Below are 72,089 nucleotides of genomic sequence, written 5' to 3'. Positions count from 1 at the left end.
AATAGGCCTTAGAAAAACTGTGACATCCCTTGAATTCTCCTCCGGTTTTATTTGGTGATGTGCTTTCTGACTTTAAATCAACTGTGGAGAATATTTCAGACCACTCCAAAGATATTAACATCTCTGCAATATTCAGGCCGGGATATTATCAATCACCACGCCCTTGTTATGTTTGCGCAACTCCACACAGATCGCAACCCTCCACTACTCTTTTTGGCAATGGAACTCCACGCACCTTACCACATTTGGGCTAAATGCCTTCTCTCAACTTAATTTAAGACAATACCTCTTAAGACACCCTAATTCGCATCTAAACACAGATGGAAATTCATCTACCAACCTCTGCCCAAACTCCTCTGATGGTAAACCACTCCCAAATTGCGTGACAGACTGTACCCCATCTTTCACAGTTATGGAGGGATCACTGTTGGGATTGAGCATGACTTCAAGATCTCGCTGGAGAAACCAGCTTAGAATGCTGTCCCCTCTTAAAGAAACATACACCTTTCCAGCAACCCTTTTTTTTATATTCAATAATGCCCATGAAGTACCTTCTCAATTTGATGGGTTCTCTATCATAAGCCAAAGGTTTGATGTCAGGTTTCAACAACTTCACACTCTCCTCCAGGTTCTGAATAAAAAAATCATTGGAAACCCAAGGTATTTTAGCCCCTTGAGTAAGACAAAACTTTAGTTAGCTTACCATCGTTTACCATTGTGCCAGTCCTTGGATCCCGTTAAAGAAAATAGCGGCTCCAAGAAAGCGTCCTCCAAGCACACAATCAAATAAATTGTGTGGTTTCCAGGTTGAACAATACAGGCTTTCCCAAACATTAAAGATGTTCGTAATCATGTGTCGATTTTCCAGGGAGGTAGGACTTGTTTTCACTCATCCTGATTACCCCTATCAATGGAACCTGTCACACAGTTACTGCGCATGCATGCAGCTCCTTCAACAAAAATGGCAGAACTGGAGCTCGAGCACAGCAAGGGCTCGAGAACACTTGCCGAAACAAGCAGAGTGGGGGGCGCAAGCCCGTACTCACATTTCCTTTCAATTAACAGCAAGTTCTGTACACTTTTCCTGTGGGCAGGATATGCTGCACCTCACAGTATACCTGTACCAGGATCTTCACACAAAAGTAAATCTTCCATCCAAGTTGCAGCGCCGAATCAGCCCAGCAACATGTAACTCACAGTGGAGGCTCTCGGTTAACAGGCGCCCGCGAGCTGAGCGGTAGCGCACATCCTTCTCAGGCTGCTCTCTCGTCTCCTCTTTCTCTTACCTGAATGCAGCATGGTTGATTGTCAGCGTGAACGCTGAGGAGAAGCTCTTGTGGCGGTATTTTTTCTCTGCTTTACTCGTACTAAGGTTCGGCGGTTGGCGTTCTTTGAATGTGCCCCAGAGACGTCAGGACCTTGATCGGCTCCCGCGCCCCTCACTTCTACCGCGCTGGGCTGGAGCCGCCCTGGAGCTTAGACGTGGCCGAAGCGCAGCGGCTCGCAGTCTTCTCCGTGAACTTTCCGGGGGCAAGTCGAGCCGTGCCAGCACTAGTAGCAACTCTGGAATCGGCACTTTCTTTCTGCCGGCAGTTACAGCCGCTTCGGAAACACATATCGATTCTGCTGAATGGGACTCCACTGAAGCGGGGGGGGCACCTTTTAAGGAGCGGTAAGAGTGTGCTTGCCTCTAAGCAGGGGGGTTCTTACTCCGTGGTGCCTAGAAAAGCAGCTGGGACTTCAGTTTCGAAGTCTATTGAGGTCCTGAGCAAGAAAGGGGGTAGGAAGAAGGGAAGCGGACTAAGGACATTAAGGACGTCTCCGTATCCCAGAGAATCACCAGTGCTCTGGTCCTGGGGGAAAGTATTGAGGACCCAGTCAGTATATTGGATTGTTCCTGGGACAAAGTTCAACAGAAGGAAGACTCCGATTTTGACTCTGATTCTGACCTGGGACAGGGCAAAGCCTCACAGAGAAATCTAGGAAAAGTGAGGGCTGTGAGGGGGACCAGGAAGAAAGCTGTGCTGAAAAACAGTGCTGCCCGTATTACCCCTTCCCTGCGATTTTTTTTTAGTGTCCAGCCCCAGGTATTGAATATTAATAACCAAGAGGCTCTGAGTGAGATATACAGTTCCCCTTCTGAGTCTCATCGCGCTATGTCTAATCTTTCATACACAGTGCCCAGTACTGGCCTCTCTATTTTGACCGAGCAACTGGGTATTACAAGCCCGCCCTTGGGGTCAGATATTAATACTCCTAATATTTCTAACTTTGATGAGTCTAACTTACCTAATTTAGATGAGTCTAACTTGCCTAAGGAATCACTTTCAGTTCCACCTGGGTCTTCCCGGTCACCTACCCCCTCTGAAACTGGGGCAGGAGTGCTAGTTGGTCCCTCGATTGAAGCTCTCCTTGCCTCCCTGAAAACGAATATAAAACAAGGCTTTATAGTTTCGGCTGATAACCAATCAGAGATTAGGGCAGCATGTGAGGTGCTGGAGAAAAAAGTGGACCTACTTAATAAAAGAACTTAATCTCTGGAGGGCTAAGTAGAGGAGCGTAAGGCTAATTTAGGGTCTGCTGAAATAAAAATCCAAGTTCTTCGAAGGGATAGAGATGCCATGAGAGAAAGAATGGAGTCACTTGAGAATTATTCACGGAGGAATAACCTATGGTTATTGAAGGTTCCGGAGGGCAAAGATAGGAGCGATATTAAAACCTTTGTTGCAGCACTGTTAAAGGAGTCACTGAATCTGGAGGACCCTGTCAACCTTCTGGAGCGGGATATTCAGAGGGTCCATAGAGATCCATTCAGGTTAAATGCAGCTAGGACCAAACCAAGAAAGATTCTAATCAACTTTCTTACCTATTCATTAAAGGAAAAGATCTTAAACTTAGCCCTGAAAGTAAAATCATTAAAGGGTCCAGACTTTCCATTCGAGGTACGATCTGACTTATCCAAAGTAACTCTCGATCGCCAATGGGAACTGGGCCAACGAATGGAGAAATTCAGGTCTTTAGGTGCTACGGTTCAAATGAGATTTCCCACCTTTCTTAAAATTATGTGCAATAATAAAATGTACAACATCAGATCACCAAATGAGGCTGATGATCTGCTGACATCTCTAAGGGACCTCTCTCGTGAGGAGGAGTGAATCTATTTTGAGTTGAGATAATGGTTACTTTTATTAAGTAATTTTCAAGGGGAATAAAAAAAAAGAAATCAACGAGAAAATAATTGGGGTGCAGGAAAAAGGGAAAAACATACAAAAAAAGTAAAAAGAAAGAAAGGAAAGAAAGTAGGGAAAGGGAAAAAAAGGGGGAAAGAAGTTATATATTGCACAGTATGATTTAAAGGTTAAAACTTAAGCTCATCACTTTCTTGGGATCACCCTTTCTTTTTTGGCCCTATATTTCGAAAAATTCATTTCTAATAACAATTTATGGGGCCCAGAAATACACCCTCACTCTGATTAAGGCAAGAGGTAATATGTGCCTGATTCTTATCTGTTTTTAGCTGTTTTTTCTCTTTCTTAGCGTTTGCGATATAGTTTAGGGTTTAGGGTAGAGGAGTAGAGGGAGGTAGCTGGAGGACGTAAATTCTGGTCCAACACCAAGCCAGAGTAATTAGGGATGGGTTTCCCAAGGGAGGGGGGTGGGCCATGGGGGTGAAAGGGTAAAAATTCCTCATTTGTCGGTGCTCGTTGGGTATCAGGCGCTTTTTAGCCATATGCAGGATGACTTTCAGTGGTTCGAGCAGGACCAGATTCAGGGTATGGTAGGAGGCTCTTACAGGCGTGGATGGTAGGGGAAGATATGGTTCCATGACTTCGCTTCAGTGTCTATCCTGGAATGTCAATGGCCTGCGCGTGAAGGGTAGAAGGGATAGAATACTTCAATATTTGAGAGACTCCCCGGCACAGGTCATTGCCATCCAGGAAATGCATCTCCTCAAATCTGAGACTACCGCCTTATTAAAAAAACAGAGATGGATTGATACTTTCATTTGTACAGATCAAACAGCAAATATTAGAGGGCTACTGTTCATATTTAAAAAACCAGCCAAGTCACACATTTTGGAATGCAGGGAAGACCGCAGTGGTAGATGGCTTATATTGAGAGTATCTCTAGGGAGGGATGCCTATCTCCCTGGTGGGATACTATGGTCCGAATCAGGACGATCCGTCATATGTAGACGCTATTCGTTCTCATCTTTTAGTCGTTTCGGACCCTGTAACCTGGGTTAGAGACTTTAATATTTTGTTAGACCCTTTGTTAGACAAATCCCCAAACTCAAGAGCTACTGTTCCCTCCAACATCTGACTTCTTAGTTGTTCGTTCACTCTTCTCTAATGTCCCTCTCACTTGCTTACTTATGTACCGCCCCCCCAACCTTCTCAAACCTTTCTTGACGGGTTTCAAGAACTTGTAGCCACCCTAGCAGTTAACAACTCCTCCGTCCTGTTGCTAGGTGACTTCAATTTTTGGCCCTCCGATCCAGCTGAATGCTCCACCTCCAAAGAATTCTCCGAAACTTTACGCTCCCTTAATTTCACCTCACATGTTCACTCCTCTACGCACACTCAAGGCCATATCCTTGACCAGATCTGGTGCCTGAACTGCCCTATTGCGTCTCTAGCTATCTCCTCTTGTCCCTGGTCTGACCACTCACTGATTTCCTTTTCCTCTCAACTTGGCCCACCCACCAAGCCCTCGTACCCTAAAAATATCTGGGTACGATCCTGGGTCGGGTAGATGTGGCTTCCCTAGCTTCCTCTCTTTCCTCTCCCAGCCCAGACTTATCTGGTCTGTCCTCTTCAGAACAAGCCAACTCCATCAATTCTTGGCTACTTTCAGTCTGTGATTCCATCGCCCCACTTAGGCGGGTCTCCTCTAGACGGACGAATGACTCCAACCACTTTCAGTCCGTCACGCAGAACGTGCCTGGAGACGACAGTACTGCCCCATTCTCAAAGCTCAGTACACCTCCCTCTTGTTGCAATACAAAAAAACTATTCTATCCACCAAAAAGGACTACTTTTCCTCTAAAATTCTAGTCGCGGAGAATAAACCCAGAGAAATTTTCTCTATCATTAATAAACTCGCTTACTCCGACAGAACTACTCTCAAGCCTTCCCCGTCACAACCTCTATGCGACTCCTTGAATTCTTACTTTCTGGATAAAATTGCAACAATCAGAGCTAATATCCTCCCCCCTCACATTCCTTCCACAACCCGCCTTGCCCCCCTATAGAGGCTTGCCTCGACTCCTTTCCACTTTTAACAGAGGAATCCTTTCTCTCCCTCCTTCCTCTGGCTAAATCCGGGTCCCCACTTGACCCGTGCCCTGCCCATGTTCTTTGTCACATTTTCACGAACTGCTCACTACCTCCGCTCAGTTTTCTCAACTGCTCCCTGTCCAGGGCGTGGTTACCCCTGCTCTCAAAACCGCTATAATCCTCCCCATTCTAAAAAAACCTGGCGCGGACCTCTCTGTCCCCGCCAACTATCGCCCTATCTCTCTGCTACCCTTCTTAGGGAAAGTTCTGGAGCGACATGTTACCAGAGTACTCACCACCTACGTGGAAGAAACCCGAGTCTTAGCTCCCCGCCAGGCCTGTTTTCGCCCAGATCATTCCACCGAGTCAGTCGTACTTTCAGTACTTGACAACCTTAGAGAGGGATTGGACACTAACATTTCCCAGGCCTTGGTGCTACTCGACCTCTCCGCCGCCATTGACACGGTGGACCATTCCATCTTACTTTCCCGTGTCGCGGCGGCGGGGATCGGTGGCTCGGCCTTGGTCTGGCTGTCCTCCTTCCTCAGTGATCGCACCCAAGCGGTCCGCCTGGGAGATTTCTCGGCCGAACCTCGGAAGGTGTTATGTGGGGTCCCTCAAGGCTCCTCCCTTTCCCCTTTACTATTCAACCTGTACATAGCCCCCCTCATCTTTGCTCTTCAGCAAATGGAGGTCTCCGTATATAACTATGCGGACGACCTCCAGCTCAGTTTTTTCTCTCTCTCACTCTCCTGACTCTAAATCTAATTTCCAATCCACAATGCTCTTCATCCGGGATTGGATGAATCACAACCACCTGAAACTAAACCCAGATAATACAGAGCTGGTTTTGACAGGTGGTTGCTCCAGTCCCTGGTCCCCCCTCTTTTGGCCCCCTTCCCTTGGGCCCCCTCCCTCCCCTTCCCCCTCTGTCAAAACCCTCGGCATCAAACTCAATGACCAACTCACATTGCACTCCCAGGTGAGTTCGGTGGTTTCCTCCTCTTTTCTATCTCTCCGCACTATCCGCAAGGTCTCCCGCTTCTTCTCCTTCACGGCCCTAAAACTTATCGTACTTGCCATGGTCATCTCTCGTTTGGATTATGCCAATGCCCTTTACCACGGCATGCCTGCCTACAATGTACGACGACTACAGCTGGTTCAGAACCAAGCTGCCCGCTTGGTTCACAATCTCACCAAATCCCACCACATCACCCCCTCTTAAAATCCCTGCACTGGCTCCCCATTCGCGAACGCTCCCAATTTAAGGTGGGCTGCCTCGCCTTCCAGGCCCAGCTCGGCTCTGCTCCTGCTTTTATCTCTTCGGAGATCGAACCCTATGCCCCCTCCAGGGAACTTCGCTCCTCTTCTCAACATCTGCTGATTGTCCCCCGCTTTCGCAAAAAAAAATGGGGAGGCTCTAAATTCTCCACCCTTGCCCCCATTTTCTGGAACTCCCTCCCAGCCCACCTCAGATGCTCCACCCAATTCTCGCTTTTCAGAAAGGCTTTAAAAACCTTTCTATTCTCCAAAGCCTTCCCCCAATAATCTATCATAAGTCCCCCCCTGTTTTCTCGCTTCTTAAGGACTTGGCATACTGTAGCGCCATGGAACCGTTCAGGTGTACGCGCGCTTTAAAAATAATTTAAAACTCAAACTCCAAGTCGCGACAACTACTCTTAACAACGATGGCGCAGCTCGGGCTATCCGACATATGGAGAGAGAGGGCTGGAAATCAACTAGGTGTATCATTTATAAACTTAAAATATAAACATAAGTCTAGAATAGACTATGCTCTGTTCAGTTACACCCTTAAAGACTCAGTTCAAGATATTGTCTACCTGCCATCTCACCTCTCCGATCACTCTGCAATTGCTTTCAAGCTGATACCTACACAGCAGCACCTTCATAGTTCCTGGTCTTTTGATCGTACAATCTTGCTACAGGATGATTAAATCAGTTTCCTCCGTATCGAGACTAAGTACTTTCTCGAGATCAATCTACATTCGACTAAGGCTTCCATTTTCTGGGACGCTTTGAAAGCTTTCTGGCGAGGCTTCATTACCAATAGAGCCTCCTATAGAAAGAAGACATTTAGAGATGCCATCAAGGGCTTTGAAGGAGAGATGAATATCATTGAGCAGAAAATAGGTACTCACAGGGAATTCAGTGAGGATCGGAAAAGATTAGACTCTCTTAAAAAACAACTCAAATCTACTCTGCAAGAAAGAATTGCTCGTAGATGGCGAGTAAAATCTCCCATTTCGAATTCGGAGAGGCAGCTGGCAAGTTACTTGCCTGGAAAATAACATCTGACCAGATGCGAAACTATATAAGCAAGATCGTGGTAGAGGGTGGGACCTCACCCCGACTATCTAATTTGAATATTGGTAAGGCATTTCGGGATTTCTTCCAAAAGATATATAAGGAAGATATCATTGAGGATATCGTAAAGAGGAAAACCTGGCTAGATGGGGTCTCTTTACCCAAAATTTCAAATGATCAGAAGTTAGGATTGGAGCTTGAGATCACGGAGGAGGAAGTTAGTAAGGCTATCTCCCAGTCCAAACGAGGGAAAGCCGCTGGCCCTGACGGGCTACCAGGAGAGGTGTACCAGCTACTTAAGGAGGATATTATTCCTATTTTGGTGAAAGTATTTAATAATATTCTCATTAGGGGCGATGATCCGCCCAGCTCATGGAATGAGGCCACAGTAGTGCTGATACTTAACCCGGTAAGGATTCGACTGACAGCGGGTCGTATCTCCCTATCTCACTCCTCAACAGCGATTATAAAATCTTTGCTTCCATCTTGTCAAATAGGTTGGAGGGTATTGCTGGTACCATTATTCACCCGGACCAAAAGGGTTTCATCAAAGGGCGTCAACTAGCAGATCTCACGTACGATTTGGTCGGCGCTATTGATATGGCATCCACCTTTTCACTTCTGCTGGCCGTTCTAACCCTTGATGCAACCAAAGCCTTCGACAGGGTTAATTGGGCTTATCTGTCTGAGGTTATGGTGAGATTTAATTTGGGAAATAGATTCTGCCGAGCTATTGAACTCTTGTACAAGGCCCCGACTGCCAGATTATTAGTAAACAGCTCTCTGACAGACATATTTAACATCACAAGGGGTACAAGGCAGGGCTGCCCGCTTCCCCCCCCCCCTCCTCTTTAATCTTTACATAGAGCCATTTGCACAGGTTCTTAGGGAAGAGCTTAACATCGTTCCCTTTAAATTCGGAGGATGGGAAAAGCGGGTGGCTTTATATGCGGATGATATCCTCATCTTGACGGCTGATCCCGACCTAGCCTTCCCAACAGTTATCAACCGGGCGGTGGAATTTGGTAAAATCTCAGACTATGAAATAAAGGGCAATAAAACTGAAATCATGGCTTGGAATATTCCCAATTCACAACTTAGTATACGATCCTCTCTGCGATACTTGGGGATTAGAATTACGCAAGAGGTTGGCAAGATTCCTGAACATAATTTAGATTGGGTGTTCAGGGAGTGTCAAAAACAGATGAAATCTTGGGCCCTTCTCCCTTTATCCATTCTGGGGAGGATCAATATAGTTAAGATGTCCATCCTGCCTAAACTCACATTTCTCTTTAATTCTATCCCCTTGGCTTTTGACACCAAGCAAATAGAGAAAGGCCAACGGGAATTAAACTCTTTCATCTGGAAATTTAAAGCGACCAGACTGGCGTGGAAAAAGCTCAGGAGTAAGCATGGGCAGATTTTGCGAATTGGCAATCCGCGAACTTGCGTATTTACGGATTCGCAATCCGCAAAATCCGCGAACTCTCGCGAATTTGCGGATTCTTTTTTTTTTGTGTTCGCAAGGGTTTCTGCCAGTTCGCGAGGGTTGTGTACCAGTTTGCAATTGCGAACTTACTTGTCGGCTCGCAACGGCCGCGACTATGTTGTTTCTACGTCTGGTTCATCATCACAGGTTCACAGCACCCTCTGTTTCACCACTGCCACCCTCTGGTACACCCATGCCACCCTCTGGTACATCACTGCCACCCTCTGGTTGGTTTATCACTGTAGATTATGGGGGTGAAAAAAAGCAAGCACACCTGCCCTGCTTCAACTGACATGAATTAATTTGGGGTTGATTAATGTGTCACTGAATTTAAACTTCCAGTCTGGCTGGCACCTGCTTCCTTATCTGTAATTTGCTTTCTGTTGCAGTGCAATTTTCTTTCACAGGACCTTTGTGGCCTACTTGTAGCTATTCTCTGAGCCTGCTGTGAGGGTCAGAGCAGGGTTATAGAATAGTTGCAAGTAGGCAACTGAACTCTGAAGGGGCCCCTCAGGAAGCACTACAGGGAATGGTTACTAATGATAAGATTGAACTTTTGCACCTGCTGAGGGCTTTCAGATTTGTCTGTAATTGCTTTCTGTTGCAGTGTAATTTTTTTAACAGGACCTTTGTTGTATACTTGTAGCTATTCTCTGAGCCTGCTGTGAGGGACAGAGCAGGGTCATAGAATAGTTGCAAGTAGGCAAATGAACTCTGGAGGGGCCCCTCAGGAAGCACTACAGGGAAAGGTTACTAATGATAAGATTGAACTTTTGCTGAGTGCTTTCAGTTTTGCAAAAATCCAAATATCCAGCAGCATCCACAAAAAGTAACCCTTCTAGGTCAAGAACCAAATCAAAGTGACCAGCACATGAAGAAAGCACTGGGAGGAGCCTGCTGGACAGGAACAGGAAGTTGGAGACTGTGGGGCACTTCCTTCCTCCCACCCCCCCCCAAAATGGACTCCTTGCAAAGAAAAAGTGCAGGCAAATGTCAACCTGAGGAGTTATTCTGATAAAAATCATAATTTTCAAGGTTTATGCTGCCTGCTGGTGGATTTCTTGTGCGAAATTGCAAATTTTGCAATCTCGCAATTGCGAGATTGTCGCTGCCCGCCGCATCTACGTGTTCGCAAGTGTTTACTCCCGCGAAATTGTATAGTATTCTAGTTGGCAAGTGCGACCAAGCAAAAAATCCTCTTCGCACGGATTTTACGAATTTTCGGCAAGTTCGCGGATTGCGAAGTTGCCGAAAATCCGCAAAATCCGCGAGCGGAATGGATTTTAATCCCATGCTTACTCAGGAGGAGGAGGGAAAAAGGAGGTTTGGCTCTCCCGGACCTACAATACTATGCATGGGCCTTTCAACTCTCGCACTCGAGAATGCTCCTTAAGGTACCCACCAATACATCAGGTGGAGAATTGTTGCAGGCCATGTTAAAGGGAGAAGGCCTGCCGGAGGAAAGCTTCTTGTTCAAATTTGGGGACCAAAAATGTTTTTAAAAAAATAAATTAAAAATTCTTTATTTGTTAGCCAGAAGTTGGGTAACTATAAGAAGGAAAGTTGGGCTTCGCTACTGCTCATATTTTGCACCAATATGGGACTCCCTAGGTACACCATCATGTTTTCAGGATAATCTGATCATCCTGGTGAGGGACTTGGGCATTTATAAGTGGGGAGACCTGTTGGGGGGGCGCACTATCTTATCCTTGGAAGATCTACGGGGACTAGTGGGCCCAGCATTTTCCAGATTCAAATATATTCAGATGAAGAGTTGGGCGCAGGCACCGTCTAGGAAGGATACTCTTCTGGGAAAGGATAGTAATATTGAGGAACTTCTTGTGGCTAGGCCTGGGGGTAGGAAGGAGGTTGCATTTTGGTACTGGGCAATTGAGGAGGAGGCAGATGGCGACTTTAAACTTGCTGATGAGTTATGGGGAGATCAGTTAAATTCTCAGTGTATGCAGGTCTGGATGGAGTCATTTAGTTTACTGCATAAAATAGTAAAACCTGCCTGGCTCAAACAAAACCATCTTTTCACAGTGCATAGGGCGTACTTTTCTCCTTTAAAACTATCAACATTTCAGACTGGGAAAGTATGCAATCTTGAAGATTTCAGTGACTATCACTCTTCCTTCAATCATCATTGGCCTCGATGACAACGTTACGGGCAAAGCCAGATCTTTTCTTTTTTACACAATCCTCATGGCCAGAAGAGAAATATGTAAATTCTAGGTAGACCGTGCTGCTCCGTCCCACTCAGGCTGGCTGACATGTAGAGGTTCCAAGGGAATACACCAGCCTGACACACTACATAGACAGGGATAATACAGCAAGTGTAAAGAATACAAATATCAGTTACCACAATTTGTGAGGTTATGTTATATTATTGTGATTTCTATGGCACATATATCACTTGCAAAAGGGTATCCTAGTGCTAAAGTGGGGAAATTGAGTTAAGTGGAATGAGAAGTAGAACAGGAAATCAGAGAGCCAAGTTTTGAGGATTCATAAAAATAAATTAGTGAAAAAATTTAAGAGGAAGTTTGTTTCATTGCTTTGCAGCCTGGTAAGAGAAAGGTCTGCCATCTGAGCGCACTAGAGAAAGGGGAGGAGGGTGAGAGGTTCCCAGAGTTGTTAACAGTGACACAGTTTAATGATGTTGAGGTACTTGGGACCAACTTTGTAGAGCGCTTTGAAGATGTGACAAAAGGGTTCCAAAACTTCACATTTGTATAGCCAGTGGCAATTCTGAAGTTCGTGGGAGATTAAGTCATGCGCTAGAAAATTGAGTCCAGTCTGGCAGTCATTATGTTACTAATTTGAAGTCTCCTAGTGTAATGTTAAGAAATGCTGGCATAAAGCACATTCCTGTAGTCCAGTCTACTGGTATTTGGGACAAGAGCGATAATTTTTCAGGTGTGACTAAACAACAGGAAATATATTTTGGAAAAATGTAATTGAATCGAACGAGGAGGCTGCTATGAATGAGAATTGGTTGGACATGGACAGTTGATTATTAATTATGATTCGAATGTCTCTAGCCTAAGAGGCTGACATGGTGGATGGCCCCAGTTCCTTGGGTGACCAGTCTATGGGCCAATGAGATGGGTTCTTCCCAAAAAGTACCACCACAGTCCTATCTCCATTAAGTTTTAGGCAATTACCTTGCATCCAGACTGTGATATTGTGCACACGTACATTGAAGCTTGATTTTGCAGTGTGGAGGTTGTCAAAAATGGAGTCAATTAGCTGTGTATCATCTGTGTCATCTGTGAGTGAGATTTATTTATTTATTTATAAGGTTTAATATAGTGCAGACTAGACCCGATGAGGGTATCAGAGTGCTTTACAAAAGTTACATCAAAAGAAAAGTTGCATGCTAGTCACATATAAATGAGTATCTAAGAAGAGCTTGTATGTTGTTAGTTGTGGTAGAAGGTCATGATTGTGTTAGTCATTCTCGAGTAGAGATCAACACAGCTCTTGGCTGATGAGTAGCTTTTGGTTGGTATCAACTTGCATCAAGGCTGGGAACAAGAGGATGACTTCAAAGGTGCTGGATGTATTAATATTGGTGAATGGGATACATAAACATTCGACATTGTAAATCTCAACGAATAGCCCTCAGGATCTCTACAACGGACTTTGGTAGAGTGTGATTGGAAAGGGCCAATGGATGGTTTGAGTGTGGTCAGACAGGAAGGAGTGAAGCCAGTGAGAGTGGTGAGACATATGCCACAGTCGTGAAGGAACCTGAGCAACATAGTGTGAGTAACCATGTCAAATGATGAAGGCAGATCTATTAGAATCAGGGCGGCACAAGCTTTCTGATCCAACATTTGGCGTATGTCATCAGTGAGAGATTTGTGGTCAGTTTCTATATTGAAAATGATTTATAAGCGGGACTGGGATGGATTGAGATGAGAAGCTGGTAGGACTCCAACAAGTTCCAGAGTTGGGTGTTGATTAATTTAAGTTTGACCTTGGTAGGGTAAGGTAATAGAGAGATGGATGTGAAGTTGAACAGGGTGTGCGGGACCCCTGGAGGGTTCTCAAAGAGTGTATGGACCTTGGCATGCTTACAGACTTCAGATTAGACGGCTGAAGTGAGAGAGATGTTGAAAAAGAGGGGAGAGCAGTGTAAAGACTGGCCTACTCTAGGTTGAAGATGAAGTGCAGGCACGGGTCATTGGGGAGCTCGACCTGACAGCACAGTGATGGTAACACTGTCTATGCCGACAGGTGTAAAGCAAGATAAGCTGCTCCCAAGATGTAGAGGATCGGTGAGTCGAGGAAGGACTGAGAGTCAAATTTAGAGTACGTATTCTAGATTTTGAACTTAAATTTGCTAAGGAAATTGGAAAGAGAAAGCGTCTGAACACAGGTGATCAGATGCAGTAATTATTTGATATTGATAAACGTTTTCTTGGTAGAATTTGAGCTTTCCTCAATGTGGAAAACAAATGTTGTGCATCTGATGGTTTGAATATACTTGTGCCGATTTATAGACTTTTCTGTCTTGTTCTAGGTGAGATCACCTCCAGTTACTGCCTGTATGCAGTGTCATTTGTACAGCCTTCATTCTTCAGTACACCAGGTCATGCGTGTGGTTCTGTGTGAAGACAAATGCTCTTGAAAGGAGAAATAAAATGCAGGGCATTGGTTAGCCAGCCATTTAGGTGGAATGCTCCCAAAGTGGCATCAATGGTAAAGTTAAGAGGGAGATGGAGAGGGCAGAACCTAGGTTGATTCACCAATATGCTGGCAATTCAGTCTGAGAGTGTCCACTCTCTAGACATTCAATACCTCTACCACTGTCTGCACCTTATTTAGACCGGGATGTTGAGGGACTCTCCTCCCAAAAGTTCATCCTACCCAAGACAGAATATCTGATATTTGCAAAGAAAAATAAGCAAAAAATAGTACAAACGTGGCTCAATGATATGAATGTTCACAGCTTCAAACTCCAACTTTCACCAAATACCAAGTCTCTTGGATTCACCTTGGACACCAACCTCACTTTGAAGGAACATGTTACCAAAAAAAACAAACATGGTCTGGTACCTCTAGTAAAGAAAGTGAAATTGTATCTACCTGGAATCGACTTCAGAACTATTGCTAAAGTCCTCACACTCTTGAAACTCATTGGTACTAACACATTTCTTCATGCCTTCCCAGACTCGATTTGCAAAACCATTCTGATCACCACCCCCACTTATCTTGCTGATGAGCTTACCTTCTCTGGTGGCTATCCGAACACCTGCAGACAGGCCACTATCAGATTGAAGACAATCAACGGTAAAAAAACAAACAGCAGGCCTTTTCCATCTATGCACACAGGATCAGAACCATTATCCCCATATTCATAAAGATGGTTCAACATTACTTCAATTTAGAAAAGAGTTCAAGACACACTTCTTCAACGAATAATACATCAATATGAAGTAAAACTCCATTAACCAGATATCTTTCCTATCACTCATTGAGTTTATAATTGCCTTTGTCCCTGTGCCGCACTATTCTGCCTTTTTGACTAAGTTTGTGCTATACAAATGCCATACATATATGAGAGTGGAAGAGATGCATGGTGGGAATGGTGATGGGATGGGTGGTTAAGAGAAAGGTGACGGAAGAAGAGGAGGAAATTTGCAGAATAGGAAATCCAGTAGCTCAAAGTAGAATTCTGTTTTAGTAAATAACTAGTAGTTAATAAAATGAAAAGGGCAGTAAACTATTTGACTTCAACATGTCTTTATAGGCAATATCCGTTTACAATTGAAAATGTTACTGTCACTAATACCTTAAACCAGCGGTTCCCAAACTGTGCGCCGCGGCTCCCTGGTGCGCCGTGAAAACTTGCCAGGGGCGCCACGAACAAATGAGCACACAGTTTGGGAATCAGGAATAAATAGTATGGCACATAAGGCGGCAAGGGAGAACAGACGACTGCTGACGGCCTGAGTCAGTGAGGCTAGTCACGGAGGAGGCGCCAGCCGAACTGATAATGCTGACCGGCAGAGGGGCGACAGGTCTGTTACACGGAGGCATTTGACCCAGGAGACCGCAGCGTGGGCCCCCCCTGAAGTGAAGACCAGCGCTGGCCTGAGTAAACAAGGAGGCCTGGAATTGAATGAGGGAGCTGGCTGAGAACTGAGGAGAAAGGGCCCAGTGCTCTTAGTGCTCTGAGCAGTAGGCAGTGCTGAACGCCGTTGGAGGAGGACTGTGGAGGGACGGGGCCTAGCCCTGAGGGAATTGTCTCGGACTGACTGCCACACATACGCCGTCCCAGTGCTGCAACTTGGCACGAAGTAGTGGTGGCGGGAACCTGTTTCTCCCCTCATTGCTAAGCTACATCTGCTCATTAAAGGGGTCACTCCCCTCTTCGCATCTTGCCCGGATCTTGACGGGGTGTGCTCCACCCCGGGACATGGGCCACAATAGACTGCAGGGCCAGGGCCAGACCAACCAGGTAATGAGCTTAGGGTCCGGAGAGAAGGCACAGGGAATGTGAATGAGGCTTGGATCTGGGCTGCCCTATCTATGTACAGTGCTGTAGAACGGGCAAAGGAAAGCTGGGCTGCCTGTCCCAGCGTGTAATTTGCAAAAAATCGAGCCACCCTGAACTCTAGTGCTGAAGGAGAAGGGGCAAATTCGAGGCTGTGCATGGCGGCCCAGTGCAGACCATAACTGCCAAAGGTGAGCTGTGGGAGAGACTTGGAGAGTGTGCAAGACCTGCTGCAATATCCGGGGGTGCAGCACATAAATTTCTTAGGGTTGCTACTGTTAATATACCAGATGCCAGGGCTCACCTCACTGGGATTGACAGAGATCACCAGTGTCTAAGGAACATCAACATAGTCAGTCTGGCAGGTTCTGTGGCCCCAGACACATACCAATGGTTGCCCTGACACTTCTTTCTGCGGTTGTTACCCTTCCTCTCTTGGTGAGACTGCATACCCAGGGGCACATGATAGCCTGGAGAGGTGCCAGACTGGGTGTCATTGCTGGTTGTGCCCTACATGCGAGAGGGGTGCCAGTATCTGAGTGTAGTAGAAGTAGTCTGTGCAACAGGAGATCGAGGCCAAATTGAAAGATAACATAGCACATTGGTATGTCCACAGTATTGGGGGCTCAATACTGGCACAGACTTTTATCAAATTGTCTAATGTGAAGTATGGTTAGCTAAAAGAGAACATAGGCTGGGTTTACTCACATATCTATACTGTACAGTATCTTGTCTGGTAAGCAAGTGACCAAACACCTGACAAAAGAGGAGAAAAATGGAAGTACGCCAGAGGCCGGGCTTACATCCCCGCCACCCGTAAAATAAAATTACATAATGGGGAGCCACGGACAACTGCCAATAGATAAAGGGAGCCACGGGTCGAAAAGGTTTGGGAAACACTGCCTTAAACCCTCTCCAATTGTTCATAACTGTAGTTGTAGATTTGTATTGTAGTGTACATGATATGCTATGCGTTTGCAGTCACCAGATAAAATAACTAATATTGCATTTTCACATGTTTTTTTACCAGAACAATTATACAAGGGAAGGAATAATTATAAACTATTTCATAATGAGCAGCATAATGTATTGCCAATATATCTTCTCAAGTTGCAGAGCATCTAATTTATATGAATATGTAACATGCATGTGTAGTGGAATACAGTGCCCTTAACAATAGTCACTGACCAATCCCTCCTTAAGAAAATGAATTCCATTAAAATGGAATGACAGGAAAAGGTTAATACAAAATAGAAGAAAACTGAAATACACTTAATTGGCCATATGATGCAGGAAAGGGCATCCCTCCTACATCTATCGAGGTGGGAGTTTCTTAAATGACAACAATAAATTGTGCATAGAGTGCACCTATTTTTATTTGTGTAATTCATAGAAATCAGTGACAACACACGAAGTAGGGGAACAAATGTTCTAACAGGTCATAGTAAAGCTCTGGCTTCCTACTCAACCTAGTATCCACTATCAGTTACTTCTAAACAATTCACATATAACACTAGGCACAGTACAAATCCTACTCCTGAGAAATGTAGCAAAAGTCATATTTCTTGCCTGGCCTCCTGCCACCAAAGAGCTTCTATTAGCTGAAGTAGTGGATAATACTATTAATGGCTATTAAAAGGGACGCTGTCCCGTCAACCTTAGCTCAACACCTTGTTTTTGAATGCTCTGAATTGTAATTTCTATTTTAACTGCCCACTTGTTTCCTACAGCCGTTTGAGCGGAGGGGAGGTGGAAAGGTGGAAATATTTCATGTGTCCTGCACTTCCGGCCCAGTTAGCAGGCTAGTTTTCCGCGGGGTGGCTAAATAAAAATGAAATGGCTATTTGGCCGCAGGGCACCCATTAGCAGATATGCTGGTCCGACAGCCTTAGCTCAACCTCTCATTTTTTAATGCTCTGAAATTTAATTTCTATTTTTTACTGCCTACTTAGTTGTTTGCTTCTAAGCGTGGCACTTCCATGGCTGCCTTGGTCTGATGCGGCTTGATGTGGTTGAGTGGAGGGAAGGCAGAATTATCTCCTGCGTCCCGCACTTCTGGCCTGGTTAGCTGGCTTATTTTTTGCATGAATGGGTGCATTAAAGAAATGACTGGTTGGACTTTCGGAGGACGCACCCATCGGGCACGCCGCTGAACTCTCAAAGGTGTGCCAATGGCAAGCCCGTCTGCACTCTTCCGTGTCCGATCAGGGACAGGGGCCAGGACCCTGATACTTTTCAGCCAGAACCAGGGCCCAAGGGTAAGACGTACACTACAGCATTTCGCTTTTCGCTGCGACCAATGTTCAATAATCGATGTCAGGTAGTTGATCCTGGGACAGGTACATTGACCTGTAACTGCAGTAAGTTTACCTGCTCTAGCTCCCCTAATGTAGCGGTCGCTTATGTGGCCCAACACAGCTCTCTAAATATTGCATGTCTTGATAGCCTTAATGAGGTAAGGTATTTTGTTCACTGCCACCCTAACTTTTAAGTTTTTTTGTTTGAATTGTCACTCACTTCCTGGACAACAGCAACATGTATTCAACTTTCTTTGTCACTACGGATCTGATGCACTATTTCTTACTGACACCTGGCTTGATGAAGGCTCATCACCAAATATTATTGCGGCCTTGCAAGCTAACTTCTCCCTAGTTAAAATAGACAACACAAACTTGGTGGAGGAATTTGCCATTATTTTTTTTAAGGAGTATACTTGTAGGATTGATGAATTGCAAATTCCTGATTGTGAAATCTTGACATTTACACTTACTCTGGTGACCAAATTCATATTCTCTGGGGCACTGATTTATCACCTCCCTGGATAACCTGGAAAATGGTGCACCTCCTTTCCTGGCCTTTTGGCCCCCATATCTTGCGTACTTCTGATTTTACTCAGCCTGGGGACCTCAATATTCATCTTGAGGATCTGAATAACATTCACACTAGATCCTTCATTTAGGACTTGGGCACCTTTGATTTGACGCTGTGCAACTCCTCTTATACTCACACTGCAGGGCACCTCTTGGATCCCATTTTCTCGGATATCAAGAGTCTACTGACAGACCCTCCACTTCCACCCAGTTGGTAAGATCATCTCATTGTACCGTTTAAGATTAGGGTGGCCGCCTCTCTCTTTTGCATCATATGGCCTTTCATTAAATTTAAAGCTAGGAATTGGTCTAAGCTGAACATTGCAGCGCTCAATAAGCAGCTACTCAGCACTAAGCCTACCCTCATACAACATCATGATTGGGATCAAACTATGATCCATTATTGGCTGGGGGTGGTGATTGATTCCACTCTTCCTGAGTCCAATAAAGGCATTGTTAGAACCTATCCTCCTGCCCCTTGGTTCTCAGAATCACTTAGATCAGAAAGGAAACACTGCAAGGTGTTGTAAAGACGCTGGTGGAAGTCATACACTGTAGATGCTAAGCCAAAGGTTTACAACCATTACAACGCAACTTTTACCACGCAGTGCTGTTACAACACAGGTTTTACTAAGCATACCATTACAACGCATTACACTGGGGGGGCTCTAGGATAGGGAATAAGTTTAATTTACTATTCAACACCTTCCCTAGTGTCCACGGGGACTGGAGTTGGAATAGTAAATTAAACTATTCACTATCCAGCACCCCCAAGTGTAATGCGTTGTAATGGTATGCATAGTAAAACCTGCGTTGTAACAGCATGCGTGGTAAAAGCATGCGTTGTAACGTCATACATTCAAGCCAAAATATAGAGAATCACTTAAAGCTTACCATGCTTCTCATAAGTCTGCCTGTGCTTCATATTACACAGCTAAAATCACTAGGGCCCAAAGGTGCCAGAAGACCCTTTTTAAAGTTGTGGAAAAACTTTCAGATGTCAGTAACATCTTGTCCAAGCCTTCTCTTTCCCAACAACAATGTGATGAATTAGCCCTCTTCTTCGATCATAAAGTGGAAAATATTCACTGCAGCTGGCTCAAGAATTGCTGCTGCTAGCGGCAAACTCTAATGGTGATCTCCCTGATAGACATAAAGTAACGTTCAATTAGTTGGCATCTAAAACAAAATGTACTACTAACTTAAGCGAATGGACTCCTCTGGACTCTCTTCCCCTAGACAAGCTTGGCTTGTTGGATATGCCTGTCCTAATGACAATCATGGAGGTTCTAAATACATCTGTAAATGAGGGGCTGGTATCTCCGAGATGGAAGCATGCTCTAGTCCTCCCCCCTTAAAAAAGAGCCAATTTGAATCCTGACTGTCTCTTGAACTTCTGCCCCATTTCCTTGCTATCTGTTTTCTCCAAAGTTCAGGAAAAGCATGTCAATACTGTATGGGAGAGGCCCCTCCCTGATCCAAAGTTGGTCTCACATTACTCACCGAAACAGCTCCGACTGTATCTGGATGAGAGAGGCACTGCCGTGCTTATCTTACTGAACTTGAGCGCAGCTTTCGACACAGTGTTTCACTTTATCCAGGTTCATAGGCTGGAGTCAATAGGTATTACAGATTCAGCCCTCGGTGGCTTATCTCTTTCTTAAAGGACCGCATATTCAAGATTTTTCATCCAACCTGAAGTCCCAAACACAAGCCTTGACTTTTAGTGTATCCTGCATGGATCCATTCTAAGCCCCTTACAGTTCAACAGTTCAGTTTTTTGTCTGTTCTCTGTTATGTTTTTTTAACTGCTGAGCCGCCCTCTGAAAGCGCCGGGACACTCTTGTTGAGTAGCCGTGCGCTATATAAATAAAATCATAACACAACATTACATAACATCTATGTGTGACCTCTGGTGAACCTAATAGAGAGTTGTGGACAAACCCTTTTTTCACATGCTAATGATACCCAGATCATCTTCTCCTTGTCTTTGGCCAGAGACATGACCTGTCTTTACTGCAACTGGGCATGATGAAAATTGTAGCAAAGTTTAATCAAAAATCGCTAACCTTAACAGTGACAAGACCTAGGTCCTAGTTCTAGGTAACAACTGCTCCCTTTGCGGTGACAAACACTGGCCAGAATTGCTCAGGAGCCCTCCCAATGTGGTATCTAAAGTAAACAACAAGGGCTTTCTTATTGATGATGAGCTCTCTGTGAAGCCACAGATAGCTAAGGTAACTGGCACTTGTTTTGTAGTCCTTAACTGGTTGAAAAATATGTTGTGGCTTATTCCTCTGGGGGCGCAGAGGACCGTTATTCATGCACTGGTTATTTCCCACCTGGACTACAGAAATGTGCTGTATTTAGGTGCAGATAAGTCATCTTTACAGCACTTGCAAATTGTTCAGAATGGCGCTGCCAGACAGCTTTATCACCTACCCAGACATGTTTCTGTTTCTCATTTGATTAAAGAACTTCATTGGCTTAAGGTGGCCAAGCGCACTGAATGCAAAGCATTGTGCTATGTGTTCAAGGCCAGATTTGGCCTGGGTCCATGCTACATTTAGGAACTTGTATCTCCCTAACAGCAAACTCAACTATTATGATCCTTGACCCGGTCCCTGTTCGTGTGTCCTCAGGTTTCGATTAACCGCAATAAAGGGCCATTCTTTTGCCTATCTGGGTCCTAAGCTCTGGAACTCTTTACCAGGCAATTTAAGGAAGTGTAGATTATTTCTCACTTTCTATAAGATGTTGAAAACCTGGCTATTCTGAATCTTCACTGTGGGTCAGCAAATCTGCAACTTCCTTGTGAAGGGAAACCCTTTGGGGTAGCTGTTGTGCATTACAAGTTGCTAATAATAATGAAAATATAATGTTTCAAATTGTCGCAGAAAATGCTTTGCATACTATTGACCTAGTAGCCACTAAAGGGTTTCCATCAGTTTGAATAACTGAAAATCCTAAGTATGGTAAACATAAGTTGTAAATATCTCAGTAAATACTTAACTGTATGCCTGACCAAGCATCCCCTGAAGAACTACCATTACAAAAGCAGGAGAAATGTGCCCTGTTATGAAATTAACCAGATCTAACATTGTTTAACAGAGAAACATAATCAATTCATTATTCTGTAGTGGCAGCATGGATGATTAGATTGGCATGATGATTCTGCCTCTGTCATTAGCCACTGCTCTGGGAAGCACTACTTAAATCAAAATGCAAATAAAGTAACTTACTATCAGAGATGCAAATATGCATTTGGATGGACTGGCTCAGGCTAACAGATATAATAATTTACCACAGCCAATATTATTCTGTTTGCTGAGTTGGTCTTAGTATCTAGGGATTTTTCAAAAGTCTCTCCTCACCTTTTCAAACAGAGTTTCCACCACTGCAGCCAGTGGAGCCTTTGACTGGCATCCGGGCTTCCTGTTAGTTTGGTGAGTCAAGTAAGACACACTGAATTCATTCTATTTGAGAATCGTGTAGGGCTAATACAAATGGTGGCTACTGAAACCAGGATGTCGAAACAGGGATAGTGGTCCTCCATCTAAAAGTTGATGCATAGTCTCTATTGACCTGATCTTCCAGAGCGTCAACTCCTTCCTAACGGATACAACATAAGGTGTCAACCTACCACTGTTTTCCTTAAAAGCTTGCAAATTCATCAGTAAAGTGCCTCAAGGATTGCCCTCACCTCAACCCTCTTCAACATATACACGACACCTCTGATCAATGTCACATGTGCTCACACCATCATCACCCTCTCCTACGCTGACAACACACAACGTATACTCTCACTCTCGGGTAAGTTCACTGCCTGCATGACCAAAGTATTCAAGTGGTGAAGGCCAACTGTCTCAAGCTCAACACAGACAAAAGAGAGGTAGTGATTTTCAGCAAGAACACCTCAACATGGGACTCCAACTGGTGGCAGGCCAGGAACCTCAGGATCATCACTGACAGGTATCCGGACATGACTGCACAAGCTAATACCATCACAACAACCTGTTTCCACAAAATTAAGATGCAGATGGCTCCCAAGTGACACAATTACACTCATATCTTTGTCACCAGCAAGCTGGAATACAGGATCATCCACTACAGATGAAACACCAGCCAACCCACCAGAAGACTGCAAACCATCCAGAACTCTGCAGCCAGATTCATCCTCAACCTCCCATGCAGAACACACAACACACCAGGGGAACTTGGCTGGTTACTGAGGCATTAATGTGCAGTGTTCAAACTTCTCATTCACACATTTAAGGATCTACACAATACAGGCCCTGCCTACTTTAACAACTACAACACCTTGTAGCATCCTCCCCAGCCTGGGCACCCATGAATGACTACACAACACAAGGCGTTTGTATCACACGTCTTTATTCGTCTGTGTGTAGTTGCAAACTCAATATTTCAAGCCTGCAATCACTTCACCACACTCTAAAACCCACATCACAGTTCTACAGAGTCCATCAGGAGTCAAAAGGGTTCTGTCATTGTTAACTGTTAACTTACAGAACACTACAGCTCCCCCTCTGTTAAATAAAAAATATATTATTTTTTTTACAAACACATATACATTCATAGCTCTTCAATGAGTCTTCGTGGTGCTCTGATCACGTATCTTGATCGTGTCATCAGAAACTGGGGACAGGCAGTAGGTATGCCGGTGATCTATGTTGCTGATGTAGGAACAATAGCAGTCAAGAGGTTTTTAATTGTCCTTTAAGACCCAGTCTCTCCGTTGACATTAATGCCTGACGAGCGATAAACCATGTTGGTATTGCAGGAATCTCGTGCAATGGACTTATCAGGACGTTGGTCAGTCACCATGTGTATTTTGCTAGTCACAACATGAAAGGGCCTTGCATCCAAGGAAGTATCGGATTTTCGTTGTCTAGACTGACAGACAAGCACACGATCTCCTCTAGAGAAAAAAACATCTTTGGCATACATTGGCGCTTGTCTGCATAGGCCTTCGTTTTCCTGTCATGACCCAAGTCTTTTGTACAGATGTCTTTCTCAGTATGTGATCTACTGTTGATCCATTGAGATAACTTGGTCGTCATGGCTCTCCCAAACATCAAGGTTGCAGGTCTTCCAATTCTGGCAGAGTGAAGGGCTGAACGGTAAGCTCAAAGAGTAGAATTCAAGACAGTTTTAAGGTTGAGCTATTCCAATACAGTACTCTGAACAGCATTCTTAAGAGTACCCATGAAATGTTCGGCAAGGCCATTGGCCTGTGGCCAAAGAGGTGTGCAGTTCTAATCCTTCACATTAAGATAACTGAGAAAGTCTCCCGATTCTCGACTGTTGAAAGGAGAGCCATTGCCAGACTTTAAGATTGCAGGAACACCTCATGTTGCAAAGATGCTGTCTAATCTCTCAATGACCCTTTCTTGAGTGATAGATGAGAGATTTTCTATCAATGGAAAGCAGGAGTATTCATCAACAATCACCATCAGATGACACTCAAAGTCAAGTGGACCAAAGAAGTCAACAGCAATTGTTTCCCATACATATTTTGGCAACTCTGACAAGTTTAAGGTTTGTTGAGTGTTTTTTTTTTATGAAAGGCAGTTGCATAAATGACAGACCTTCAGTTCTCTTTCAACTCTCCCATTGAGATGAGAAAACCAGACTCAGTCTTGTAGAGATTGTTTTATGGCAATGATTCCACAATGTCCTTCATGGGCCACTTCAATTATCTCGTGTCACAGCTTCTCTGGAAAAACAATTCTCGAACCTCTCAGGATAATGCCCTTTTGAGTAATGGACAGTTCATCTTTGACATTTTTAACCTTCTGGTATTCACTGTCACTGGTAAGAAATCAAAGATGCTGGTTCAAAGACTGTAATAATGTCTTTTAATTTTAACATGCCACTATCTTGATTCATTGCAGTGGCGATTTGTTGGCAGCTGGTGTGCTTGATTTCACAATGACATTTATGTAGGCTTAAGATGTCTTGGAAGGTGTACCAGGGAACTTCAGAAGCACTATTGAGAAGTAGTCAGCAGGGTTTTGATCTTTCCCTGGGTGGTGCAGGATTGTGTGGTTGTATTCTTGTAATCTTGGACCCCAACATTCAATGCAAGAACGCATCTTTGCTTTTGGGTTACCAAAGATGGTCAACAATGCTTGATGATCTGTCACAAGCATGAAAACACCACTGTTAAACTTCCTTTCTCAGTTTGTGAATGAGCACATTCAATTTACGGATAAACGTCTGCTTGTATATGCCACAATATGTCTTCGAGCATATGGGTGTTGTTAGATCTGGGGTCTCTAGTTGGCGATGGTATTCACCTTTGTCCAAATAGGGATCCTTACTTCTAAGTCAGGATAAGGGGATTACACTCCTTGGTAGCTTGGCACGAGCAGACAAGCTTATCTCAGAGGCAGTGCGGTAAGCATTTGTGCATATACACAGTAATACAGTGATAACACTACAGATGGACACAACACAGGTTTTATAAAAATAAGTATTCTTTATATAGACTTCTATAAACACAAGACCACAAAGGACAAACATCCACAATACTACACTTAAGATTACTTAAAAGATGATTAAAGTCTCTTAGTTCAAGTTGATGGTAGATGCAACAAAGTTCTCAACAAAGTACCTGGATGCGTAACACAGTGTAAACAAAAAGACTCGCAGAAGGGGAGATGCGTTGGTTCCGTGACCCGGGGGAACAGTTGCGTCCTTCCTCAATGCTTGCGCAGAGTAGGGGACTCATCGTGAGCCTTATCGGTGCGGAGATGATGCGTAGATTCTCGGCCTGCGGGCCTGTTGCGGTGCGCAAGATGGCGCCTTGATGCGATGCGATGATTCCGTTGCGATGCGAGAAGATGGCGCCCTTGATGTGGCGATGCGATGATGATGCGATGACGCCCTGGCAGCCTTGCGGCGACTCTGTACTTTTGGAGCCGCGAAAGGCCACGCGACGCGCTTCTCCGGCGATGCGATGGCGACTCTCTCGATGGCGTCACGCTTCTCCGGCGATGCGACAGCTAGCAGCTTTGATGAACACACGCTTCCAGGGAGATTCGGCGAAGGCTCGCTTCTCCCGCGTTGCGATGATTTCAGCTGCGGCAGCGACACGCTTCTTCCCGATGCGTCACGCTTCCAGCTCCCAGCGGCACGCAAGTGACTGGAGTCAGAATTCCCAGCAAGAAAATTCAGGAGTGAGCTGGAGGTGAAGTCTTTTGGCCCTGAGACTTCAGCAGGAGGCAAGCACAGTTCAAGCCCTTGGAGAATATTCTGTAGATGGAAGTCCTTACAAAGTTCCTTCTCCTTTCCCTTGACAATAAAGCAACCACTGCAGGCCAACCCAGCAAACAGCACACTGGCAGAGGGGCAGTCCAAACTTCTGCAGCTTCCTTGGTTCTTCTGCTTGGCAGAAAGGTTTCTTGTTCCAGAAGTGATCTAATTTCTTGGGATCGGGGTCCTAATATTTATACCCCCAAATCCTTTTTTCTCTGAAGGCAGAGAGGCCTCTGCCTAGTTCAAACCAGTTCCTGAGCACTTTGTTGACATGACTCTTCTCTTCCTTTCACTGTGCAGGGCAGAGACATCAGACGCCTCACATGAGGTGGAGCCAGCACAGGGGAGGGAAGATCCAGCTCTGGAGCACTCTGCTGATAGGATTCCTCTTCTCCTTTCACTGTGCAGGGCAGAGACATCAGACAAGCCACAGGGGGTGGAGCCAGCATTGTAGCATTGTAGAGGGAATGCCCAGCCCTAATCAGGTCCCAGGTGCACTCCTCCCTCCCATCTGGATGAAAATCTCTCTATTCACCACTGGGCTGTCCCAGCCTGTCTCCTGGAATTTCCCCAGCCCTGTCAAACACAAACCCAGACAAGGAATACACAACCCAGCAGAGGCAGGCTCAAATGGTTAGGCAAGCAAATACCTGCTTTCTAAAAGTGGTATTTGCAAACACAGAATATTAAAATAAACTTTAGTAAAAGATGTATTTTATTATTCTGAGTTCAGGCATACTAAATTCGAATTGCTACACACATCAGAGCATGTCCTACCTTATACTTACAATGCACCCTGCCCTTGGGGCTACCATAGGGTTGTCTAATATGAAGGAAAGGGAAGATTTAGGGACTGGCAAGTGGGTGCACTTGGCCAAGTCGACACGGCAGGGCTAGACTGCACATAGGCCTTGCAATGGCAGGACTGAGACATACTTTACAAGCTGCTTATGTGGGTGGCACAACCAGTGCTGCAAGCCCACCAGCAGCATTTGATTTACAAGCCCTGGGCACACATGGTGAACTGTACTAGGGGCTGACAGATAAATCAAATAACCCAATCATGGAATAACCAATGAGTATCTCAATTTAACATGGGGAGCACTTGCACTGTGGCACTGATTAGCAGTGGCACAGCGCCCAAAGCATAAATCCAGCAAAAACATAACAAAACAGAGGAGGCAATCCGTCAAAAATGGAAGGGAGACTCACGCCAATTATGTCAGGTCTAACAGGTGTCCACTGTGCTGTGCAAGGATTGTGCCTAACCCAACTGGGCTAGGATTGAAATCAACTTTGGTATGAAGCTTCGCACTAAAGTATGCCCTTTCAGTAGTGTTCTCAATAGGTTGTTTGATTTTCCTAAAGCTTTGCTCCCTTTCACGTGACTAATGAAATGAGACATTCTTTTTTTGTTAAGTGTCTCAACGGAGCACTTACTGTGGCAACGTTTGGTACGTATCTAGAACAGTAGCTGGCCATGTCAAGGAATGGACGTAACATGGAAACATCTTCTGTGGGACTAGCAGTTGACAAGCTTGCACTTTTGATGAATTGTGTATAATACCCACTTCAGAAAAGATATGGCCAATGAATTGTAGCTTTGTCTTATGAAATTCACATTTCTCAGCATTCGAAGTGAAAACCTGCATCAGTGAGCAAATGACACACTTGCATGAGAGAGTTTTTGTGCTCCTTCTGTGTAGCTCAGAAAACCAATATGTCCTAACTATAATTGAAAGCAGTCATGACAGGTTTTATGATACGTCAAATGACATCCTAAAAAAGCTCTGCAGCTGATGACACACCGGAACTTAGTCTTTAATATTGGAATAGACCAATATGTGTAGAAAAGGTTGTAATGTACATGCAATTCTCCTCAAGTTCCAATTGATAATATCCTTTATTCAAATCAAGGTGAGAGAACACCTTTGCACTATTCCATTGTGTTATCATGCCGGCAATGTGAAGGCCTGGATGTCATTCTCTTTCAGTGGCCTTGATTGCTTGACGCGTGTCAACACAGATGAGTACAGCTCCATCACTGTCCATTTTGAGTACTACAACTATGGGAGAAACCAATGGCATCAGACCAGTGAAACGCTCAATGTTATCATGTTTGAGTAATGATTCAAGTTCTTTTTCAACTGCTCCCTGTAAATGAAGTGCAATCCTTTTGTGTCTTTGAGCAACAAGGTGGAGGTTGTCATTAATGTGTAATTGTACTTTCATAGCTCCGAGTTTTCTAACCCATGAAACAACAAAGAGAACTGACTTATTATTTTGTGGTGAGCATTCATGTCATAGTTCACTGATATCAGTCCGATATCAGCAACTGTGCTAGATGACTAAGCAGGCACTTGACGCCTGAAGTACATGAATGGGTGCTTGTACTTTTGTTTTCTTGTGTTTCATAGTTGCTACAAATGAACCTTGACTTTTTAATGGCATTGATGCAGACCATATATATACTTTGGTTTTCTATGGCATAAGTCTGGGCAATGGAGATAATTCACTGTATTTCTCCTCAGGAATAATGTTTATAGATGCACCACTGTCGATATGAAAAGTTTTTGAGCAACAGCTTACTTTTAGTGTAATCTTCGTACAATGTTTGAATGACTTTAGTACTTTTTTATGTTGACTTTTTTTGACCTGTGTTTTTCTTCACATCTAGCGGGTCCAACATGCTAACGCATTTCTGAGTTAAAAATCAACATTGCACAACCATCTTCTTAACTTTCACTCAATATTAATACTGTAGAACTGTTTGATGGTGATTTAGATGACAATCGACTTCATTTGGTGTTGATTTGCCTCAGCTGGTGTTGTCGCTTGACCATATGACTTTGCATTGAAAGATGCTTTTGGAAGGTTCAGGTGGCCATTTTGTCTTTGCGCCATGACACACTTTTTCCTTCACCTTGCACACCGTTACAAAATGATTATCCTTCCCATATCCTTTGCAAATCTGTCCAGTGGCGGGACATTTACCTTCATGTGGAAATGAAAATCCACACCTGAAGCACAACTTATTTTCTGAAGAAACATCACTCATTTTCATGTTCGTGACTGTCTCACTCTGGGCTCCTCCGACCTCCATGTAAGCAGCTTATCGATCAAGATGATCTTCTGCTCTAGCAGATTTCAGAAATTGCTCCAGACTAAGAGGTTCTCTCAGCATTCATCGTCTGAATGAATCTGAAAGGGATCCATCAATCACTTTGGGACATATAGCTTCCTCATCATTTAATTAATAGAACTTACAGTGTTTGAGGAGCATATCCAGTCTCTCAATACTTTTCTCATTGATTTCACCAATGTTCTGTCATTCTTGACTGAAAATGTACCTTGTGTAATCTACACTTGGCTTTGAGTTGAACTTGAGATTCAAGGCTGGTTTGATTTGACAATAAATAATGTTGTCAATTCACGTCATTTTCTCTATGACTTCTTTTACACTTTCAGCAGCAAAATTCCTAAAGTATTTGAGGATTTTCTTGTCACATCACTAAAATCATATCTAAGCAGTCCATCTGTGTCTTATATTTTGCTTTTGGTTGTATTAAATGGTGGTGGTGGTGGTTTCAAGTAGGTGATGACATTGTAAACATTTCTGAGATTGGCTGACATGGAGGGTGGAGTTCTCTCTGACACTGTCTGCTATTCACTAGGGTCAGCTTCAACCATGCCATCTCTAAGACCCTGTGCTGCACTGGCCTCTGGGTCATCTTGGACATTCTGTGGAACTTTGATTTCCCTCTTTGTCTCCATTGGAGCCCTTTACTTTTATGAAGACCTTTGGAGTTGTTCTGAGTCGCCACCCAGCAACTTTTGTGGTGTGCCACTTCGTGTATGGACAACTCTGTAAACCAACGACAGGCACAACCTCCGGGGCCACTCCACCACCTCTCTGGTATGATGACTCTCTTTATTCAGTTCTGGTAAGCTGATGACCATTTCTTGTATTTGGATTGCTTTGCTTTTAGGCATCACTTTATACTGTTGGACACCTGATTGATCTCTGCTGCGCAGAGTTCTGATCTAAATGTTATCTTGCAAATTGCTGTCTTTATTTGCTGTTCCTTCAAAACCTAGTTGTATCTGCCTTTAACGTTATCACTCTGTTTGATGTATAGCTTTAGGTTGCTTAGTAGTGTGGTACCTCTTCTTACAGCCTTCCCAGCAGGTTCTTGGCCAAAGTTGTGTAGACTTCTCAATGAAGCTTTAATTATCATCAAATGCTACACACTGGATGGAGATGCACTTTGACTCCACATACGCCAGCAGAAATTCTGTTATTCGACTGAGCCACATGTGGCATACATGAGAAGTTTGCTGGACCACGGAAAACTCTCTGGGAGTGCAGTGTCGATCTTCGGGTTTCTTACCTTCTACCTCTTCACCAGTTGTAGAGTCCTCACCAGCCTGGGCACCCATTAATGACTACACCACACACGGAGCTTTATATAACATGTCTTTATTCATCCCTGTGTAACCGCAAACTCAACATTCTAAACCTGCATTCACTTCACTACGCTCTAACACCTACATCACAGTTCTATGGAGTCCATCAGGAGCCAAAAGCGTTCTGTAATTGTTAACTCACATGACACTACACACCCCAAACACCTCCACTCTACCGGACTCCTACTCACAGGCATCCCAATTACTCACAGAAACTGTTGTGGAGGTCAGGCCTTTTTGTACATCACTCCTAAAGCATGGAATGACCCCCCCACCCAATGGCACATCAGAGCCTCCTCCTTTCTTCTTGAGTTCTGCAAGAAGCTGAAGACCTGTCTGTTCAAGTAACCCCCTACTCCTTAGACAAGGCCAGGCATACAATAGAGCTAAATTCCTCATTTTACTAATTAACACATCTATTACCAATCAACAATTTATAACTTCGAAATAACATACACACAATGCAAAATTTGTAGTAGACAGTCACAATTAGCCATTAAAAAAGGCTTGAGTTAAAAAGTTGTAATGAATTAAGTTAGCTTAAATACAGATGCCATTTTAAATCTCAATTTTATACATTAGGGCTAATCGGCCTGTTTATGTATTCATGCTGCTATTTTGCATGAGATGATGTTTTTCTCTTTTTTCCCTCTAGAGATGCTGTAATTTTCCAAAAGCCTTCCGTTAGCGAGTGAATATGCATTTGTTACATATCAGACAAATTATAGTAACATTTTTATTAGGAGGAAAGGAAGATGCCAGGAAGCGCAACTCATGGGGAGAGCCGGCTGAACTACAAGATTATTTTCAAAGTATCGAGTCATGGACATGGTTGTGTATGATCCATTGTAAAGACGTGAGAAACCAGGGAGCTTTTCCTGCTCTAAATCTTGAGAGGAGAAGAACTGGTTCCTGAAAGCAGAGACGAGATTCATTGTTGCAGTTTGAATTTTGTTGACTTATTTTAGCGTGTGTTCCTTAGACTAGGGAGTGATCTTAGAGGGCAGATCTTAGAGATACTTGCTGACTTCGAGTTGAGAAGACCCGTCTTGTCTCTGCTATACTCCACTGCCTGAGTGATAAGGCATCATGCCTATGCTTTTGTATTCTCTCATCAAAAACTTTGATTTTCTGAAGCGAACACCTTACATAACATTGATTAAAATAAAATGCCATTCTCTTCCAACCTTCTTTAATTTAGATTAGGAATTTTCTTTTATGGAACACATTTACTGCATATACTGCGTTCAGTTTGTGATCCTTACTAATGTTCTGTTTTATCTTATTTTGAAATATCAGCTTTTAGATTATTTGAATCAGTAATGAAAACAATTCAAATACTTACTGAACTAATTATTGATTTGAATTAATTTATTAATAAATCCCTTTTAACCACTTTCCCATTTATCTTTGTCTTTTCCTGTGAAGCCCCCATTGGTCTTTACTGTTATGGTAACTAATGTAAATGATAGCTCCTGATCTATTCTCTTTGTCAACTAACAAAGGTCCATACAACTAATGGCGGGTTGCTATATAAGGAGTGTACCCAGCATGTGAGTCACAAAAATCCCCACTCTGGCACATGCACACCTACGCAGTTATAGGAGACCCTCACGAGTGACAGTGCGGTTTCTAAAGGCACACAACATAACAGTGAGCCACTTTCCGAGGGCTGAGTGAGGCCCAATGTTTTCTACATTGCTAAAATGACTTTGGTACATCAGTGGTAGAAGCGGTATTGCTAGGATGTGAATTGAAATGGCTGGTTCTAATTATGTCAGTGCACTTGGACACAAATAGTTGCCATTATAGCACAATGAGTAACTGATCTAAACACCTCCCCAACCCCTGCAACATCAGAACAACAAGAACTCTATTTTGTTAAAAGTAGACCATTCAACTACTAGAGGCCTTCAAACTAAGAAGGTATGATCTTTACAATAGGTTCTAGGCATTATAACAAACCAGAGGCTCCACTGGGCCTGAAAGTCTGATAACAAGTCTGATTTTACCAGGGTTGTAGTAAACCTACGTCTATAAGAAATTTGACTAGAAGTCTAGACAATATCTTTAAATTTCCTAATCAAGGGAAAAAGACATCTAATTTGGCTTTAGTTATACACTAGTCTAAAAGCTTGTACAATGGTAATCGTGGCCAGAGCTTAAAGAGCCAGGCAAGAATTGTATTGGACGGTACCCAAGAGCCAATCTCTAACTCTGTTATGTGTCACACACAACCTGTTGCTGGAGAATGATATAAGCCAGTTCCTGGGGGAGTTCACTTCATTTTAGGGAGCACTCGCTTGCTATTTATTATTGCAGGAAAGATGGCAGCTAAGACAGATCATCTCCTTTGGCCAGTGTTCCCATTCCTCAAACGTTGAAGGCATTTCCCATATCTAAGGAGAAAAAGGGTCAGAAACACTATTGGGTAGTGACGCTACAGTCCAGCAGGGTCCCAAGTAGTCAATAGCCTGGATACCCTATCAGGTGCTTAGCTTCACTTTATAAATCCTGATTGATTGGATGTAAGTGGTGTGACTAAGTGATTCGGCCCTTATGCACAGGCCCTGTCACCCACTGGCTCCCCTGTTGTGGCACATAGAGTACTTTTAGCACATCAAAACAGTGACTGCCAGGGAAAGTGGTGCCTGATTAAGACAAGAAATCAGTGTTTAGGACAGGGTGTATGAAAAAAATCACTATGAGAGGCTCTTTGCCATTTCTGAATGACGTAGTCACGGAATATTGAGAGAAAGGTTGTGGGAAACTAAGGGCCATATTATCAAGAAAGGGCGATACATTATCGCCGCTTTTATCGGCGGGAAACTGCCGCTAAAGCGGCGATAATGGGCTTGATAATATGCCCTTGTGAATTCCCATAGAAGCCCAGTTTAACACCAGAACCTGGGCTTCTATGGGAAATCACAAGGGCATATTATCAAGCCCATTATCGCCGCTTTTGCGGCAGTTTCCTGCCGATAAAAGCAGCGATAATGTATCGCCCTTTTTTGATAATATGGCCCTAACTTCCAAGGATATTTGGAAACGTCTGAAGACCCTTAGGGAGGGCATAGGCCTGTCTAAAAGCAGCGAGAATCTGATTGTATCCACACTCAGACACTCTAGATTGATATGAATGGGATTCCTGATTGAGATTCCATGGGACTCCTTAAAATGTATTTCTTCACCACGCCTGAGTACTGTTTACACTTCTTCACGACCTTTCTTTTCTTGGGTTTACATTTGTGGCATATCTTAATCAGATCTCGGAGATGCTTGGGTAAAAACCTGTAGGTATCCCAGTGAATACTTAGATGAATATTGTTATGGTTAATGTATAAAAATTTAAAGATTAAATGATGCTCAACAATCCCCTGGGCTGCCAACATAATCCTAAAGCAGTAAGGACCGTGAAATGGCTACAACTGGGGCCTACTTTATGTGTGAGATGTTAACCACATTTGAAAGGTTTTGACATAACTTCATGTATGAGTAGATGTACTTTATTTTTGTTCAAATTGTAAAAAATCAGTCAACTCATTAATGACATGTCCTGTTGAAAGGCAATGAACTGTGAACTCAAAGATCAATCACATATTTCATGAAATGAATTGTAGGGAATTTCATCCGAGAATGATGTGCCAAGAATCAGGTCAGCATTATAAAATGATATATTTAACAGCATCGAAAAGCTTCAATTTCATTTTCCATTTTTCGTGTCTCAGCCTGAAACAGAAAGTGCTTTCTAAAATAAATTATGAAAATGTTCTGCTCATCACTGATCCGGGTAATGCAATTGTACAATTGCACCAAAAGAAATTGCTGATCGGTGATCTCTAGAATTGTGCTTTATTTATGAGTATGATAGCTTTCTTTCTCCAGACTAAAACAAGGCCGATACTCTCACTTTGACAGGCCAACATGACCACTTAACTATTTTCAGAAAAGTGTCTTTTTGTTTTGCGACTATGCATGCAATTTAATAGTTTCCTATATGCGCTGTTGGTTATGAAATAATTTGCAAACGTGTGTAAAATACATATGTATCTCTTCAAAGAGAGTCACTGAAAATAATGGCTTTCTGAGGGAAAAGTCTGCTTCGAAATGGAGAAGACTTAGATTGTGTATACTTTTTAGCGGGCTATATATACCTATTATGCATGTTATATTCATTTTGGAAAGAACAGTACATTTAGAATTGTGCCATTCTGATAATAGCACTTACACTGCTGCTATCCTGCTGTTCAGCTCTACTCTGTGAGCTAGAATAATACTTTTTATGGCCTGGTTTGACAGTGCAGCTGTCGCTGGAGAATTGTGTGAGAACACTGGTATGGTCTGGCTTGACAACACAACAATCACCAGAGAATTTTGCGAGAACCCTAGAGAGGAGCTTTGGTTCCGCCCACATGTTGAGACCAAGAGTACATGTTTTGATTGGACAGAAGTTGGGTGTGTCCAAAAAATAGTGCCTGCTCTCCACACAGCTGTGAGCGTTTTGTTGATTTATCCAGCTGCCTGGGGCTGAACTTTCAGGGGCCAGCATACAGTGTAATGCTATTAAACTGTCTCATATAACTAGATATTTTGTGGTGTTTTTCTCTGACAACAGCACAGATGGAAGAAGAGTGGTAATTTACCTACATGTATGTTTAAGTCTGGCTTGAAAGTACAACTGTCACCTGGCCATTTAACCTACACCAGTATTATTGTACAGTTCTTTGATTCCACACAAATACATATCCAGTCCCATGCTATCTACTAATAATATAATACATTACCATACAACATTCTTCTAAAGTCAGAACTATTTGCAGTGCCGATGCTTGTTATTTTTACTATCCACATTCATGTATTGTTTTGATGGCCACAGCCTGATTGAGTGTCACTGACATTAGCGTGTTTGAGTGTCACTGATCTTAGCAGTAGAGTGTCCACCAGTTACCTCATGTTTGTTTCCCAGCAGCATTTCGAGGGTGGCCTGATGATATTGTTCCCACACGGATGAAGAGCGAGAGATCCTAAGATCAGTTGTACTCTCCGGAAATTCACACATATACACAAAAAGCAACTGGAATCGTTTTTTTACGTGAGTGTGACCCTTATATTCTGACTCCCAGCTATCCAAATATTGTGGATTAGACGCCTCACTCACTTGATCATGACATGCTTCATCATCGGAGCCTATCCACACCCTGGTAGGATGGTACAACCCCGGGTGGACTCAACCAAAAGATATGAGGGGAGTTCTTATATAAATCGAAACTCGATAAACAAGGATTCAGGTGAAAATATCATCTTCAGGTATACCCTCCTCTGCTAATCTTTATTCATGGGTTACCTGTGATATGGATAAAAGGAGAAATGTTTTTTTTTTGTTGAAAATGATTGCTCATCTAAACTCATTTATATCTTTGCCAGCATGTTTCTGCCCTTGCACAGAGCCCGTCCAGGTCTGGGGCCTTCGTCAGGGCTTATTTTTGTGCCCCTGCTTAATTATGCATGCATCTCATGGAGGAGGCGGGGCATAAGGCTCTCCCCTATCTCGGTCTTCTGTTGCTGGGAATTTCCTATGAGACAAATGAGAGATGGGAAGGGAGAGAATAAAAAGTGTTTAGGGTCGATTAATTACATCAATACCTCAAAAGGACTCATAGGCATTCTGCCTCAAGCTATTTTTTCTTTAAATAATAAAAAGGAAAAACTGTTGCATGGGTAATAGAAGTGTGTACGAATTTTGCTAATTTTTGCAAAGGGTGAGGGGGTGGGGATGGGGAACGGAAAAGGGGGCTTGAAACACCTCTCATAATGTTTAGTGAGAATCATCCCACATAATTATATACCGTATGTTGAATGGTTTGTGCTTCATACGAAGTTCAGACTACTTTGTCTTGTGCTGTCAGTGGCACTCATCGATTCGTGTACATATTTTGGGGTTATTCATGTGACTTTTAAATGTATCCACACTCATTTTGGTCCAAGATGTTCGGTGGGTAAGACATCCAACTGTTTTTTAAGCTTATCCTTCTTTGCGCGTTTTTGTACACCATGAGCTCCAAAAGAGTAGTGCTGTCGGAAAGAAATGGGTAGAATTTTTGTTGTTGTTATCATTTTCATTTAATTACCTGTAGTCTTATTTACATATGCTATGTATTATCGCAGGATAACCTCTTTTAATAAGGTTCTCTCAATCAGAATATTTCTCAAAAACGTAGTTATCCGATCCAAGCTGTTACCTGTGACTCCAGGGGTTAAAACATCGTCGTCATAGATACTGACCAGAGAGCTCGTCATGAGCCAATCGGCAGGACTTTTTAGAGAAGCCCCTAAATCTAGATCTATGATTTTTTTCAAATGAGTCTGTTTTGGGTCGTTACTTCAAAAACGGGGCCTTGTTAAATATCGATGTTTACTTGTACAATTGAGCCGTTCTGTAAGGGGCGGGGGGTAATTTGGCATAGACATAACACATGCATGATTGAAGCCGGATTGCTCTTTGTCTGACAGGCCACGTCATGTGAGGCCGTTGATTCCAGAACCGTCTACTCGTGCATGCCATCTATTCAAACCATGTCTCTCACATAAACCACATCACTTAATTCCTGACATAATGATATTACTACTGCAATGAAGGATATTTACATCTAGGTGGCTTAACAATGTGAATGACTGGGATGTGCGTTTGTCTTGTCGTGCCAACTGAAGTATTTACATTCTATTTCATGGCGCCTGGTTCTTATACAGAAATGTGTGAGGTGGACAGACATTGGGATCATTACCAGAGTCTTCTATTGAAGCCACACAGCGCCAATAGTACAGTGCACGAGGCTTGCCCTTCTGCTGTGAGCACGAGGAATAATTGTAGCAGCACGGCCAGCTGCGGTGGAGCACGAGGAGTAGTGAGCCTCACCATTAGGGGTCACAGTTCCATTTGTCTTGAGTCAGCTCGAGCTCAAAAGGATTAGGACTGATGCTACCCTGTGGAGATGACTGCGAGTTATGCAAGCTTTGGACTTTGTAAGTCGGCATTGCAGAATCAAAAAGAAGGGCACTATTAGTACGGTGGCCGTGTTGGATCAAGAATGTCACTGTACGATTGCCATTTAGAAAAGGACGTGAGTAGGGATTGACATTTCAGATCTAATCCTCCTAAACAGAAGCAAAACTTCAGGCTATTTAGCGCTTGTAATGCCCCGCGGCAAAAATAGTCCAATTCTGTGCAGTGGGGAAAGCACACAACAAGGACTTATTGTGCAGTGTCCAGACTGTCAGGAGCAGAGCTGTGTAATTACCTTAATTATAATTGCATTACGTTAATAACACTGCACAGTTCCTGACAGTGCATGAAAGAACGTTTCCCAGCAGGTGCGCCTATGTTTGTCACCTGCCTGCTCTAGTGCCAGGAGGACCCTGCAGTCAGGAGACACGCACAGGCCTCCCTGCTGGGGGGAAGTGGCTTTCAAGGCCGCTGTCAGGGACCGTGCAATGTCTTTACCTTAATGCATTCATCATTAATTCAATTACATTGCCTCGTTCCTCGGAGGTCTCCTTAAATAACTTTGGTTTTTGGCTTAAGTTTTTCATTTTCGCCGACGGAGCAACCCTAATTCAACTCTGAAGTTGTAAAATAAGCATCAAATTGAACTTGTTTCAGAGCTCATGCAGGGAGTTTGCCTAACCATAGACGGGAACATCCTTGATGAAATAATTATTAATTAGTACAGGTGCTACAAAGGAATTGATGTGATGCCGCTTCCACCGGAACAGATCAGAGTACTATCTTTTAGTGGTTTATGTTACTATGTAGAGGTAGGGTAACTATGGGATAGCCACAGACAACAGTGGTTTCATTTATTAATTTCGTTTTTTGTAGTAACAAAGTGAATACGTGGATGCAGGTGAATATTTTTATTTTTTTGCTGTGATTCTATATTTTAAGATAATTCGAGAGTTAACTAGTAGTGGTGTGAGCTGTATTTTTGGGGATTCTGAAAATAATGTTTCAGTTTCAATAATCTTTATTCGGCATTTAGATAACACCATAAAAGTAAAATTTTTAAAATATTCCGACATTTCATTAACAAAAAAAAGAAAAAGTATACACAAATCAGCAAAGCGGAAGGAAGCAAGGAGGCCATTTTTTTTTCCTCTCAGTGCAATAACAATCATCATATTTCAATTGTGGACCTTAATCTGACTGAAGTTCTTAAACAATTTGTCACAAAAAATAAAGTCGGGGGATCTCTAGGTACTTTTAAAAAAACAAGGGCATCTCTTGCTGATCTAAAATTAGCCTTCTTTAAAAGGTCTCTTAAAAATCGGCGCCTAGGCATTAAATAAAATGGGCATAACAATAGTGATGCTGAACACTGTCAAGGTGTGGAGTGGCAGAGAATTATTAAACATTAACCTACTCCTACGCGGTAAAGCAAAAAATGTGGATGATAAGAAAAAGAAGTAAACGGGTGCAATTAGAGCGCCGGAGAGAATTCTGGGAGAAACATAAAAAACATTAATAGAAAGACATGGCTCAATGCATAAAAATTGAAAAATCATGGGCAGAGATGCACATTTTTTCTAAATGGGTAAAACATTTTTCCACAAAGAGAAAGATCTTCCCCAACAAATCCGGAGGTGATCCTTTCCCTTTCTCTTTCTGCGAGGGGAGTTATTCCAGCCTTTAGGTGGCTTAACTCTACGACCATATTCAGGTTAAGAGGACAGGCAGGAGTTTGGGAATGCCCACAAATAGTGTACTTAAACTTCCAAGGCAAAACGCAACTGGGAATGCCCATTCCCCATCCCTTACTTGGAATGAAGTACTGCATATTTCTGTGATCGATGTAAATGCATATCTGTCTGCCAAGAACCCCTTTGTGGATTCATTGCAGGTCTCAAAAAGGAACATTCAGTCAGAAACGTATGTTTACGACCAAAGTTATCTCTGCAATCATGTCCCTTAGTTTGTTCTCTATTTTGCAAATTCCTAGTGAATTGAGAGTGTTGTACAGGGCTGCTTTACACACTCTAGATGCTACCTTGAAATGTAAGTATTTGCATGAGGAAATGATAGAAAATGTTGAACACATAACATATAAACATATAACCTCAAAATACAAAAGAAACTGGTTTGTGATTAAGAACCTTTACTTTAAACTATAAGTATAGCAAAGCAAATTTAGGTACCTGAAAATATTAATGCATTTATTTCACATAGAAATGTTATATGGGAAGAAGAAAAATCAAGATAAAATAATGGATATGTGATAGTCAAGTCAAGTCAAGTATAGCTTTATTCGATTGTTAGAAAAGCAATCATAAAAGCGTACATGTTAAAAGTAAATCGCATTTCAGTTCATTATACACAATCACCATATTATAAAAGAAAAAATATAAAAATATGCACAACAATTCATTAGTGAAAAGTGTCCATTCAAGACATCCTCACTGTACATAAAGTGCACTACATGATCATGGTTTTTCTGCATTATATCACTTTTTTCACAAAGACTGTGATTATTGCAACATCTCTTTCGTTATCCAAATATTGTATACATAACAGGGCCGGACGACATTGGCGCAGGCCCATCTGTCTCAATAGAGGCAGTAAGATCCTGCGCCTAATAAGTGTATACAATTTACAACATAAAAGGACGTGCATAGTACTTTGGGTGGCGACACATCGTCACAGGGACAAGGCTGTAGATCGCACGACCAGTCAATAGCGGTTGGGAAACTAACCAATCTATGAAAGATTCCCAACCTGAAGCGAGATAATAAAAATCTGTCATAATTGCCAGGAACACAAACCAGATAGGGTTGAATATTAAAAGTAGTTAATAGCAATTGGTGTTGACGGACAGTTGGTTTTAAAACCTCTGTTGTTGTCCTTAGAGTATCCAACAGAGTCAGGCCCTCTTTCCTCAAATGTTTTCTAGAAACGGCTAAGATAGTGAGAGGATTTAAAAAGTATTCAGGTTTGCCAAGGTCCTTGAAAAACCTAAACACATAACTCAGCCACAGAATCCTCATTACTCCTTCCAATTTCAAGATATCTGACACAATATCCCGGTTGAGCTTGGTTTCCTCTTCGGTCCACAGCCTGTGCCATAAATGCACAGGCTCAAGCTTAATCAGATCAGATATGAACGGAAGGCCTAGTTCTGCATGGCAGATATAACTTGAGGTACTTTTTGGTACAGCTAAAATATATTTCAGGAGGCAGTTTTGGGACTACAAAACCCCATACCCCACTCCTATAAATAGCAGCAGATACACATTTGGCTTTATAGATCTTGGTTAGCTCAACAGGCGGTCTTGTACCCAATTTTTGGGCAAAAGTCTTAAGCATAGCCGTAGAACGGACCATCGCCAATTTTTTAGCTGCTACTGCCTGGGCCCAAGACTCATTCTAAGCAATTAATATACCTAAATAGGAAAATTACTTGGTTGCCTCAAGCTTCTGTCCTGCAATAAAAATTGCCTTTTTGGTCGTAAAATCCTTACCACAACGCATGATGAATGTTTTAGATGAATTTAACCTTAACCCCAGATCTTTCATGAAAAGGGTAAAACTATCCACCACACGCTGGAGGGCCACTTGGGTACGAGACATTAACACAGCATCGTCTGCGTACAAGAGGGCCGGAATTGGGTGTCCTGCTACGTATGGGGAATCTAAACTATCTCTGTACAAGGCTCCCTCCAAACCACTTATATACAAATTAAAAAGGAAGGGAGCCAGGACACATCCCTGCCTGACTCCACTCCTAATTGGGATTTTGGCCGTGCGTTCCCCCTTCAGGCCGTAACGGACGCGAGCTGACGCGTCACTATAAAAACGTTTAGGAAAATAAATAATATTTTCATCAACCCCTAATTGTCCTAGCAAAGTCCACAATTTAGAATGTACCACACAATCAAATGCGGCCGAGAGGTCCACAAAGGCCAGGAACAAGTTCCCTTTCTTGGCCCTTGTGTACTTTCCCAACAACATTAAAAGGTTTAAGCCCTGCTCCACTGTTCCTAGGCCAGACCAAAAACCGTATTGCAAGTCAGATAAAATAGAGTTGTCATTGGCCCAATCCAAAAGACGGTCCAAAATTATCCTCCCAGCTATCTTCGTAAAAGAGTCCAACAAAGAGATAGGTCTATAACATCCGGTATCGTGTCTATCCCCTTTTTTGAAGATAGACACGATTATGGACTCCACCCAGGTAGACAAAGATCCTGTAGTGCAACTTGCATTAAGCACCTGGACCAGAAGGGGAGCCCACAGAGGTATAATAGCCTTAAAAATGTCTATGGGAACACCGTCCGGGTCAGTAGCCTTACCACCCTGACTGGCATGAAGTGCTTTTTCGACCTCATCCAAGGTAAACATCAAATTCCTTGATCTGGGGTAGGGAGTAGGTGTGCAAGGGGAAGAAGATGATTCCTCTCCCTCATATACCTGGGCAAAATGCCCAATCCAGTCTGCTTCTGGGATTGCTATCTCTATTTTGGGGCCGGTCTCTTCCTCTAAAAGGGGGGTTCTAATAACCTTCCAGAAGCCTGCACTATCATTATTTATAGAAGCTGCGTGCAAGGCTTCCCATGCCTCTGCTTTTAACATATTCTTCCTGTCTTTGACAGCTAACTTATATTCTTTCCTAAGTCTCCTCACCTCCATAACACTTCTTGGGTTTTTGTGCAATTCTTTCCTCAGGAGTGCGTAGGCTTGGGTACATTTAGAATTAAACCATCCTCCCTGGTATTATTTTTACGCTGCCTCGTAAGGGAATTCCTGATTTCATTTGTGATGGTTAAGAAGGATGCTAGGAGCGTTTCAGGCGTGGAATCTTCCTCCAAGCATATCGCAAGCTCTGACGTACATTTGCCGATTACTGTATTAAGTATTTCAGTTTGATCCACCATGGCCCATCGTAACGAGTACCCATTTGTAGTGCCAATAGATAGATTTTCTCGCACTCTATATTTTTCAGTATTACTCCTTAAGAAGTTCTTCATTGGTATTTAGATGGACATACAGAGCGGGAAGTGATCGCTTAGTGCGTTGTCTGAGACTTTAAAAGAATAAATTCTATGGGCATGATTATTAGTTTCAAAAGCATAATCAGTAGTAGAACAGCATCCCCTACCATTAAATGTTGGGGGAAGGGAGGATGGTAGTACACATAGTTCATTGGCAAATCCGAGGTCAAAGTTGCTAATTACTTCATTTAACTGTTCACCCAGAGGAGTGTGATTAAAATGAGATTGACACAGGCCCTCTTCCCATGACACTCTACATCTATTATCATCAGCCATTCTACATAAAGTACAATTAAAGTCTCCCACCAGAAGAATCATCATATCTTTCCTATTGCTTTTAACCTGGGAGGACAATACTTTAGACATGTTAATAATAACATTTGATACTTCACCCAGGGGAATATTATTATAGAAATTAACCAGGGAAATCGAAGTGTCATAGTCCAGTACAAGTACCAAAAACAGAAAATAAGTGTCTTTGATGGGCTCTATAATCCCTTTTAAGTTCAGCTTGTTTGAAAGATAAACACTCAACCCTCCCTTGGCTCTCCCATGCATAACCTCGACAGCCGGAGTATGATAGGTCTTATACCCATTAAGATGGACCGCTTCCTTACTCCAAGTTTCCTGGAGACAAATCAGGTCTTGAGACTGAAAAAAGTCCTGCCAAAGTGGGTTATACATTTTTGACTTAATTCCAGCAATGTTCCAGGAGGTGATATGACATAAAGGGGTTACAGAGGGGTGTGGGATAAAAGAAGGGGACCTAACACCTTCCGACAAGGCCCCAGTCCCATTGGGGGGCACTAACTCAAGTCCAACTACCAAGGCTTCCATCTCCTTATTGGTGCCCTCAATCCATGGAGTACTGGCATTCTCCTCCCACTCATTCATAGTGTCCCCCTGTTTGTAAATAGAGTTGTGGTAGACTGCTCCGCCAGATAAATTAGCGAAGTTCTCCATTTGCAGTCAGTCATTACTCTCTAGACCACTCAAAATCTCAATGGGATTTGATGTTGGGACACAGTATCTTGCTTGGTTAGGACCCAAGTAATTTTCTGCTAAACAATGGGGTCCCAAAAGCCTTCCAAAATGCGTGGGACGATAAAAGAAACCCAGGGGTAGAATAGTAATAAACTCAGTGTTAACTGCCCCATTAAAGCCTCCCTCGATAATGTTTCGTACCAGATGCGGAAACCTAAACGTTAGGATTACACAATCTCCGCTCAGACATTTAGTCGATGTGCCTACCCAGCTAACCCTTCTAGCCATTTTAAATTCAGAAAACAGTGAATTTTTAAATCCAGTCCTGGAGGTTAAAAAATGAAGGAATATATTGCTCAGTGTCAACCAATGTTCGAAAGCATTGGGGGGTAAAACTGGAACATTAGCTAACACAACCGTGTACGGCGTAGCTTCTGGAGGCAGATTTAAAGTTGGTAAGGGTATGATTGCATTGTCCCTTTGGCCCGCCTGATCTCTTCCTATATCACAGTTGATATTGATATTATCATTACCTCTCCGGTTTGGGCCTGTTAAGTCTGCCACACTGCTTCCAATGTTACCCCCTGAGATTATGGGTTCTGGTCTGTTATTAACCTCCCTGTTTTTATGTTGTACTAGGTTGGCTGTATCCATAAATATTCCTTTAGGGTTTCCTCTTATGTTGGCTGGGGGTGAATGAGCGAGTGTCGTGGAGTGCACTGTCTGAATGGATTGATGGATGTTAATCATCTTTTCCTCTATATTAGCTACCCAGGTTTCAATATTGGTGATTTTTAAACAAATAGGCTCTAAGAGTGTTGATAACAAAGTCTCCATTCTTCCCCAAAAATTCTCGCCATCTTCTGGCTTGCCGAAGCTAGTTTGGACAAAAGCACTAACTGTCTGGCCCTTGCCCTTATTCTCTTTCCGTCCAATCGAATTTACAGCAACTTTACGTTGGTTAGGACTACCCTTCCCTTTGGAATTATTTGCAGGCAGTTCTTCTTTATTCATGTGAACTTGTTTACGTTTCACTTTTTGCCCTCTAGTTATTACATGCGGGCTTACATTATTTGACCTTGACGATGATACAGGATTAGGACTTGAGGGGAGATCACCCTGGAGAGTCATCAATTAAAAAGGAGGGCTCAACAATTACATTCGGTTGCAGCATTGTAGGTGTCAAGGAGAGTCTACTGGGCAAGGGGAGGGGTTCAAATGACAGACTATGCTGTATGGGCACAATCTCATGATTCAAAGGGATGGGCTGGGCACATGGCAGCCCAACAAAAGAAGACACTAACATCGAATCAGGAGAATTTACCGTAACCACAGATACATTCACAGATGGGAAAGGGGGAGCATACCAGTTGGAATAGAAAGGCACCTTTCTGTGTTCTCTATAGCAGATGCCACCACCCCTATAGTGTTTTGCAGCATTTTATCTATTGCTGTTAAGCTTGGGAGTGGAGTGGTTAAGGCTGCTTTTTGCTTGGTGAGAGGGCGAGGCTGCGGAGGCATATTTTTACCCATATTCCTCAACACCGAAGACTTAGAGGTCTATGTTAACAATAGCTCAATATGACGGTCCAAACAAGGTTTACAATATACAAGTGATAATAAAATTAATCAGTCACTAAAAGATAGTATGGGGCCGTAGCATAGAATCAAATATCAATATAGAATGTCACTTCAGCAACAAGCTTTGATTTGGTGTATAATAATTACCGCCATTTAGTAGACCATAACAATCACTGTCCATCCATCCAAGGGGTGTGGCCCAGCCCGGCCTCTTCTGGCCCCGGACGGCCACAGACGGCCCGCCCTTTGCCCGGGCTTAGCCCGGCGATGCCCGTGCGCGTCCCACGACGCGGGAACTCCGGCGTCCTTTTGTGCGCAACCTGGCGTGAAATCGGCGTGTGGGCGGCGTCAGCCGCAGGGAGCCCTGGGAGATGTGGTCTCCCCCCTCGGCGGCTGTGCACAGATGGCAGCGGCAGCGGGGGAGACCAGCAGAGAGCAGTTTAGCGCATCCTCGCGCCCCTCGAAGCCCCAAGCACCACCAGATGGGGAAAAAAATAACAGCAACAGACAGTCCCAGGTGAGATTTAACTTCTCGGCAGAGAGCACCCGCTCTGCCGCAACTCCTGCATCCTTTTGTGCGCCACCTGGCGCGAAATCGGCGCATGGGCGGCATCAGCCGCGGGGAGCCCTGGGAGATGCGGTCTCCCCCCTCGGAGGCCGGGCACAGATTACAGGAGGCAGTGGCAGCGGGGGAGACCAGCAGAGAGCGGTTTAGCGCATCCTCGCGCCCCTCGAAGCCCCAAGCACCACCAGATGGGGAAAAAAATAACAGCAACAGACAGTCCCAGGTGAGATTTAACTTCTTGGCAGAGAGCACCCTATGTCATAGTCAATAATGAGATTGCTGCCGAAAAGTGGAAATAACAATACTAACAAGTGGAACTATACTTTGTTATTGTGGTTGATTTCTAGCAAATTTAGCAAGACCTGGGAGCTGACAAGCTTATAAAGTGCAATCATTTATATTGGGGAAGGTTGGATTTGTTCCTATTGTGCGCAAACATAAGAATGATAATGAGAACGTGTGAGTAAAGAGTGTTCATAATTAGGTGGTGGAGGAGAATGATGAAGCTGCGTTGATAGTATTTGTAACAGTTTTGAGAAGGTAGAATGTGAGCTGTAGAAAATGGATAGGTGAAAGAGGTGCATTATACCCTGCAGTATGTAATCAAGCTGCAGGATCTAGATAGAGTATGCATGTCAGCGAAATTCAGGTCCCCACATGCCTCTGATATAGATGTTTTCCAAGGGTTTTAGATATATGGGTTAGCAAACTTAATACAAATTCTGAAGGATATCGTGGTGTAACCCCGAGTTAGTAAACCATGAAGTCAGCATGTGATTCAAAGGAAGGTTAATGTTCTGTATCGATATCATGGAGGAAAGAATTTCCAGATGTGTTTAGTAATGGACTTGGATGTTTTAAGGAATTTGCTCATCACATCATCACGTAGTATTGAAGAATGGATGGGATGACGAAAATATTGATCAAAGTAATCAATTTCTCAATATTGTGAGGGATACCACATAGGATGACATGAGGAGACTATGCAAATGGCTCTTTTTTAACGAAGGACTCAGAATGACTAAGTCCTCTGTTCCTAGAGCTCGAACGTAAAAAGTGTTTAAATTAACCTAAATGATGATGTACTGATGAACTGGCACCACAACGCCAACATAAATGAGGTGTAAATACAAATATTTGACAACCTTGATATCTGAGTACACATCACCAAACTTCCACAGGTGGCATACCAATTTCTAAGGATGCCATTTGTAGTTCCTTCATCTTTAGCATTCTTTAAAGTGCTTAGCACAAACTATTTCATATAATGCACAATGTTACATATTTTTTAAATCATATTGAATCACTGCCACACTGCGCCACTGTCTGCCGCATTCTGAGTGTGGTGGTCGGACCCCCACTGGACCGCTGTGATTGCTGTGGATCCAGGATCCTGCAGCAGTTGGTGCCGCAGCCGCACCACCTAGCATATTCTGAGGTGCCAAACCACCACCCTTACCATGGTGGTGAGCCTGCTATGAAAAGGGCAGCAGTGAGGAAACAAAAGGGACCCTAATAGGGACCCCCTGACACCTCTGGGCCTAGGAGATGCATGCCGGGGGGGCTCATGTAGTGGGCACCTGAATTTGCACCCCAGTTCCTGCATGTATGACATATCATGCAGGAAGGTGCAGTCTGTGCTGTGACATCAAAGGTCTGCATGTTAGGCTCTTCTATGTGCCTGACAGACCGACACTATCAGACTACCACAGGACTGCCCACCAGTTCAGGATGTAACTCCTGAACTGGCAGACTGCAACACCCTGGCTTTGGCAGTCCTACAGCGCACCGCCAAAGTCATAATAAGGCCCTAAGTGATCAAGGCAAATGCAAATGAACAAGTTGTTTTGATGAGAAAAATGTATCTGAAATGTTAAGAAAGCCAAGATTGACTGTTGCCACCACCAAGTACTAATTCTGATCCTAAGGCCATTTGGTTTGTACTTACCTCTTCCCACCATCTTACTTGTCCTCATTCTGCCCTTAGGACATTTAAAGGGAGAAACTGGAAGGAAATCTGCCCACAGCTGCTGCAATTAACATTAGCTGCCTCTAAACTGATCCTAATGCCCGAAGTAAATACAGCCACCAATATTTTTACTAATTGGATAGAAACTGCAGTAAATATCCTAGCCCCCGAAAAAACATTTACTAGCAAACGGTCAAAGAAATCAGAACCCTGGTTCTGTGACTCACTGCGCATCCAGAAGCAACTCCGCAGACGAGCAGAGAGGCGATGGAGAACAACTTATACGAAAGCCGAAAAATCGGTATATAAAGAATCTCTGAGTAAATATAAAATGAAGATCTTGGAGAAAAAAAACAGCTATTTTTCAGAGAAAATTAAGGAGGCGGGCAATTCAAGTAAAATACTTTTTTCAACCTTAAAGGAATTAGTGACACTACCCATTCAATTAGCACTGAATAGCAGTGTTGTTTTTTGCAATCAACTTGCAGATTCTTTTAGGGACAAGGTGCTTTCTATCTACTAGTTCCAGGCGGCGTGCCAAGGCCTAAAACAACTACACTGGCTACCAGTGAAAACAAAATCTGAATTTAAAGCCTTGTGTTTAGGGTTCAAAGCCTTACAGGGAACAGGACCCGAATACCTAAAACAGCATCTGCTATGGAAGCCTGGCTTTTCTCAACCTAAATCCTCCTCTATCACTCATTTCTGGTATATTCCTCCGCTGCAGCGCCTAGACGCCCTTGGGCATTCGAGCGCTATATTGGAGGGGCTATATACAAACATAACTTAAACCAGTGAGGAAGTTCCATGTGTAAGTTAACTTTTACACTTTTGAATAACTTTGCCACTTTTGGCTATTCACCACTTACGTGTGTAAGGTTTCTCAAAAGTGCAGACTCATATGTCTCCATTCCCTGGAACAGGGGGGCGTAGCAACATTTACTAGTGTAAGTTGCAACAGCCAAAGAAAGGTGCAGCTGTAAGTCCAGCACCACACATGGCAAACCAATGATACTGCAACACCCTCTCATAGAAAATAATAGAATCAGGGACTTAGAGTAGAGCTACATAGGAAAAATTGTTAATTTTTTTTTTCTCTGACTATTTAATTATATGTATAGAACTTTAGTTTAATGATAAAAAATATACAATTAAAAACAAATACTTTATGATAAAATATTTAAATAAACTTTTTGTAATATAAAAATAAAAAATCAAATCAATGTAACTTAATACTACACATAACGTTTGCAGGTTTTTAATATAAAATAAATACATTTAAACATTGTACTTCAGGTGGAAGTTTTTTAAATGTATCTTTAAAAATTATGTTTATTTAATTTAGTATATGTAAATTACATATTTACTTCAAAATCAGATTAATATTGCTATAGAATTTTTTTGTTGTTCTACATTTAAAATAAATACAGAAATTTAATTTACCCTAATATTTGATATAAAAGTATTTTTACTAATTTCTTTCAAAGTTTAATAGACTTTTGAAGTGTTCCCTATACTTTACTAATGGGAGTCCACAATCTCCCTGAGGTAAAATATAGTGTTTCTCCTAATCGCTCCTTAGAACTCGATACACCTCTCCTTACTCCTCCCTGACCCACTCCCATTTAGTATTAAGTAGGACCCTTTTTTTCAGTCACTTCCTCTGGTCCCTCTTACACTAACTACTAACTAGTAAACTTACAGCTAGGAGAGGTGGAGTTGGCGATTTACACTCATAGGTTTGGTAACTGCATTTTGTAGTAAGTAAGTTTGACTGCTGTAGCAATACTTAATTTACTACAGAATGCAGTTTGTGAATCAGGTGCTGAGTATCTAGCTTATTTCATATTGAGTGATGGTTTCAGGCCCATGAAGAAATTGTTAAAAGCAAATGAGAAGCTGCCATATACTGAGCATGGGAAATGACTATGCGGGCTGAGACATGCATGCATTTCCCCGCTAGCAGAACCACACTTGCCTGAACCATGCATATGTCTTAACCATACATATATGTGGTTAATACTGTGCGTGGTGTAGATGTCTGGATGGGAAGCAGCAGGAACAGGAAGCATCGAGAAAGAAAGCTCGATGCGGACAGATAACAGGGGCTGTGGCCGGGTTTTGGGAAGTGTGGTTGTGTAGTTTTTAAGAGTTGGGGTCGTTTTTATTAACCCTGGGCAAAGCACTACGCTCCTCTCGCGGAGTTTGCGAAGTTTTTGCAACTTCGCACTACGCGAGCGGCACGTAGCACAGTGCGAACATGCGTAGTGCAGCGTAGCGTTCATTTTTTGCTTGTTCGCGGTCCTGAACGTCATGTTCGCGACCGCGAGCAAGCAAAATGACATCCCGGCGAGATTCTCAACGCGAGGAGGTCAGGTTTCTCATTGTGAGTGGTTGCGCATGCTCGCGACCGCTCTCAATGAGAAACTACCTGTTCGCGTTGAGAAAGCTGCCGCTCGAGTAATAATCTCCTCGAGCAGCAGAAAACTACAGCTCGCACTGTGCAAGATGCCGTTTTCAATGCTTGCACAGTGCCGGATGCTTGTCCGCACTGTGCAATCATTTAAAACGCATCTTGCACAGTGCGAACATGCTACTACGCAGCTCGCGTAGTGCTACGTGAAGTTCGCGTAGTGCGCGAACTACGCCCACCCTTAGTTTTTATGGGAAAAGGTTGGGGTAGTTTTTGGGGTTCGGGGGTCTGGGTCATTTTCAGGGCTGAGGGGTCGGGTTGTTTTTAGGGCTCAGGGGGGTCAGGATGGGAAACATCCTTTACAACGCAACTTTTACCACGCAATGCCTTTACAACGCGGTATTTACAACAAATACCTTTACAACGCATTGCGCTGGGGGCGCTCTAGGATAGGGAATAGATTTAATTTACTATCCAACACCTTCTCTACTATCCACGGGGACTGGAGTTGAAATAGTAAATTAAACTATTCACTATCCAGCACCCCAATGCACTATGCGTTGTAAAGTTATTTGTTATAAATACCGCGTTGTAAAGGCATGCATGGTAAAAGCATGCGTTGTAATGTCATACATCTGTCGGAGTTGTTTTTAGGGCTTGTGGTCGGTGGCTTTTAAGGCTGGGGGTTTAGGTAGTGTTTAGGGCTCTGGGTCAGAGTAGTGCTTGGGGCTCGGGGGGTATCAGGGTTGTTTTTAGGGTTCAGGGGAATGGGGTAATTAATAGGCCTCAGGGTGTATCAGGGTTGAGTTTAGGGCTCAGGGGGTTCTGGGTAGTTTGTAGGGCTCAGGGGGAGTTGGGGTGTGATTAAGATTCAAGAGGACAGGGTCGTTTTTAAGGATCAGGGGGGTCGGGTGGTTTTTAGGGCTGAGGGTGGAGGGGTTGGGGTGTGATATGTTATGTCCTTCTGTGTGCTTTCACTAATCAAAAGTCACACCTATTAGCTTTATTAAATATTATTTAGTTAATGATAAAAAAATATTTTTTCCATTTAGAATTTGCATGCTTTAATGCTGTATAGTGGAGTTTATTTTTTGATGAAACATGAACTGGCTGACATTTTAATAATTAAATGATGCGTTAAAATGATGATTACCTATCAAGGAGTAGAACCATATTTATCTACCCAGAAAAGGATACTTATATTTTTAAGTATCACTCTCCAGTACTCAATAACGTTTTAAATATTCTGATCTAAACTTTTACACTGATTATAAGTGGTATACTTTTGCTTCCTGGCCACTTATGTGGTCGTTAGTCCTATGGCAGTTTAAGTCACATGCTGATCTACTTAGCCTTTTCTTGCTCTTGAACATTCAAAACTGAATTATGTTGGAAAGACGCTTAAAGCTGCTTGAAGCCCTCTCCCTGGTCCAACACCCTTTCCAAACATGCAATGCTTAAGATATTATTTTCTCAAATCCATTGATCTGAGTAGAAATTTGACCATTTGGGTTGGTGTGATTTCTATTTTACAGTTTGTTAGTTAAAGAAGCAAGCATGTTATTTTTTTTAAAACTATTTTACCTTGATTAAAAAATATTTTCATGTGAATATGTGTGTCTTACTCTTGTAATAGACTCTTCCCAGAAAAAGTGAATTCCCGCCTGCACATAGCAAGTGCGCCATGGCTTCACGCAGTAGGGCTGGAGATGTAGTGAAGGTCAGTGGTCTAATGGCAAAGGACACCCTTCCACTTCAGATTCCAGAGATCCAAATTCCATACACAGGAAAAATAATTGGCGTATAAAATCCAACACAAAACACACAATGGAATTCACATAATACGTTCACATAAACCCCATCAGGGCCTGGTGAAGGTTCCCACACCTACACCTATTGTCAGCGAATGTGGTGTCCCTCAAAAGGATAAGGGGGGGCAGCTAATAAGCTATTAAGCTGGTCTGTTGAATGTTTAAATTACTTACAGAGTAGATGACACCACACCATAGACAATCAAAGGGAAATGACTTTGCTCTTGTGGACTCTAGTTTCCATTCTATTGCCATTTTTGCTCTTGTCGGCTTCTTCCCTGGCCAAATTATGCTACCGCTGGAGGCTTCCTCAGGTGATTCTGAGTCTTTTACTGTTTTTTTGGCACAATGACAGCTGCATTTACTTGGTCAGCAGCAGCAATCTTCAACTGATGTATTTGAAGCAACATTCATATTGTCACATCTGACCAAAGATCCTTGAACTTGGGCTTCACCTATGAATTCAAAAAGAAGCTCCATTTTGTATGGACATGACACCTTTTTAACCCGGTTTCGAGCACGGTTTAAAAGTAAACACAGACCTGGAAATTCTATTGCGAAATACAGAAATACAGAAGAGTTGTGTTTTCCGCCAGCACGTTTGAAACCACCACTTTTGCCTTAAAATGTGATGAACTTATCAGTGGCTGTGGTGAACTTCGAAAGTGGTGAGGCGTAAGACTAAATCCCACACACTCATGGGCCCTGGTGCAACTGAACCTGTTACACAAATGATAGTTATGCCAAACAATCATGAACTTCCCTCCAGATATGCTCTAATACTCCGTTCCAAAGAATTTGTTCCCGTTTTAAATTTTGCGGTGCCAAGTTACCATGCAAAACCAGGATTTTAATTACTTTTGGCTATGAACACCTAATCCCTAAATGTGCTCCTTTTATCTTATTCCCCTGCTCTCCAATCCTCCCATCCTTATCACTCTTTCCTATTCTCATGTTGCACTCTTTCTTAGCCTCACAGACCTTTTTACTTCCTCTCTTCCTCATAAACCCTTTCGAAATCTGATTTCTAGGTGGGTAGGGTATGCACCTAATCCAGGCATAACCCATCACTCTTCTCAGGGTAAGGTAGTTACACACCCAAGATAACCCCTGCTCACCCCCTTGGTAGCTTGGCACAAGCAGTCAGGTTTACCCCAGAGGCAAAATAAAGTGTTTGCACAACACACACACACCAGTGACACAATAAATACACCACAAAAAAGACTACACACAATTTTAGGTAAAAAGATGGTTCTCTATTGCATATAAATAAAGACCAAAATCACATAAACAAATAATTACTTTGCCCAATGGACAATTGTCAAAACATCACAGTTAGTCCAATAAAATAAACACTTATATGTTGCACACGTCATGAAAACACAATCACTGCGCATACAAATGCAAATCCTGAAATAATACTCGTTATCCTGAACAAGCAAGTCAAAAACGACACATACAAAATCAGGGCATGAAATACAGCAGTTAGGTTAGGGAGAGAACACACATGAATAACCATATATCATTGTAGTACCTAAATCACCCAATATCCCCATAGTAACAAAGGGTGCAGACTGTAAGCACTCCTTTTAGGTGGTGCAAGGTAACTAAGGCACCAGGGAAGGGCTCACAGTGAATATGGTAAATTGCAACCTCTCTGTCGAATGCGGGATCACAACCCCAACTACATCTACCTATGTAGTAGTACAGCCTAATCCACCACAGGCGTTGCAGTAATATTGCCGGCACAATTAGAGGCATTGCAGGAGCATTATGTGACCAATCCTATCCATTGTAGCAACAATCGTACCGAGAAGGAATGTAGGGCCCAGGAGCACAGGTGTTCCTATTAGACTTCTTATGGTAACTTAGCAGTGGCGGCTAGCTGAGGGAGTGCTGCGGGGGGCAGGTCGGGCTGAAGGGACAGTCTGGGGGTGTAGTAGAGTCGTACATACGACGACATGGAGTAAGGTAAGTAAATAAATAAATACAACTATTTACCTTGTGCTCGCTACATCGCCAATTCGGAGCAAGGTAAATAGTTTTATTTATTTATTTACTTACCTTACTCCATGTCGTCGTAAGTCCGAGTCCACCACCTCCCCACCCTGCCCCTCCCTGCCCCGCCCCACCCCGCCCCACCCCACCACCCCGCAGCACTTCCTCTGCATGCCACAGGGAGCTCCGTCGAGGTTTCTCCCGTAAACCCCATGGAAGAAAACAAACCGCCCCCCCAAATTGCAAAAAGTGCAGCCTGCAATGTCGGGATCGCTTGGGTCTGGCTCCAGCTATGAAAGTCAGGTAAGGGCAATGTGGGTTGCCACAACACACATTGTTCAAGAAGAAAGTGGTGTGCCCCAGAAGCAAACATGAGGGCTTACCCTTTAAGGGAGTTACAGTGATGTCTCTTGGCTGCCTTAACCCGGCGGTCACTGCTGCTTTACGACCTTGTCGTGGCCTCACTGGGACCCGAAATGAAACAAGTAAATCTTCCCCTGATTGCTTTCTGGGTCATGGAGGAAGACTGTGAGCCACCCGGTCTCGTCAGCACCACTGGCAAAGTGCTTAACATACATTGAGGCAACGAGACCTGAAGTGCTCACCACACACTAGTCTTCAGCTTCAAAAGGTCAGGATAATAAAGCGCCCACCACGTGCTAGAATTCCATTAGGGGTAAGAGTGCAGCACTCATCACTCGCTACCCATCAAAACGATGGGGCAAGAAGAGGAGCACTCCAGCACAGCTCATTGGGTAATCCACACTGCTTCCAAACTCGCAGACAGCAAGAGTCCCTGGGCAGTGGTGTGCTGAAGCAACGTTTGATGATGCTTTAGTTGCATTCAACAAGGGGGCAAGGCAACATGCCCCTGGAGATCACTGGGGTCACACAAGCAGGATATCAGGGAGCAGAGTGGAAGTTCCTCCTGCAGCTTAGCATACACCAAGCAGCAGGCCAACACAGCAAAGTGGTTAGTAAGGTGGCAATTCCTCTTGGTAGCACAGCTTTTCCAACTGGCAAGGTGCAGCATGTAGAGCCAGCAGCGCCTGGTTACAAATTTCAGGCATTGTCGAAAAACATGGTGTTAGAGCCCCGGTACTTATACTCAAAATCTCTTTGATGTGGATGTAATTTCAAAAGAAATCTTAGGAGTGCACAGCACCCCATTCAACTACTGCCCTGGCTCCATTCATCAGTAGGGGGTAAACAAGCCCATTTTATGAAGGCAGCGCCCAGTCTATACAAATGTAAGTGCACCACACCTTTCTCTCTCCCAGCCCAGGAAGACTATTTAGTATGTAGATGAATGAAGATGCAACCCTACTGCACCCAACCCTTCCTGTGTGATGGCTGTCTGGAAAGTATGCACAAAGTCAGGACGGGGTAGGTAGTAAAGAGGTTTGGTAAGGGCTCCCAACTCACAGAAAGAAGAACCAAGTGTTTATATATCCCGACAGCCAATGATTGTAAGGAAATGGGGTGAAAGGAGATATTATATGAAGGGATTCCCGATGTCTAGGGGGGAGAAGGTTGCCCCTAGAAACAGACATCTTATAAGACAACCTATAAGGAAGGTGATAAAAGGGAAAGGAGAAAGGAATGAACAAGAAGCCCTAGAAAGGAAAGTGACGCAAAGGTCAAAGGAGATCAAGGTAAAGTGCCTAGCTGAACAAGAATCCCTAGAAAGGGAAGTGACACAAAGGTCAAAGGAGAACAAGGTAAAGCCCCTAGCTGAACAAGAAGGATACTGGAAACAGCTAGATAGATCAAAGAATAGCAAAAGTAGTCTGATGTTAACTACGAGAGTGAAGGAGGGGAAAGTCATAGAAAAGAGGACAATCGCACAATTGGGACCTAGAAGTCCTGGGTGTAGCAAGGCCCTTGTGGGAAACGATAAAGGAGATATACTAACAAAGAGAAGGGAAGCTGGATTAACGGGGGCCCCCATGGTGTAAGGCAAGAATGTAGTACCCCCGACCTATGGGTTTTTCTAGAACCTTCCGGCCAGGGTAAAGGCAGGAAAAAATCTAGGAAATTGAACCCAGTAAATAGATCACAACTTCTATTCTCCCTGTCAAAATGTGTAAGCCTCTGCAGCATTGGCACAGAGGACCTTAGAGAAGTAGGGTTTGTTACAAGTAGTAAAGGGGGTGAAGTAACCAAGGTTCTTTTCTACTCTGCCTTAGTGAAAGCCGCGGTGGAAAAAGCAAAAAAACAGCTGCAAAAGGAGGGGAATAGATTGGTAACAAGGGAGGAAATCCAGGGGCAGCACTTCCTTACGAACCATGCTGGACTAGGGTTACGGCAGATGAGGGTAATCAACTCATGTTGGAATAAGAAGGATGATCTTGCGATAACCATAACTGATAATGAAACTGCAAGATACGAAAGAGATATATTTGCTAGAAACAGGTTTAACGTCCTAGCATCCCCAGAATTTGTGGAGTTCGAAGAGGAGGGGTACCTGAGCGAAATCGACTAGGGGCATGGGTCGGCACACAGCCTATCAATCCTATCATGGAATATAAACGGTTACAAGAAAATATCAACTCAAGAGAATTTCGATAAATTCATTAAGAGTAATGATATTGTGTGCATGCAGAAGACTTGGCTGTGTGACGATACCCTAGCAACCCTAGTTACAGAAGTATCTGCCCAATACTCTAAAGCAGAAAAGAAAAACTCCTTGGGGAGGCCATCAGGGGGCAACTAAGGCTGATCTCCACACACATAGCTAGGAAGGTTGAAAATGTGAAGCTACACTGCGGTTGGGCACTAGGCTGTAGGGTTCTGCTGCAGAAGTCGGATCCCTGTTATGATGGAATATGTATTATAAATGTATATATACAGAAGGGTAAGGACCGTGGCTATAAGGAAAAGCTGAAAGAGGTTATAGCGTCTGTAAGTGTAAATTATCAGAAGGATATATCATTGGTGCTAGGGGATTTTAACCATAGGTTAGATCCCCGAAGGGTAGATAGTTGGCTCAAGGAATTACTAACATCTTATAATATTGAAGTAGCCAACTTCCCTAGAGGAGACACTTCGCCACAGGATGCGACTTTTACTTTGTTGGTGGGCTCATTAGATATGGTATGTGTAAATGGGAGAAAGCAGTTGGATCGGCCAGCAAGACACACTTTTATGAAGGGCCAGCAACCCTGCCCAATAGATTATGTGTTTTCCCATGCCTGGCGGTTTGCGTTAATCAAAACATTTTGAGGTGGTAAAAATGGAAGGCAGTGACCATTACCCATTGAAGACAGAATTATATTTATCAAGTAGCAAAAATAGAGAAATGGTTCTACAGGTACATTTGGATTACCCTAAACGGCTGTCAACTACTATGACAGTGGAACATATTGAGAAGTTAAAGCAAACACAGCAGGCTATCCCCTTAGAAGAAATCCAATCTAGAAATGCAAGACTCTGGTTTGAAACCACCATAAGCAAGTTGGTGGATACCCTAAAGTTAACATTTAAATCAAGAAAGTCAGGGTCTGGAAGTCATAGAGTCAATAAAATGCGCACGCCTGGTTTGACGAAGAATGCCGTGCAGCCAAGGCACAGGTCATGTTATGTTATGTTATGTTATTTTTATTTGTAAAGCGCGTAGCTGCCACAGCCAAGCGGCGTCCCAGCGCTATGGTGGACAGAACAACACAACACAGTGGAGGACCATACCAGAAACAGAATACTATTAAACCAAGGTGAAGAGAAATGTCTTCACGGCTTTCCTGAAAGGCAGCAGGTCGGGAATGGAACGGATGTTAACAGGGAGTGAGTTCCAAAGTTTTGCTGCCAGAACACCAAAAGAACGGCCGCCAATTCTGGCTTTTTTAAAGCGAGGAATCTTAGCCAAGAATTGACCAGTAGAGCGTAATGCTCTGGCCGGGGTGCAATAGGAGATAGCTTGAACAAGAATGGGGGGCGAGGCAGCCTTTAGGATCTTGAACACCAAGCACAAGGCTTTGAACTTAATCCTCTGCCCAACGGGCAGCCAATGTAGATCGGAGATGGTACGCCTAGCAGATCAAAATTTAGGCAAGCCGACCAACATTCTGGCTGCCGCGTTCTGCACGCGTTGAAGCCGAGTCAGTTCAGCTTGGTTGACACCTAGGAGAAGGGAGCTGGCATAGTCCAATCTGGACAAAATCACAGCTTGGAGAATGAGTTGCCTAGTAGAGGCATCAAAAAACTTAAAAATAGGTCTAAGGCTCCGAAGAGCCCCAAAACAGGTCCCCGCAACTCTTTTCGTATGGGGGTAAAAGATAGGTTTGAGTCCAGCCAAATGCCCAGATTCTTTACCTCTGTCACCGGAGTAGGTGCTTGGCCCAATTCCTCTGGCCACCAACAGTCTCCCCATAAATGAGCCTGTTTGCCCAGGACTAGAACTTCGGTTTTAGAAGCATTAAGTTGGAGACAGTTATCTGTCATCCAACTAGCCATGTCCTTAAGGGCTGCCTGGAACTTAGAGGCTTCAATCATCGTGTCCCCATTTAGTGCCACCGCTAGCTGAGTGTCATCAGCGTATGACACCATGGTTAAACCCCATTTTTTAGCAACAGCAGCTAGTGGCTGCACATATAAATTAAACAGGGTCGGACTAAGTGCCGAACCCTGCGGGACCCCTTGAGGGATGTGGCAAGAAACAGATTCGAATGGAGGAGTAGAAACCTTAAAAGTACGCTCAGCCAAAAATGAGCAAAACCATTCGAGAGCTGTGCTCTCCACACCAGCCTCTTTTAAACGTTGGAGAAGGACAGTGTGGGAAACAGTGTCGAAAGCAGCACTGAGATCCAGAAGGATCAGTGTCGCCGTCTGCCCTAAGTCCAACAACTTCCGCAGATGTTCTACCATCGCTAACAGAGCTGTCTCTGTACTATGGCCTGCGCGGAAGCCGTTCTGAGATGGATCTAAGACGCCCAGATTTTGTAGATGACAAGATAGGATTTTGTTGGCATGGGCCTCAGCCAGCTTGGAGATCCAGGGGAGAAGAGAGATGGGCCTATAATGTTCTGGCTTAGTCGGGTCTAGAGTAAGCTTCTTTAGGATCGGGATGACCGTGGCCTGCTTCCATTTGACAGGTACAATCCCAGAGGAAAAAGATAACCTGACAAGGTCAAGCAAAGGAGGAAGGCAGAATTCAGCAGATTCATTAAATTGTGCAGGTCTCAAAGGGTCCGCGGGTGACCCTGATTTAACTTTCAAGACTAAAGATTTGAACTCTTCTTGAGATGGCTCAGGTATTAATGAGAGCGACCTAGTAATCAGATGTGTGGGACATGAATCACTATTTGGACTCGTTGAAGAAGGAAAAGACCGGTCGATAGCCGCCACTTTCTCCACAAAGAAAGCTGCTAGCTCTTCACAATGGGATTGAGAGCATTGTTCCATGCCTGCTTGTTTCCTACTAGTCAGGTCTTTAATGACTTTAAAAATACGTTTGGTGGGATTGGGATTTTTCTTAAATTCTGAGGCGTAGAAGGAGGCCCGGGCCTTGCAGATTGCACGATGGTAGAGCTTAATACTGGCCTGGTAACTCTGCTTGAGGACAGAGTCATATGTCCTGCGCCAGGCTCTTTCTGCCCTCTTACATGCCGTCTTAAGAAGCCTCAGAGAGTCGTCATTAACCCTGGGCGTAGTGGGCGTAGTGGGGCTTCGCGGAGCTACGTGAAGTGGGCGAGAAACTACGCCCACCTCCGCACTCCGCGTAGCCCCACTACGCAGCGCAGGCCTCCCTCCCGCCCTCCCTAAATACTTTAAATTAAAAGTTGAAACGAATTAAAACGCACTTACCTTGCCCGCCGCTGCCCGCCGCTGCCCGCCGCGTCCCCGGGGCTCGCTATCTTCATGGCTGCCGTCTTGTGTATCTAATGCGCATGCGCGGCCGCTCGCGCATGCGCATTTCTCGTGAGAAATGCGCATGCGCGGCCGCTCGCGCATGCGCATTAGATACACAAGACGGAAGCAATGAAGATAGCGAGCCCCGGGGACGCGGCAGGCAGCGGCGGGCAAGGTAAGTGCCTTTTAATTCTTTTACACTATTAATTTAAAGTATTTAGGGAGGGCGGGAGGGAGGCGGGTGGCGGCCAGCTACGCTCCGTCTGCGGAGCGTGCATAGTGCCGGATTCTACGCCTGCTACGCAAAATGCGTAGAAGCCGGTACTACGCACACTCCGTGCACGGAACGTAGCCGCCCGCCCAGGGTTAGTCGTCATACCACGGACTAGATGGGCCAGGGCGAGTTTTACTCCATCCAGCTGGAATCAGAGAATCCAATGCCTGAGTCAGCCAGTCACAGAAGTAATCATACCCCGAGGAGACGTCTGTAGGAGGATCGGGCGGGTGTTGCACCAAAAGCTGATGAAAGTCGGCCAGCCTCAGTTTCCTCCAGGGACTTTTGAAAATTGCAGGAATCGTACTTTTGAAAGGGGCCCCAATCAAGGAAATCTGTATTTCAATCAAATAGTGATCGGTCCAAGCCATAGGTTTAGGTGGGCAAGAAACAACACTAGTGAGGTTCGTCAAGAAAGGGTCCAATAAGTGGCCGCCTACTTGGGTCTGATGAGTAACATACTGGTGCAGTTGTAAGGCCTCGAAGTCTGCAAGAAAACTACTCGCCACAGCAGATAAAGTAGAATCCAGATGAAGATTAAGATCCCCCACTATACTGAAATTCGCCGATTTAAGGGCCAAGGAAGAAACTGCTTCCGGTAGGGTGGTTCGGAAGGCGGTGTCAGGGCCAGGAGGTCTATATTTAAGGAGACCCGAGATGGTAAACTGAGAGTTTATAGAGATTGCGTAATGAGCGCTTTCACAACCCACTATAACTGTAGCCTTCCAAGAACATGGGTAGCATGCCTTAACCACGGCCGCAATCCCGCCACCTCTCGAATCACGGTTTAGAGTATACATAGTGTACTCCATAGGTACATATGTTTCAGTTAGAAAAAATACATCCGGTTTTTCGTCCGTAAGTATAGAGAAAACATCCAGATAGTGGCATACTAGTGATCTAACGTTAAGGTGGAGGACTTTTAGTGTTGTCAGACCTAGAGTAGCAGCCGAACGGTTTACTTTCCCAGAGGTTCTACCCATGGTCTTGGGGGCAATGACCAAAGAGGGTGCTGGAAGCACAAACAAGCAATCAGGGTACTGATAAGGGCCGCACAGGGGATCGAGCACACTATGAGCACACATACCTGTCCTATTCCGCAGGCCGTGTAAATAACCCGCAGAAAGCATAGTAGAGACGACCAGGGAGTCCTGCCCTAGCTCTGCCTAGCGCTGACGGGCGCAGACGGGCAGGACTCTGGCACGACTCAGGCACAGCGAGGGCGGCTAAGTTCGTGACCCCGGGAGCCCGGACCCGCAAAGTAGCGGTGCTCTGAGGTAATTTTAAGCTGCAAGTGAGGGCCAGGAGGGGGCGCGACAGTTAAGAACGAGGGTAAGAAATTAAGATCCAACGAAAATACAAAATGTGGGAGTTTTTAAAAAGCTAGCGCAATTACAGCAAAAGCGCTTCAAGTATAGTAGCAGCGCAGCGTGATGGTCACCTTGTCCAGGCTGACCGGCAGCAGCTCCTCGCCTTAAGTAGGCGTGCTGGTGGCGTTGCAGCGCTAGAGCGCTCACCACGATGTGCAGGAAGTGCAAAATGTCCTCCCAAGATGGCGGCTAAGTTCGTGACCCCGGGAGCCCGGACCCGCAAAGTAGCGGTGCTCTGAGGTAATTTTAAGCTGCAAGTGAGGGCCAGGAGGGGGCGCGACAGTTAAGAACGAGGGTAAGAAATTAAGATCCAACGAAAATACAAAATGTAGGAGTTTTTAAAAAGCTAGCGCAATTACAGCAAAAGCGCTTCAAGTATAGTAGCAGCGCAGCGTGATGGCCACCTTGTCATGCAGAAGGAGAGAAGTTTAAGGGTAAGGTTTAATGTGGAATTATCTCAGTCCCTCCTGTCATGAAGGATAAGATATAAAACATTAATTAGGAATAAAAAATAATTTATAAAGATAGCTGCTATGCAAACATGTTGGAGGTAATTGAAACTGGAGATGTTAAAGGATTTCAGAAATTGGCCCAAGAAAGCGCGGGGAGAAAAGTAGGTTCCCTAGACTGTATGGTCCCTGAAGATGACTGGGCGGGTTACCTGGGAGAAATATATGGGAAATGGTCAATACAAGAAGAGGCAAGGAGGCAAGTTTGGTCACGAGTGAGGGACAACATAAAAGAATATTTTACTTCTGGTTATGTTAAGAAAATTATAGCAAGTCTGAACCTTACTGTCGCCGCAGGCCCACATAACCTTCCAGCAGTGATAATATCAAGTAGACCCGAATGGTGGGCAGCGTTTTTTGCAAAGATGTTCCAAGTGATCTTGGAGACAGGGATTGTACCAGAAAGCTGGAGAGGTGCAATTGTAAGACCAATTCATAAGAAGGGCAATCTAAAATCACCAAAGAACTTTAGGTTGATAAATCTCCTGCATATAGGGGGAAAAAGTCTTTGCACAAGCCATTTTGGGATTACTCAAAGACTGGGCGGAGGAAAACCAGAGTAGACCCCTGGAACAGGGGTGTTTAAAAGGCAGCCATTCCACAATCCACCATTGCTTTGCTCTCTGGTCCATAGCATGGAATTCGATTGAACAGCGGGGAAGTTTGTTCTGTTATTTTGTGGACTTCCACGCAGCCTTCGATCTGGTAGACCGGGAGCTGTTGTGGGAGGCCCTAACTAGATATGGTATCCCAAAAGATTTGCTAATCCTGATTCAAATTCTCCATACAAAGAACTGAGCCCAGATAATCTTAGACATAGATGGAAATTTATCTGGGAAAATTGAGATTGGGAACGGGTTTCGGCACGGTTGCGTATTGGCCCCCCCGCTCTTTTCTTTGTTTTTAACAGATTTGCCGTTGACCTTAGGGAACGTAAACGGGGCAAGCCCGAAACAAGAGGGTTGGGATGTTGAGGAAGGTAAAAATTAAAAAAATCCATACACGCTCCTTTTGTCGGCAAAGGTCCAGGCCGTAAGACTTGAATTAGGACTGACCTCATGTGTCATTTTAGCCGGTCTGGCCCTACCTTGTTTCTGGCAATGCCTAGGAACAGGTGATAACTCCAAAATATCACAATGGTGTAAAAACGAAATTCAGAATAGCAAATTAATATGGGCGAGAGAGACTAGAGCTATCATGGCGAAGCTGTGTGGTATGATGAAGGCTAAATTGTGCCCCATTACTGAAATGATCAATATTGATAAGAAGGTTCTTAGGATGCAGGGGAAAGAAATATCGCAGGTACAGGACCAAAACTACCTTGCGAACAAAATCTCAGTACATTTTATGACTGCTGCATGGAAAAACGATAAATGCTTCCCCTACGTTGACAGGTTACCCGATTGTCATTTAAGAAGAGACGTTTTATGGGTAAGAATTTGGGTGAACCCTTGTAATGTAAATAAAAGTGGTTAAAAGCTCAATGATTGATAAGACGGGAAGATGTACTTGCACTTTGGGCACCTTATGTGATTTGTTACATATCTTAATGGATTGTCAGAAGTTTCTTGATATTCGAATTATGTTTTTAAGACCGATATTTAGGAAATATGAGATTACAAATAGGGCCCTGGCAGTAATTGTAGTGACTAAAATGAGCCATTTAGATATTGCCATTGGGAAATTTATGCAAAGAGTGAAGGCATCTCTTCTTTTCTTTTTAAATGAGTTTTAGCAAAAAGATTCACCTTGACTTAAATGATGGAGGGTTTTATAATAGTGTGCGTTTTAAGATGTGTTTAAATGTATTTAAGGATGTGTAATTTTAGAAGTATTTAACAAATATATGTAATGTTGGAGCACCAACGGTCCAAATAAATGTGAATTAACCACATCGCTGCGGCAGCTATTCCGCCGCAGCGCTAAGGGGGCGGAGGGGGGCGCGCGGCGGGCGCATGCTGGTGACGGAACCGCTCCGTCACCAGTCGCGGTTGAGCTGTGCTCATGACGGAGCGGTTCCGTCATGGCCCGCACGCTTAATAGAACGCGCCGCGTAGGCGCGAAATCAGCACCGCGCAGGTGTGGCGGCCGGGCCATGACGGAGCGGTTCCGTCATCAGCATGGATAGGCTTAAAACTAAACTAAACTAAAAGTCTAGCTGTCACTCTACCCTAGACGTAGATTGGAGTCAGGCTGCAAAGCACAAAGAGTCATCAGCACACAGAAATGCTTACTTTCTAAAAGTATCATTTCCACGATAGTAATGAAAATTCTACCTACACCAATAAGCAGGATTTATCATCACTATTCCAAACATACCAAACATGGCAACACTACTCCTTTCACATCTGAAATGACCACTTACGAACATATAAGGGGAGTCCCAATGCCAACCTGTGAGAGGAGCAACACCCACTGTAATGAAAAATGAAATAGGGTGTTTGTCACTATCAGGACATGCCATACAATAAAGGCGCATGTCCTACCTTTTACCTTAGGGTGGGCGTAGTTCGCGAAGTAGCGCTACGCAAAGCTACGCGAAGTGCACTTCGCACTACGTGAACTTCACGTAGCACTACGCGAGCTGCGTAGTAGCATGTTCGTACTGTGCAAGATGTGTTTTCAATGATTGCACAGTGCGGACAAGCATCCGGCACTGTGCAAGCATTGAAAACGGCATCTTGCACAGTGCGAGCTGTAGTTTTCTGCTGCTCGAGGAGATTATTACTCGAGGGGCAGCTTTCTCAACGCGAACAGGTAGTTTCTCATTGAGAGCGGTCGCGAGCATGCGCAACTACTCACAATGAGAAACCTGACCTCCTCGCATTGAGAATCTCGCCGGGATGTCATTTTGCTTGCTCGCGGTCGCGAACATGACGTTCAGGACCGCGAACAAGCAAAAAATGAGCGCTGCACTACGCTACGCTACACTACGCATGTTCGCACTGTGCTACGTGCCGCTCGCGTAGTGCAAAGTTGCAAAAACTTCGCAAACTCCGCGAGCGGAGCGTAGTGCTTCGCCCAGGGTTACTTTTACCTACACAGTACCCTGCCCATAGGGCTACCTAGGGCCTACCTAAGGGGTGATCTATATATAGTAAGAGGGGAGTTTTCAGGCACAGCAAGTAGTTTTAAATGCCACGTCTATGTGGCAGTAAACTTTGCAGACAGGCACTGAAGTGACAGGTCTGAGACAGTTTTGAAAGTCTTCTTCTGTGGGTGGCGCGAGCAGCGCTGCAGGCCCACCAGTAGCATTTAGTTTACAGAACCTGGGTATATGGGAAACCACTGTACAAGGGATGTACAGGTAAATTAAATATGCTAAACAGGTGTAAGCCAATCATACCATGTTTAAAGGAGAAAGCACATAAGCTTTAGAACTTAATAGCACTGGTAAAGGGCCCAGAGTCCTAATGGCTATGAAAAATGGTCGGACAAAATACATAGGAAGGCAAAAGTTTTGGGATAACCCTGAAAAAAGGGACAGGTCCAACACTCTCTCCATCCTTAAAGTCCATATTATTTCCACCCTTAGAGGCAGTATCTCACACTCTCTCCCATTGCTGCTGAACCTGACACTAATGTTCCCACCTTCACAGACTCTATTACTCCCTCTCTCATCTCCAAGCACCTCCCCTGTATGCCTTGCCAGTCTGCCTTTTCTACATACCCTGTGCTCTCTCTCTGGCCCACATTGTGCAGGTTCTTCCTTAGAATGTAAATGTTTGAGGCCAAGTATAAGGGGTCTCTCTTCCCAACTGAAATTATCTTGGTAATATTTGCTTTACCTGATCAGCCTATCTTAAAAATAACATGAAAGATGGTACTCCTATTGCAAAAGAGGAAATGTTTCCTAGGAATATAGAGGAAGTGATAGCTGAGGAGGTACAAAGAAGGGATCACTGAAATATTATCGACGGTCACATTATCGACTAGCAATAATATCATTGAATAATTATCGACTACAAAAATATCGACTTTGTATACTTATTACACAAAATACAAAAATATCGACTAAAAAATATCGAGTATTTAGAATATCGAGTACATAAATATCGTCTTATTAAATATCGACTACTAATATATCGTTGTTCATGAAATTACACCTAACACTACAAAAATATCGACTACTAAAATATAGAGTACAAAAATATCGTTTCTAAACAAATATCGAGTTATTTTTTGGACCCTTTCATGTCTAAAATACCATATTAATGGTCTATAAAAGTCATTGCTGTATACAAAAAACATTTTACATATAATACCTGTGACTTTTATAACATTACTATTTATCATCATTTGCTATACATTATATTAAATGCGTTCTATCATTTTAAAAAGAATCTTTACATGTAACTAGAATTTTCATAATATTTTTACACTTTCACATGTCTTTTATTTAACAACTAACCTGCTTTAATGCGGAAAGCACCACATACCACCATTCTCACATCAACAAACACACCAATTAACATAAAAAAATTCAAACTAGCCTATACAATCCTTCCTTTCATCCTACAACCAATCAAATCCAAGCACACAAAATACACATACTATAAAAGGGATAAATGCATTCTACCATTTGCTGCTGCTAACTCCATAGAAAGAAGATGCCAACACTCTGAAGATTTTTTTCCTGAACAAACATCTTTAAAGATCCAGCTCACTAGCTTAATCATTCAAGTAAGTTACATTCCATTATTTAAAAATCTAAAATAGTAGTCTATTATTTTACTTATATCTCCTAACTCTTCCACTTATTTAATTTTTATCTCCTCCTACTTTTCTGATAGAAACTACTACAAAAAAATTCCTAATACATGCTCCTATTTCTTCCCCTGCAAAATAAGATAGTAAGTATATATTAATGGTCTGTTATACAACAACAGCTGTTTTTAAACATTATTTCACAAGATTCATACTTAATTTAAAACATTTTTTTCACAGATATTCAGCGATTTTCCGATTTCAACACTACAAATGTATAGAACTACACTAATTAAACATGTAAGTATATATGTTTTTGTTAGTAAACAACCAATATTCAAAATGCTATTTTCTAAACAACATATCTTGCATATTACATCTTCCCTACAGATCCAATAAAAACATCCTACATCAACTATACCAAAAGACAAGACTACCCTTGTAAAAAATGTAAGTATACTTCAATTTGTCTAAAACTTCATATAAAAACAAGAACTATGTTCTTAACACCATGTTATGTATTTTATATTTCCTCTACAGACATTGTGAATACATCATACATCTATTCTACCTACAGCAAAGAAAAGTACATATTTAGAAGTTAGTATAGTTTTAAATATTTCCAATTTCCCAACGCTTCAAAATAATTTTTATCATATGTGACATGTATTTATTCTATCTTCTCTACAGATCTAAACTTTACTACCTTGATGTACTCCACCAAATACTACAACTCAACTATTTAAACAAGTAAGTATATGTAATGTTCACATCAAATGTAGTACTAAGCAAATTAAAAAACTGCTTTTTCCTAGGAAAAACGTTTGTTATGTATAAACATTAATTTAGCATTTCTATATTTTCATACCAACAGTAAATAAAGAAATACATACAAGAAAGTCCTTCAAAATACAGTTCTGCATTTGTGATTACTACTTTTAGTAAACGTAAGTATAAATACAACATTAATTATGTTAGCACCACTAAGTGAAATATATGTTATTTGATTTTGTTTCTTTCTACTCTTTCCTAGAACAAGTAAAACAAAATGACAGAAGGTGCAGAATTTGTTATGTCACAGAAAAATAAATTACTGTTATGTTATATGGGTTATGTTTATAGCCAGGAAAGACAAAGTGGTAGAAAAGTTTTTTGGAAATGTACAAAATATTACTCAAACAAATGTTATGGAAGGGCTACTACAGAGGAAACTAATGTGCTATTTACCAGGGAACACAATCATCCCCCCAATGTCACAGAAATTGAAATAAGAGATGCTTTAGAAAGTATAAAGACTGCTAGCACACAAAGTGATAGACCAACAACACAAATCCTTAAAGAGGAACTGTTAAAAGTCCCAGCCCATGCTTCAGGTCAACTACCCTCTATTGACTCCCTAAAACGCACAATTGCATACACTAAAAGACACACTTCCACTACCCCACCCAACCCTACTACTTTTGAGGAAATTATTATTTCACCAGAAATGTCCATCACACACAATAAAGACAAATGTATCCTTTTTGACAATGAAAGCAGTACAAACAGAATCATAATGTTTGCAACTGCAAGTAATTTAAGAAAAATCCAACAGTGTCCCCAATGGATGATGGATGGAACATTTAAACCATGCCCAAAACCTTTTTATCAACTATATTCCATCCACGGGTTATACCATAACTATAACATCCCTTTCATTTACTGTTTGCTACCAAACAAACAGCAAAACACTTACACAGAAATATTAAATGTTCTCAAAAATGAAATCAATAATTATTTTCCAGAAAAAATAATTATTGATTTCGAATTAGCTATGATTAATAGCATTTTGAACATATTTCCCCACACAGCAATCCAGGGTTGCTACTATCATTTCAATCAGAGCATATGGAGACATCTCCAAAAATCAACTTTAAGTATTTTTTACTCAACAGATAGCACCTTTGCCTATCAAATTAAAAAATTGATAGCACTGGCCTACGTTCCTGTTACCGATGTAGCGGAACACTATAATTTATTAATTGACAGCACATATTACAAGAGGAATGAAGATAAACTAACCCCATTACTGGATTATTTCGAAGATACTTGGGTGGGAAGGTTGCACAGGTCTGGACATCGACGCCAACCCAAATTCCAAATCCCTTGGTGGAATGTCTATCTTAGTACTTTAAACCAAGAGTCTAAAACCAACAACAGTGTAGAAGGGTGGCATAATGCTTTCCAAGCTACCACAAGCAGAACAAGACCCACATTCCATAACCTACTAGAAGCTTTGATAAAAGAACAAAGCTATCAAGAACTAAGAATGGAACAATCTGTGACCCAAATTGGTCCAAAACCAAGTAAACAAACTAAACAAATGTTCCGACTACTGCAAAGTCAAGTCACACTATACCCTACAACTAGAGGATTAGAATATCTGTCAATAATAGCTAAAACCCTACTATAAAAATTTTGACAAAATATACTAATATCTTCTTACAATAATGATACATATAACAATCATAAACATTTCTAAACAATTATAAATAAGACATATTTGTTTTACAAACTTATCAAAATTTTGCACATTATTTCTGAACAAATATGCAATATTTATAATTACATCACACATACACATTACATAAAGATCGACATTTTCCACCCAATAAATAGAAATATAAAAATACTTACAATTTCTGTAGATGAAAGAGACGTAATGAAGCAAAATACAATCCATACAATCCATTACAAAGTAAGAAAAATCCAATATGGGAAACCATCAAAAACCCGAAAATTATGTAAAAATAAAATAAACGCTCCTGGAAATCCCGAAAACAGTAGTGTGGACACTTTAGTATTTAAAGTGATATACACACAACTTTAAAAAAAACGGTGACGCATACCAATGTATCAATCCAATACGAAACCCTCAAAAATCCCGAAAAAAGGTTAAAATTATTAAAATCCGCTCCTGGCAAACACGAAAAATAGGAGATACACGTAAAAATATAACCATAATAAGTCATACATTAGTATCTCCGAAAAAAAACACGCTTCCTTCCATGTAGTTTTCATGCGAGGAACCGGAACCTGTTAAAAAACATACATAACGAAACCCACCCACAAATAGCCCATAAAATTTGTAAATACACTCACAATTAACATTAACCATGTAAGAAGACATTTCCTAACAATTCAAATAACACTAGTACTAAAACATACACGACGCATCTATAACGACGACATTACACCTAAACGCTACATTAACAAATCATACATACACACAAAAACACTACACAGTTCGAATATACCCTCAAACATTACCACTCAGTCATAAATGGTATATAAAATTTACCTTACCTCTCTCCACACGAAGCAACTCCCAACTGCGAGCTTCTCCAGTCTTGAATGAAGCGCAATAACCTTACGCGGTAAAAAAGTAGTCCCCTTAAACCAATTTTGAAAAGGTATCATAGAAAATACAATGTTATAGTATAAAAATATAATACATACACATTGTTATTGTAACAAATTAATACAGTAGACTCATTATAATTTAAAGTGTTAAATTTTTTTTAATTTCTTTAATATTAATTAATATATAGTAATTAATATATATTATTAATATTAAATAAGTATGTAACACTTGAAATAATATATGTAAAAATTGTATTTTTGTGTACATTTATAGGAATAAGTTTGTGTTTGTTTATAACAAAAAATTATTAATTGTTTTGTAAATAATTAAAATAATAAATAATATAACTTATTTATTATTATTAATATAAAAATTATAACCATTTACTATATAAATAATGCCCTTAAATAATGTATTTTTATTTCTCTGAATGTATATATTTCTGAAAAGAAAAAATAAATGTTTAAGTTTATTAATTAATAATAATAATAATAATAAATATATTTGTTATTATTTTTATTAATTAAATTTTTTTTATAATAATGTCTAAGTATTATAAAAGTATATAATTGCATAAATAATCTTTTACCAATACCAGATATTATTATTAAACATATTATTCCCCTTTACAGTTATAAAGTTAACAACATAATATATTTATATGTATAATTTAAAAACAACATTGTCAGAAATATGTGAAAAAAAATGGCTTAATTACTATTTCCATATCTTGAGCAAATATAATAATTGTCATGTTACTTTATAAAAATGTATATATTAAAATTAAATATTTAATAATATTAATATATAATATTAACATTATTAAATATAAATGGAAGAAACAGAAAAATAACTTGATTTTTATTTTTTTCAATATAAATACTTGTTACAGAAAGTGATTGATAATAATATTTTGTTTTGACATAAAAAATGTTGTGAAAAAATTTTGTGTGACAAATTAAAACATGTACATAAATGATAATGTGTTATTCTGCAAATACAACATTTCCAAAAATGTTTATGTTATATTTGATAGTGATTGTATTGTATTACACATGAAAAAATTGGAAAATTGTAATAAAGTTTTGTGAAAACATCCATTTTGCATTGTCTTGTAATATAATAACACACTAATGTAAAATTATATGCAAATGTGCTGGACACTGACCAATTAATAATTGCTATTCCTACTCCAGTCAAAGTATTATCAGAGAAGTTGCTGGACACTTACCAATTATTATTTACTATTCCTACTCAAGTGAAAGTAATATCTGGAAAGGTGCTGAAGACTGACCATGTATAAATTAGAATAGCTACTTTAGTATAATGTTATAGTGTAAAATTTCTCAAATATTTATATATATTTTATAAATATTATTAACATATATTAGTAGTATATTTTTTGCTGAGTAGTTCAAAAAATTATTATTAGCATAAAAATGAGCAACTCTTTTTCACAAAAATTTTTCAATTATTTGTAATATTTATAAAAAAAATTCTCACACTTTATATACACAAAACAGACCCTGAACCCTAAAAATACCCCTTTACCCTAAAACTGAAAAGTGTCCATGAACTCAAAAATATACTCCTTTACCCAAGAACTGGAAACTGACCCTGAACCCTAAAAATACCCCTTTACCCAAAGACTGAAAAATAACCCTGAACCCAAAAAATTCTCCTTTACCCAAAAACTGAAAACTGACCCTGAGCCCTAAAAATACCCCTTTACCCAAAAACTGAAAACTGACCCTGAACCCAAAAAATTCTCCTTTTTCCCAAAAACTGAAAACTGACCCTGCACCCTAAAAAAATACCCCTTTACTCAAAAACTGAAAACGGACCCTGAACCCAAAAAATTCTCCTTTACCCAAAAACTAAAAACTGACCCTGAACCCAAAAAATACCCCTTTACCCAAGAACTGAAAACTGACCCTGAACCCAAAAATATACCCCTTTACCCAAAAACTGAAAACTGACCCTGACCCATTAAATATACCCCTTTACCCAAAAACTTAAAACTGACCCTGAACCTTAAATATACCCCCTTACCCACAAACTAAAAACTGACCCTGAACCCTAAATATACCCCTTTACCCAAAAACTGAAAACTGACCCTGAACCTTAAATATACCCCTTTACCCACAAACTGAAAACTGACCCTGAATTCTAAAAATACTCCTTTACCCTAAAACTGAAAACTGACCTTGAAACATTAAAATACCCCTTTACCTAAAGAGAGAAAACTGACCCTGAACACTAAAATTCCTCCTGTACCCAAATTTAATTAATATTATTTAATTAACTATTAATTATTAATTAACTATAATTAATAAGTTAATATATTAGCAAAATAGCTGTAATTAATTAAATATAATTATTTATAATATTTATTCCCAAACA

The sequence above is a fragment of the Lissotriton helveticus genome, chromosome 2_1 (assembly GCF_964261635.1).
Source record: "Lissotriton helveticus chromosome 2_1, aLisHel1.1, whole genome shotgun sequence".
Lineage (NCBI taxonomy): Eukaryota > Metazoa > Chordata > Amphibia > Caudata > Salamandridae > Lissotriton > Lissotriton helveticus.
This window is presented reverse-complemented; position numbering follows the sequence as displayed.